Here is a 71,626-nt window from a genome sequence, read left to right as displayed (position 1 = left end):
GAAGTTGCATGTTTACTTTGCCTATTTTTTAGGAAACAACCTGAGAATAAATTCCATCACTTTGAATTCTGAAAAATGCTAGTAACGTGAGATTTTGTTTAGAATTTCTAGTGCGTGGTAATAGTAAGACCAGACTGACCAAAACTGATTTAAGTATTTTTCTGCAGAAAATGTGCCCCCTTATTGTCTGCCCCTGGCCAGGCTGGAGGGAAGGGAGGGGCAGGGCCACTGCCCACCCCTGGATGCCACTGGAAACTGAGAAGGCCCAACAGGACAGAATCAAGGTCAAAAAAGAATACGCGCAGAATGGTAGAGGCCAGAACAAAAGCAGATAAATCCCTGGGGGTGACTAAGTGAGAAGTCACCTTGAAGGTTAAAATACACATTTAAAATGCAAACAGGCTGCTGGGAAATATAAAAGACGCTGGGAACAGAGCACAGGTATTGGGAGGTCAGAAGTCTGGGTCGAGAATATCATGCCTAGTCTGAAGCTTTTCCTCTAAAATAGTCATGAACTTGGAGGTCATACTTGACCACCCAGAGAGCATGAGACTGTGGAAAAAAGATTTTTTTTTTTAATTTCTATTTTTCATCCTGGAAAGGTTTAGGATGACAGGCTGTGTAAATCAGGTCCTCACACACAGACACGTGTCTTATGTATTTTGTGGCAAGTGAAAAAGACAAGGCACTTCGTTTCACCGTGAAGTCAAATCTGGAAGTAGAGGCAATGAACAGTTTTCAGATCGGCTGGTTAAAGCATGAGCACTTTTGGCGCCTTCTACAGGTGAGCAGGCTGGATTGTCCCCTCTACACCTTCTGAGCAACACCAGGGGAAAGTGAAGAGAGAAGGGAGCCCCACAGACCAGGGCTCAGCAGACCGCTGCACCTAGGGCAGGTTGTTTCGCCTCATATCTCCTAAGCTTCCTTGTCTATAAAACAGAGACGAGGTGGCTGTAGGGATTAAAGAAAACAAGCACAGTGCTGAACAAAGGGAGAGCAACCGACAAGTGGTTATCATCTTTATTATCAGGCTCCAGAACTCCAAACCAAAGGACACAAAGAGGTCTTTCCGAAGTTGATGAAAATTCCACCAGATGCTCCCTATGAACGGGCCCTCGGCTGCTCCAGGGGCTGCTTGGATAGCTGGATAAACCTGGTAAGCAGATTCATTTTTCCAACCGCAGAAAGGCATTTACACAGTGGCTCTACCCACGATGACCTATGGCAGCCATGTGCTAATTAAACGAAGTCCCCATCCTGTGCAGTAAGGGTGCTGTGTGTTCTCCCTCTACCAGATCTAGAAGGAAGATTTTTGTTTTTAGTGTTAAAGAGCCAGATCCTCCCCAAAGAGGCACCACAACTCAAGACTCCAGGATAGTCAGTGTATACTTAACCCAAGACATTTCTAGTATGGAGAATCAACTAATAAAATACTGCGTGACTGTCACAATTGAGCAGGGCTCCGAATCCGGATGAAATGAGCAAAAACAGTTCATTACCCTGCCATCACCTTTGGGCAACCAGTCCAAGCGAGGAGGGCCTTTTTGTCACTGGCTTTGAGGAATTCAAAGAGAAACTTTATTTCTTAATGAAAGAGGGTGCCAAACATTTACAAACTGTTTAAAAGTATATATCCCCAAATATGAGAGAAGTACTCATGAAAACCTCTTTTGGTGCTGTTTTTCCTAAAAAGGGGATTCGAGGTCTAATCAAATGCCTCACTCATACTTTTTTTTAACTGTCTTTATGTTCTAACTAAACAACAGAAGGAAAGAAAAACAGTGGTTTTTGAGAGGTTTTTTTCTGGGGGGGTGGTATTTCTGCAACCTCAAGTACAGAACCAAAATTCCTATCAGAACATGGCCACTCATTAGCCTTTTCTTACACAACGGCCCTGAGGCTTTCCTCCCCTCATCTGAACTGGCTCCTCATTTTTCTTCCACATTTTTAAATGCAGAAGTGTTAATTTAACAAGCTGTAGGAGCTGGCATGGCACCAACTGATCACATCCCCCACTTCCCCATGGGTATGTGCAGGAACAGTAAAGTGACACCATGAATAACTTTTCACAAGAGAGCTATCATTTCTTAGGTTTTGGTTTTATATTTATATATCACTTAAACTTTCCAAAGTATTTCCATCTATTGGCAAACTGCATCTGATTGGCAAACCACCCAGTTTTATCTAGAGGGCTGGAATCATCCCCATTTCACAGATGTGGAAACTGGAAATGGGAAACACTCATCTAAAGTTAAACCAGGTTTGCACCCTTATCTCAAGCTTGATTTTAAGACTCTAAGTCAGAACAACTGCATTTTAAGCAAATGTGACCTGTTAATAAATCTTTAACTAGCTCATTTTTGTTAACGTCAATAAAACAGAGGAAAGTGCTGCTTAAACAGAGTACGTGACCATGTCACCTGCACTGGCTGAAATTTTCTTTGGCACCATAAGCACCAAAGCTCTGCCAAACTGATAGTTGAATGGCATTCTGATGCAAGGCTCACAAAATAAACTAAATAAGGCGGTTTAACTTTCTTAGGGTTTTTGTATCATACATGCGACTATTTATATATTACTCAAAGAATCGCAGAAGGTGACAGATGAGGAAACTGAGATCAGGGGCATGAGTATCGCTTATGGGCTTGGGGCTAGGTACCTGCCTGATCCCTGCAACAGAAACACAAAGAATCAAGAAAAGAGAGCTGGGAAGAGGGGCAGGAGACCTGGTTGGGAGTGTCCACCCAGGCCCAGCTCACACACACCCTTGTCACTGTGCATACCATAGTGCTAGTGTCTGGACTTGCCATTTTCAAAAGTGCTGGCTATTTCCTATATGTGCATCTCACCTTAAGCATATTATGGTTTTGACATTCAGCCCCGCTAATAAAATACAATATAAAAATGGATCGTTGACTTTATTGTTGACATTTATGAAAAATAGAGAATGTGAACCATAAACTTATCCTATCAAAGAAAACAAGCAGTTAGTTAATCAGTAGATTTAAGTCACTCACAAAAGTATAAGCAGGCTATGAAAAATGCTGTGGCTGATAACTCACTGAGAAAAACCAACACAATTTACAAAGGTGTTTTTATTATGTAATGAGATATATATAAAATAATAACTAAATGTATATACATGTTTACTAGTCAGGAATATACTGACCCAATGTCCAAAGGCAAACACATGGGTGTTCCCAACAGCTGTACAAGTTACTGAACTAATTAAGAATTCTTCTTTGCACATATTCATGTAATTTCTTAATTTACAGAAAGGAGATTTCTTGTACCTACTTCCAACTGGAAGATGTTATAGGCCAAGAAAGGCTGCCTGATACACTGGCTCCAGAGCCCGGGGCTCAGAGCGCCTCAGGGCTCCACACCGGCCCCTGCCCTAGCAGCCAGCACACAGGCTGCCCTGGGAGGCGGATCTGTGCCCACACCTCAGTCAGGGGCTGCAGCAAACTTATCACATCCTTCAGATTGCCTTGGATAGCACGTTGCTTATAAAAGAGATTAATATTTTATTTTTCTAATTTGGTTTATTTCAAGATAGCTCATTTAAACACTTGTGTTAAATTGTACACATACTAAATAGAAAATGGAAATTCCCCCTAATCTCTCATGGATGACTGAATGAGCAATACTTGGTGCACATCTGCCTCTGAGTGGATCTGTCAGCAGGCACGTCTTAGCACCTACTTGGTAAAATCCTGCATGCTGGAGCCAACAAGATCTGCTCCCGAGACAGAGGCACCCTGGCTGGATGTCATCAGTCTCCAAAATAGCTGCTCCTTCTCTCCGCCCTGTAATAAACCTTGAATTCAATACAAACAAAAGCACACTAGCTACTTTAAAGAAGGAAAAATAAGGAAAAGGAACTGAGAAAGTGTCCCAGGATAGAAATCAACCACATATTTGGAATTCTATGGGGATAAGTTAACAAGAACACAGGCACCTGGCAGGAAAAAATTTTAAGGAAATTATTGAGACGTGATACACATCCTGTCAAAACAACGCATGAAGTGGTGATTCATTCGATCAGCATCTTCTAAATGCTATGTGACTTTAAACGCTCCATAAGTTTATCAATATTTCATTGTGGCACAGAAGGATTTTTTTTTTAATTTAAGTACTAAGCTGTTCAAATGACCCTGTGCCCAAAAATAAATAAATAACAAGCACATACCGTATTCACTACAGTCCTCTGTAAGGTCACTAAGACCAGGCACTCTCATTTGCCTCCGCTAGTCTAGTTTTGGTTAAGGCTGTGGCCATCAACGTCACCCAAGTATGGAGGGCTCAGCCCTGGACTGGAGAGTTGTCCCAACAACAGAAACAGCAGAATCCCTTCACCCTTGACAAGCTGAGCAGAACACCAAGACCTTGATCAAATATCTCCAGAATTCTGTAAGACTGTTCTCACTCTCAAGTGTCTAGAGTTAGAAAAAAAGATACTATATACAAAGCAAGGTTTTTCTATACAAATTTAAGATGTAAAGTCATTACAAGCATACTGCCAAAACAAACTGAAATACAAAAGAATGGTCTTTTCTGTGTGATAATATCCGAGTTTCTCTCCCCCACCAAATAGTTACTGTAAATGTTTAATTTATTGATAAGCCCAAATTTAAAAGGATTTTTTAAATTATGAGCAACAAGTAATTATGTAATTTTGGTAAATAAAAGTTTTAAAGCAAGTGATGGAATTTGACATCTGAAAGATATGAACTATACAGATTTTCATTAAAATGTCTATTTCTTAAATTCACTTTTTATAACATCACTGAAGCAGATACATATTTACAATATAGATTGTATTTAGGACATTAGAACAGAAAAAAATACTGGATAATACTTTGATTCCCATTTACTAGGTATGGCTCCCAGAAGATTACCTTCACTCAGGCTGCTGACTCAGGCTGCCAAGAATGCCCTGCCCCAAACCGCCTCCAAATCAAAATATATTTATTGGCTTTCACGGCTGCTGATTTGGCAGCACTGAGAGCTCCCCAAAAGCTACTCCCAAACCTCTTATCTCTAAGCCTCCAGCACCCAGTATAGGCCTGCCTCATAGTAATTACTAGCCAAACTCAGTGAAGGCTCAAAACTCAGAACTCTCACACTCCCTGGGGTGGAAAGGCTTTGGGAAGAACACCTAGATAAGAGGGTTTAGAGCCCTACACCCAGCAAGGAAAAGCCCAAACAAAATAATGCCCAATGTCCAAATCCCCAATATAATAGGATGTCTTTATCTTGAGGTTCTGTGAGAAATGTAGGGGTGTTAAGCCTTCAAATGTCATCGTTTTTATGAGCACAAGTTCGTTTCTTTTCATATTTCTAGTCAGGAGCTACATGAAATACTAGAGGTTTTAGAAATTTTTTATGCCTTTTGAAAAAAAAAATTGTGAAATCAAACAGAAGAGAACTCACCAAGTTTCTTAAGAGAAAAGAGGGGAGCCCAAGGGGGAGAAAAAAGAGGAGAAGATGCAGGGAGGAGAAAATAGAGAGAACCATTACAAATATTATTTTAGCTAAAAATAGACATTTATCAGAAATGCGATAAATTTCAGGGCACGTTCTCCACCCAGCCTAAACGGAGTTAGGCATATGAAGTTCCATCGGCTAAAATAAAATGAAAACTCATTTTCAGTCATTTCTGAATTCAATTAAAAATAATTACTAGATTATTCCTGGCTGATTCCACCTCGCTGCTCATGAAGTATTCAGACAATAACATGAGCTGCCATCACAGGGAAGCCTCAGGGTCTGAGCAACCACTTCTCCCTGTAAAGATGCAGCAGTCGAGCAGCATCTTCAAACCCAGGTTCCTGAACAATTTAGATGCTGCCAGTCAAGTGTCTGATAGCACTCTGGAAATTGAGAATTATGCTAGTAACCCAAGAAAGGGACAAGACGCCATCCTTTCCTCCACAGAAACACAGGACTTCAGAGATGGGACACACCATGGAGAAAGGCTTGGCCCAACTCCTAGGGTTTCCAATGAGTCAGCAGGGCCTAGAGAGGTGACATGGCTCACCTGATACGTGTGTCAGTCAAAGTGCTAAGATTTCAACCCAAATTCTGTTTCTGGTTCAGCCTTTGCTACACCCAGACTGTCTTTGAAAAACCTTACTGCACACAACCTACTACCATTTTTTAAATAAATATCATAAAACACCAATCACATCCAAATCCCACTAAAAAAAGTTGTTTGTGCCCTGGGCAGGTGGCTCAGTTGGTTGGATTACATGCACCTTCATGTTCACTGTAGCATTATATACAATAGCCAAGACATGGAAACAATCTAAGTAACCATCAACAGATGAATGGGTAAAGAAACTGTGGTATATGAACATGATGGAATATAATTCAGCCATAAAAAAGGAAATCTTTCCCTTTGCAACTACTGGATAAACCTGGAGGGCGTTACACCAAGTGAAATAAGTCAGACATAAAAAGACAAATACTGTCTGCTGTAAAATACAGTATTAGTAATATGTGGAATCTTTTAAAAAGCCAATTTCGTAGAAACAGATAGTTGTCAAGGGCTGGGAGCGTGAGAAAATGGGGAGATGTAGGTCAAAAGGTATTAACTTTCAGTTACAAGTTCTAAGGATCTAACGTACAGCATGGTGACTACAGTTTAAGTGGTATTACATACTTGAAAGGTGCTGAGAGTAGATCTGAAGTGTACTCACCACACACAAAAAAAAAAGAGTTAACTATATGGATGTGTTAATTATCTTGATCTTGATAACTATTGCACAATGTACATGTACATATTTAAAGTATACACGATGATTTGATACACAATAATATTTTTCATTATTCTTCAATAACGTTGGGGAAAAGAACACAGACTGGGCTATCGTTATGGTTATTAGGACCCCACCTCAACATATGCAAGGACAGTATTCAATGGTCACCCACTGGGAGGTATGCTATACAGGGGGATTGTGAATCTGCTAAAAACTAGGGGGAAACTTTTAGGTTTCTTTCAATCAAAGACTGATTCTAATCAAAAATCTCATTCACTTCCCCAAATTGTACAATTTTCTAAGAGAGGCCTGGGGAGTCTCCATTTACATCTGAGAAGGACGTCATATAACTTCCTGAGCAACGTTTATCTTCCCTCCCCTGCATCCCAATATTTTCCAATGCAGTCCACACCTGATACACAGGAGCCCATCACCATCAGCCTTTGCAGAGATGCTGTAAGCCAAAAGGACTTGTCATGACAGTTAGCAAAATAATTAACCAATCAACATACGTGTATTCTACTTCGAGCACCCTACGAAGTAGCCTAAATCAAGGTCCTAGCCATCAATGGGCTGACAGGTTAGAAAGTTGAGACTTACACACGGGGCCATATAATGAACCCAGGAGCAGTGGAAAGTGATAAATGAGAGTTACCAACAACAGGATAATAGGAGTTCAGAAAGGAAAGAGCTCAGTTGCTACTAAGGTGGTCAAAGGTGGTAGGAGCACGCTTTGAGGACTGGGACACAGGCATGCCTCACTTCGTTGTGCTTCACAGATGTGGTTTTTACTAACTGAAGGCAAGACCTTCTACCAGCAAAAAGATTACAGCTCACTTTACTGCAATGGCTGAAACTTAACCCTCACTATCTCCAAGGTACAGCCATACATGTCATCTGGAGAGGAAGAGGTGTCTAGCATGAACAAAGTCAAAGAAGTTAAAAAGTACACAGCATGTTCCACTGGGCAATTACTAGACCTGACTGATGGAAGCAGAGTTCACAAGAGGAGGCGGTGGGGAACAGGTGACATGTCCATAGCATAAAAAAACACCATCAGAAAATACAGTCATTACCCCTTCCTGGATTCTTTCAGATGCAGAACGCCAGAAACACATAAAGGTCGGGCAAGTAGCTTGCAAACCCAGATGTATCACCTTTTTTAAAAACTTTGTCAGGCCAACCTGAGAGATTCTGAACCCTGGTGATTCCAGTGAACAACTAGGCTCAGAATCCTGGGTTAGGGGCTCAAATAACCCATCATCACCCCTACCATTTGCAACTCTAACCACTGGTCATTCAGCAAACCATGAGGCTGGTAGAGCAAGAAAAAGAGGAAGACTACTGACGAAGAACCAGATGGCAATGCACAGACAATAATCAAGGGTCATTAGGGGGAGAAAGAAATTCACCTCAGAAGGTCTTGGCCTGAGCCATCCAGCCCAGTGAAAACCTCTTGCTCTTCACCGATGCTCAGTAGTCTGAGACCTCCTTTGCTTCAAGTCCTGGTTTACAGTATCCCTGCAAAGGCTAATGGTGATGTTTTCCTGTGTATCTGGTGTGGAAATTTTTATCATGAAATTCCGAAACAATCTGCCCACTCATTTTTTATCTTCCCTGATCTACCCCATTCCTCTTCCCCATGGGAGACTCGTCGGAAGAGAGGGAGCAGGGTAATCTATGACCTGCATGCATGGGATCCAGACTTTCATGTCTGAAATCTCTCTGGACTAAGTCCAGAAAGATAACTCAGCCATTTCAACCTGATGACTGTCTGGTGATCAAGGTGAGGTAGGTTAACTGTACTAATATAGTTCATAATCCCTGCAAATGCTTATTGCCTGCCCACTGAGGGCTGACCCTGTGGACAGTGCATCCCTGGCAGTGTTGCCCAAGACAGAAAGGCGGACTTGACCAATGCCCCCCTCACTTTGAAATTCCATGATGTTAAGACTGACAAGTTCTTAGAAACCATCAAGTCTACTCCTTTCCATTTCACCAGATGAGAAAATAGAGACGCAGAGACATCTCATACTCACCCAAGGTGACACAACAGAGAGGTCACAGGCCATCTCTATCCCTGCCTTGAACTTGAAGCCTAGTGTGCTTTCCCCTGAGGTCACACTGACATCTCACTGCCTGCTGAAACCTGGGAAACCTGCTAGAGCTACTTTTTCTTTAATGTCTATTTTCCATTTGTTACAAATACAAACACCAACGTTTTCTGGCACTCACTCTCTGCCAAGCACTGCTAGGAGAGCTCTCTATAAATTTCCTCATTGTGTTCTCACAGCCGCCCAAGCGGACAGGTTACAACGATTACCCCCGTTTCGCAAATGGAAAGCCTGAAGTAGAGCGAGGTCACACAGCCGGACAGAGCCGGGCTGGCTAACGAGACAGTCTGGCTCCAGACTCCCCACTCTTAACCATTCTGTTATGGTTCATGAAAGATAATTTCTTTAAATTACAAAATGATGGAAGAGAAGAACCAAGCTGCAAGCACAAAGGGCATGATCGCTAGTGTCTGACAATGAATTTAAGAGCTAAACCATAAATGCCATTGATATCTGTAACACCTCTCTTGATCGTCTATGTATTACATTAAGGGAAAGCCTGTGTGCAAACCCTAATATGTAAAGCATATTAACATTTTAAGCATGTTTTAAAAAGGTGGCATGATCGTGTGCACACCGGCCAAACAAAGCCTGCCACTCGAATTAGGCAGAACATTATCTGAGCGCTGGTTTTAAAAGGGTCTCTTCTGGACGTGCCTTGGAAAGTGAAGGTGTGGCGACCTCCCCCATGCTGGCCTTCACTCACCGGCGCTCTGCTTTTAAAGGAGCATTGCTTTTACATTAAGTTTCTATTGACTTTCTACAGAAATCCAACCTCAAATTGAGGAAACAAACTAAAATAAGAGAAGACACCTCTGAAGACAAATAAAAATACATCTGAAAAAAGTGCTCAAAGCCAAGATGACTGAGACAAATACCCAATATTCACTTACATTACTTTTTTCACTTGCCTTCATATTAAAAATGATGTCAGCTCTCATTATATTGGTTATCCCGGAGAAGAAGTCCAGGAGCAGTGATGGTAGAAATAAACACATTACAATGGTGCCTAAGATCAAATTTCAGGGGGAAACTTGCAGTCAGTAAAGAAGATGTACTATCCCACCAAAAAGTTACATGACATTTTACCAGCCAAATACCCTAGCGTCAAGTGTGCAAAAGCCCACTGAAAACGAAACCGATCCTAGAAACTCTGAAGCCAGAAAAGTGCAGTATTGCCTTAAACCTGAAACCCACAGTCCAGAGAATTAAAGAGCAGTGTCAGGTGCACAGGGGACCCTCAAATATTTGTTGAATGATTATAAATGAAGAAAATGATCACAGAAAGAGGAGTGTGAAAGAAACTGTGAAAACAACTAAACAGCAGAGTGACACTGCCTTGAGCTTTTGAGAACTTTTTAATACCAAGATAATAACAAAAGGACTGAGGGTTATAGATACCGGACAAAATGACAGAGTACCATCCAATCGGGGCAAAATGCTCGATGGTATAGGACCCGGCCTGCACTTCTTAAGAAAAATATCACCAAGCCTTGACTCAGGCACTACAGGGTGGCCTGATATTTACAGCACAGCTCTAACACGGCAAAGTGCCCTGGATTTGGTGCATTTCAAATACAACACTTTTTTTTAATTTAGAACTCTCAATAGGAGTCGCCCCGCTTGACCCCTCTATTCATAACAAATCTTATTTAAGGGTACAGGGGGGAAAAATCCTCTAGCTTCTCTGCTCCACTGAGGCAACATAAATACAAATGCAATTAGGCAAAAGCTACATAAACCAGGTCTGTCATATCTGATCATAAATTAAACCATAACAGAATTACCGCCAGGCTGGGAGTTCAAGAGTAATTTGGGATCTGTGCAGTACCATCCTAGCCATGCCCCACCCCACCCCCATCATAAAGGATTTTCCAACATTTATGTAATAAATCTTCTCTGGGGAGTCAGCCCTTGGTCATATACACCAGCAGGACTTAAAGTTGACGCTTAAGTACCAGTATAGTGGTTCCTGGTTTTGTACAGAATGTTTAATATAAAAGTAATACTATATTCCGCCATTTACTCTAATACCTATTTAAAACACATTTCCTTTTCTCACATGGCATATACTAAAGGAGGTCATGTATCAGCGCTCACCTGAAATTCCGGCCCAGTTTAAGTCTAGCCACAAAGGTAGTTTTTTCTAAGAGCACAATGAGAAAATATTCCAAACTCTTCTGCCGTATTCACATGATTTTTAAAAAGGTGTGAAACCCAAGCGAGGCCCCCACTGGAATTTCACAGTGTCTTAGTTACCAACTACAGGCATACCTCGCTTTATTACGCTGCACGTTACAGCGTTTCTCAGATGTCGTGTTTTTGACAAATGAAGGCAAGGCCCTCCACCCGCACAAAAGACGGCAACTCGCTTTACTGTGATACCCTCTTTATTGTGGAGGTATGGAATCGAACCCAGACTACGCAGGACTGTTTTCCTCTTTGTTTCTAAACTGCTTAAAGGGCAGGACAGGTGCTTCCAAGGGCAGTCTAATGGCACACCTGCCGCATGGCTCGTTCTTGGTTAGCCAGGTTTTGATAAGGAAGAAAACAGAGCCAGAGGCAGGACGGACGCCCAGTCTCTGTCGCCCACCCTCCCGTTCGCCAGGGCATTCTCCTGAGTCACACACCCAGGAGCTAGCCGTGCCTCAGTTTCCCTAACCACCAAATATGCGGTCTGAGGCTATCCCAATTCCTGTCTGACCAAAGCTGAGGAGCACACGCAGGTGGAAAGTCCACATCAGAACATGACACTGAAATACTATGTTGCATAAATTCCAAAGGCTTTTGCAACATGTGGTTCTTTTCCTCCAACGACTCCAAAGGGCTTAGCGAGGCCATTAATCAAGATCAGGCAAAACACCTTGTGTGCTTTAAGAACGTGTCCACAAAAACGCGGGACAGACAAACGGAACCTTCCCAGGTAAAGTTATCACTCTGCCTGGACAGGCAGGTGCCAAGAGCGACCCACAGAGCGGAACAAGGACGGGCCTTTTCTTTTGCTTTTGCTGTGAAAACAGGGTTCTGCTTCTCCTGGCAGCTTCGGGGACTGGGAACCTTAGATGGCAAAGCTTCAGAAAACCGGAGGACCCCCGAGGGACCCCAGACGGTCGGTGCCTCGGCGCTTCTCCGCGCTTCTTGCCCAGGTGGCGCAGGTGCGCGGTCAACCTCGGCCACTCGGGGTCTGCGGGGAGCGGGGGTCACGCAGCGAGCAGCTGCGCACACTCAGAGGCGGCGGCGGGTCCTCCACCCGCCGGGGCCACCAGCGGGGGGCGCCGCGCGCCCCTGGCCGTCTGGCCGGCGTCTGGGAAACCGGAGCTGGGCTTCCAGGCGGCCGAGCCCGCAGCTTCCACGCAGCCCTGGGCGGGCGAGGGGGCCTCCTCCGCCAAGCGGGGGCCCGTCCTTGCGACGAAGCTCTGAGCATGGGAAGGGCACCGCCACCCAGACCCCGGGGGTTCGCGGGGAAACAAGCCTATGAAATAAGCACAGGGGCATCCAACACAGCTCCCACCTAACCAAGAGAACTGCCGATCCCTTTCAAGACACTGCAGATGTCCCGACACGAAAGAAATGTGGGGGCCTCTGTCCCAGGCTGGGCTGCTCTCTGGGGACCCGGCCCCGCCAAGCACCCTCAACCCGGAGCCGAGGCGCCGATGGGGGAGGACACCCCAGCTTTCGAGGGCCACTGATGCCCCCCGCATCGAAGGACACCGGCCGGGCGCCCCCACCCACCCCGGCCCCGGAGGCGCGGCGGAGAGGGGCCGCGGCCGCCTGCCCCGTGCGCTCCGCCTGCGCCGCCCCAGCCCCTCGCGCCCCGCAGCTGCCCCCGCGCGGGGCCGCGCAGCCCGCGGCACTTGTTGCGGGTCCCCAGGGGCCGGAGGCGGCGGCCATCCCTCGCGCCGCCGCGCCCGCTGGGCGCCCCCTCTCCACCTCCGCCGCCCCTCGCGTCCCCGGGGATCCCGGAGAAAGCAGCTCCACGAGCGTGCGCTCAGGTAGGCGGCCCAGGCTGCAGGGACGCGGGGGTGGAGCCCAGAGGGCACTCACCTGGCGCTGCGGCCCCGCCGGCCGAGCGAAGCGCTGCCCGCGCCTGCCCGCGGGCGCCCGGAGCCGCGAGGCTCTCCCGCCGCTGCCCACGCCCGGCGGCGGCTCGGCGGCCAGCGCGGGGGCGGAGCCGGGGCAGCGCTCCCAGGCCCGGGCGCCCGCGGCCGGTGCCGCCCCCGCCGCCCGCGCGCCCGCCCGCCGGCTGCCGCGGGATCCCGCGCGCCGCCCGCCCGCGTCACACGGCCCGGCCCGCCCGCCGCCGCGCCGACACCCGCTCCTGCGGGAAACCTGAAACCCGGCGGCGCCGCGCCCGCCGCCCCTCCCGCGGGCCGGTGGCCGCGCCCTGGCTCCCGCCCCGGACCCGGGCGCCCGGCGGGCGGAGGCTGGCGCGGCGCGGCCGTGGAGGGCGAGGTGGCGCCCGCGCGCCCCGCCTGGCGCTGCCCGAGGAAGGAGCCGGCCCGCCCGCTCCCAGGGGCTCGCGCCAGGCCCCAGGCGCGCGCAGGCGGCCCGCAGCCCAGGGCCCCGCACCTGCGCCGGGCCAGGGCCGGCGCTCCTTCCAAATCCTGCGGCTCGTGTCCCTCGGGCCAGCGCTTGGCGACCTGCGGCCCTTGGCCACTCGCGCCAGGGGCTCCGCGGCCGTCCCCAGGACCCGAGCCCCCTCGGGACCCGAGCCCGCCTTCGCGAGGCCAGAGGGCTCCCTCCCGTCCCGCCGGCCTCTCCAGCAACAGCCCGCACGGCCCGAGCGGAGGAGCCTCCCCGCAGCAGGCCCTCGGGAAGCAGACTTCAGACGATCAAAGGCAAAAACCCAACTTGACTGTTCGCGTGGCCACCCTGAGCCTCCGCGGTTCCCGCGGAGCCCCGGGCGCAGCGCGGGGAGTGCGCCCCGAGGGCCCCGCACCCCCGGTCGCCGCGCACCTTGCGGGCAGGGCTGGGGGCAGCAGGTCGCCCTGCCGTGCGTCTGAAGCCTTAGCCCCGCGCCCGGCCAGGTGGGGCACGCTCCCTCCACGGGCCCCCAAACTGGCGCCGCGTGCGGGCTCCGAGCTGCGGCCGGCGATGAGCCCAAGGCCTGGCCTCATGGGCAGCCTTTTAGAGGAAAAAGAAGTTCCCGCCCATTGCCAGGACTTCAAGGTACTCAAGATAAAAATAAAAACAATAATACCCTTTTCCAAAATAGTTCCCCCAATAAATCCAATTTAAAAAAAAATTCCACCCTAAAGCTGTCTACTGACGATGAACTGAGTCCACACACCAGGCGAAGCGGGTTCCCAGGCTCCGGCGAGCAAAGACGGGGGTGCTGGCGGCCTTTGTTGTTACTCCCCTCTTCACATCCCTGGTATGGAATCACTGGGGGTGTCTTTACTTCCTCCCCACCCCCACCCCGACCTTTTTTATTATTATTAATTCTATCAGATATATAGATGGGGGAAAGTGGGGGAGTAGGAGCAACTATCCTAACAGGTTGCCCCAAAACTCCTTCCCCACGAAAACAAACAGGCAAGCTAGTCATTGCGAAACCCTGGCCAGCCAAGGGCATAGTCACGCTATCTGCAGTTTTCTTGCCTCTCTGAAGCCCTGCGCTTGATCAATATTTAAATAAGTACTTGGCTTTCAACTTCTCTAGGTTCAAATATTAAGCAAAGTGTACTCCAGCAACCTGAAAAGAAGCGCAGACAGTGTGAGTCACCAAGCTATGGGCTGTGCAAATAACCCTTCGCATCTGATTGATCTTGCTGCATCCACGTCGCTCAGGCCGCTGAGCTAGTGCTGCCCTTGGCTGGGACAGTGTGTGTTTAGAATTCAAAGACTTGATATTCTCTCAGTCCCCGGATAAGGCACGTTGGCCAACGAGAAACCAGGTTGGCAATTCAGTTGGGAAAATTCTAACTTCTTGGTGAGTCTTATGCCAGAGTCCCCGCTGAGCTCTGTCTTTTCCACTCACTCAGTCTCCACTCATCCTTACAGACGCCAGACAGACCCCCTGCATAAGCCCTTTCTTCATGTCCCCGGTCCTGCCAGCCTCTGAACTTTCCAGAAGCTGAATGACCTTATCACGCACCTTAGCACCTGATTATAGTCACTGTCCTATGTTGGACTGTTACAGGTCCCTATCCTCTGTTCAACTTCTCATTTCAAGGACAAAGATGTTTCATAACCCAGTAATCTCTGCAGTCCTAACACAGGGCACCTCTGCAGCATTTAGTATTTGTAGAGAGACCCTAGCTCTGGAGTTTTTAATAATTGTTTTTTAGTGAACTATCACACCAGTTTTGCAGGAAGGAAAATGTATATCACAATTTTCAAACTTTTTTCAATAGATTATAAGCACTCCAAATTCGATTACCTACTTAATTCTTTCCTGCTCTTCGTTCTGTTTCCTTTGCCAATAATTCTCCGTGGTTAAATAATTGTAAATCTCATATGAGCTAGGAAATTACCAGTGTTTCCTCAATAAAAGTATGATATCAGAAGACGACAGATGGGATGAAGGGGACAAGTTTTGGAATTATAAATAAGATGACCTTGGGAAGATTCAACCTTATTAAGCCTCCATTTCCTCATCTGTAAAATGGGCACAATAGTATTTGCTATCATTGTGAAGATTAAATGACTGAAGATGATATGAGACATACAACAAGGATGCAAGAAATGGTTGCAAATCAATATTTCAGAGTATGGATATATTAGGAGAACACTTCAGAACTTTGAGATAATTAGTAGGGCAGGTCAGACTCTGAGGTAAGAAACTAGTTCTGGATTATACACTTGCTTGGTCAGGCTGAGAAGGTTGGGGAACACAGAGAAAAGAGGACAGTGTGATCAAAACCAGGGGACAAATCTTGTTGGGGATATGCACACAGTTCTCAGGGAAGTTTTTAAAAAATCTTGATTCCCATAGTCCCACCCCAGACCAATTATTTCAGAATCTCCTGAGGATGGGGTCGACACACTAATATTTTTTTAAAGCTCCCCTATTTTGGGTGATTCCAATGGTCCTCCAAAGTTGGAATGGCTGGACTAGAGGAACTGAATTTATTGCCACTGGAGAAAGGTGAGGGCCAGCCCTCAATTATACGAGGTTAAGGGAATCAGCTCTTCCATTCCTACCAATGATGGACGATCCTGTTTAAATGACAGGCAGCTTCAATGTAATACACATATCAATCGCCTGGAGATCTTGTTGAAAGGCAAATTCTAACTCAGTACCAAATACAGGCTGATACTTTGCACTCCTGACAACCTCCAGGAGGTGCCAGTGCTGCTTGTCTGTGGACCATACTCCGAGTAGCAAAATAATAGAGCCATCCCAAATGGACATGACATTAGGACAAAACGGAAGGGAATAGTCACGTTGTTTAAGAGAAGTCTTCACATCTCTGAATATTTTTAATCAGTTGATATTTATTGTGCACCAACTATGCACAAAATATATTCTGCCTCCTTTTAAGGAAAGACTAGGCAATTTGTAGCCAGTTTTAAATGTGAGGTCTTCCCTACGGGGACAGTACAGCCTCTCAAACAGGACCCACTGCTCCACGAGGCACAGCAGGCTCAGTGCCCAGGGACAGCAATACTTTTAGGAGCCAATGAAAATGTTTTCATTTCTTTTAAACCTGAAGAAAAAAAAGAAGAACTTTTTGGTCAAAGAAAATGCTTTAACATATAACATTTATATATTTGTATTTATAATGATGAAATAGTAAAATGTAACTATTTTTCTTTTATTTTATTTTCCATATTTTTTTTTTTAATATGTCTTTATTGACTTCAGAGAGAGGAAGGGAGAGGGAGAGAGAGACAGAAATATCAATGATGAGAGAGAGTCATTGATCGGCTGGGGATCGAGCCGCAACCCGGGCATGTGCCCTGACCAGGAATCAAACCGAGATCCCCTGGATCCTAGGTCGATGCTCAACCGCTGAGCCACGCCGGCCAGGCTATTTTTATTTTTCATCAAACTATAATTTATTGCAGAGTGACTAATAGAATTTCCTTTTTTTTCCCCATTTATTTTATGGGATCCATGGAGGCAAAAGCACCTAGGGCCCAAAAAAGACATAATGTGCTGTGTGCACGGAGTCCATTTTAGTCCTGGGTATTTTTAGGAAAGCACTTGAAGTCTATTGTGGCTGATATTTGCATATTGATGTTTCCATAATTAACAGGAAGATATTGGGGAAGATATAAATTACCTCTGGAGCAGAGCTGGCCCTATAAATAGACAAAGTTTGACGCTTCCCACGTGTGGTTAGAGGAACACTGGGTATGTCCCCTTGGCAAAGAGTTGTTCCTCTTCCGCTGATTCCTGAGGCTCTAAAACTCTGCCCTTAGAGATCTATTCCACCCCCAGAGCCAGTGTTTAGAGATTCTCACTATCTGGAGACCCATCTTTTGTAACACTCACCTTCTTTCAGGCCTAATTCTTTTTACCCGCCAGCTTCAGGCCCAAATCTCTGGAACTTCTCAGGGGATTTTCTTCAAAAAGAAAAAAGCTTAATGATGAGATTCACTTTTAAAGGAAACACCCATTCTACCCAGTTCCTAAAAATCAGCATGCAGTCACTCATGGCTGACCAACATCGCTTCCAACATTATTGTTCAGTACAGTAACCTCAACAAAAATTACAGATTGTTTTACAGCCTGCTACGATAGCCATTAGCCACATGTGGCTACTTACATTTAAATTAATTAAAATTAAATAAATTTAAAAATCAGTCCCTCGTTGCCACATTTTGGGTACTCTTGCCACATGTTCCTACTGGACAACACAGATAGAGGACATTTCCATCCCCCCACAAAGTTCTATTAGACGGCGCTGTTTCAAAAGGTTTCGAGTAAAGTAAGGACCACCCTTCCTGGGCCCCCTAAAGTGCAGGCCAGTTTGGGAATTATGTAGACTCTAGCTCAGGTACAACGTTTTTGTGTCCATTTGTCAACTGATCTACAACCAGGCAGATAATCAGTTACTCTGCTCTTCTCTAAACCTCCCAAACCAAACTTTCAAGGAAACATTTTATTGATACTCCCTGCCTTCAAGAAAGCCATACATTTATTTTTATATATATAAAACATCCAATAACTTTCATTGGACCCCTGCCCCCCAGCACTCCTCCCCCGACGCATGCACGCAATGAACCGGACCAGGAGCAGTATCTGTCTCCAAGGTCAGAGAGTCCATTTAGAAGACAACAGCGAAATAGTCTAATATACCAGTTTCTGTAATTTGCATACATTGCACGAGGCCTTTTTGACTTGTGAAGGGCCAGTAAATCCTATTCTTGATCCAACTGCCGAGGTTTTCCCCGAGATCTAGAACAGTCTTCATCTCAGAAAGTGATTGTTTGTTTGCATCACTGGCCTGAGTTTTATCCTTGCCAAAATGGCTCCAGCTGTCCTCAAGTTGTAAGTGATGTCTTAAATTTATTTTTTTTACATTTGTCCCTTCTCTCATGGTGTTTACTTTTTTTTTAAATATGTTTTTTATTGATTTCAGAGAGAGGAAGGGAGAGGGAGAGAGACAGAAACATCAATGATGAGAGAGAGTCATTGATGGGCTGCCTCCCTCATCAGGGATGGAGCCCCCAACCCGGGCATGTGCCCTGACCAGGAATCAAACCATGACCTCCTGGTTCATAGGTTGATGCTCAACCACTGAGCCATGCCGGCCAGTGCAATGTCTTAAATTTTAAACAAACTCAAAGGTCCCTTTTGCTATCCAGGGCATAACTGTACCAGGCAGGCCAGCTGGATAATGCCCCAGATGCATGTGTCTATGAATCTCCCATCAGTCAGCAGTTTTGTTTACAAGAGCACCACTGGAACGCACAGGTCTGGGGTGTGGAGCAGAACGACTCAATACCCAGCATTGCTCCAATCCCCTAACACCTGCTGAACACTCACATGAACATATTAAATCCCAGCCTGGAGCAAGTTTTTAGTTATATAATAAAAACCCTTAAAAAAACAGAGTTGATAATAGAGATACTAACACCATTTTAATTAGGGAGACGCAACTCCTAGTCACTGATAATACAGGTGGGAAATAGTGTGTGTGCAGCCGTCACATGGGCTGTAATTATGTTTAAGTCTTCTGGTGACACGCAGATGGTGAGAATGAAGCTGCAGCGCTCTGCGCGTGACATCACTTGGAAGCCTCAAAATGCACGTGTAGCTTTGGGCAGCTATTACTCATTCAAGAAGACCGAGATCCTGTTTTTCTATTTACAAAGCCCGGGCAGAGGAAAGGAAAAGACAGGAAAATCTCTAAATAGAATCGGTGTGAATCCCACCACACCCCCCCCCCAAAAAAACAAAACAAAACCTACATTAAAATATTTTAAGTCAGCCTTTTAAAATGCATTCAGACCCATTGATTTCTCATAACATATGACTCAAGAACTAAGTTTGGAATCTTGCCACTAGAGGATCCAAGAATTTTTTAATTGCCTAAGTTAAGTATCCTGCAATTTCTAAATTCAAATCATAAGACCCAGGTGGTCAAAGCCAACTTCAAGGCATGGGAACTGTTCTGTTGTTTTGTTGTTCATTTCAATTCTGAAAGACTCCACGTCCCCCTCAGCCCTGAAGTTGGATGTCTTGGCGAAGCTTTATCTTCCTTGGCACTCTGAGGAGGCGAGGAGGGCAGGGAAGCTTACAGGGGCCTTAACACTCCAGCTCACACGAGGAGACTTAAGAATCATCCATAAAATACAGAGGAAAATTGAAAGACCTGAAAAAAATGGAGAATCTAAAAGTAATGTCTATAAATTGTTGGGGGGGGTTTCATTGTCCCACCCACGGCCCTCCCATAAAAGGCAGTTCTCTCCTCTACCAAAGAAAATGTGTTTAAATTATCGCTCTCTGATATTACTTCATAGTACAAATAATTAGTTGTTTTTTATTTTGAACAATCATTTCAGCCAGATGAGATAGATGAGCATGGGAGCAGCCGGGACAGAAGTGGCAGACAAGCTCAGCGGGCCTGCAAAACAGCCCCTGCCTTCTCCCTCTAGACCAGGGCCAGAGAGTAACTTTTTGGCCCTTTACACCCACTCAACTATGCCATTGTAGTACAAAAGCAGTGATTGACAATATGTAAACAAATGAGCTTGTCTATGTTCCAAAATAACTTATTTACAAAAATAAGCAGTGGACTGGATTTGACCAACAGGCTATAGTCCACTGGAATAACATTCAGAGCTTTAACCACCAAATATGCCTGGGTGCTACCTTAAATATGGACAGCTGGTCATGTGGAAAGCCACAACATGATTAAAAAAAAAAAAAAAGTCCAAAATTAAGCTATAGAATTAAACTATAGAAGTTAAGATTTAAGCTATAGGGAAAAAATAAAACAGAGATAGTGCAGGAAAGAAAAGAGCATTTTCCATAAATTCTCATTAATATACTCTAGAGGAATAAAAGAAAATAATATATCTATGAAACAAGAACAAGATGCTATGAAAAGGGAACAATCAAAGGACAAGAAGGTAGATTTACAAATTAAAAATATAAGATAGTGCCCTGGCCAGTGTGGCTCAGGTGGTTGGAGCGCCGTCCCATACACTGAAAGGTGGCAGGTTTGATTCTTGGTCAGGATACGTACCCAGGTTGCGGGTCCAATCCCCAGTCCCCCGACCATACAGGAGGCAACTGATCAATGTTTCTCTCTCACATCGATGTCCCCAACCCCCTCTGTCTGTCTGTCTCTCTCTCTCTCATAGGATTAATCTCACATACACAACATCCCACTAAAAAGAGTTCCAGGCAAAGAAAGAAGAAAAAAGTAATTACCTAAGATACAATTTCTTAAAAGTCTACTTCTAAGAATTTATGTTAAAGCTATACACAGGGATGAAAATATACATACACAACTATATTCAGTGCAACGTTTGTGTAATAGCAAAAATTGGAAACAACTTAATTGTTCATGTTGTTATTTGGTTAGAGAAACTATGGAACACATATACCATGTGATTGATTAAAAAATAACAACATGGCTCTGAATGTACTAACATGGAAAGAGGTCCAGGATACACTGAGAAAAGCAAGTTGCAGAACAGTATGTTACCAGGAGCCCACCTTTATTTAAAAATATAACTAAAATGTTTATAGATCAGTATATGTTTACAAATACATTATAGCAGGTCTAGAAAGCTACTGAAGAAGCTGCTAACAGCGGCTACCTCTTGAAAGAGAATTGGGATTAGGGGTTAGTGAACAGCCCTTTGACTTCACATTTTTCTTTTTTTTACAATAGACATGGCTTTCTTCTGTAATTTTTAATAACCATTTCAGCACTGTTCAAATGTGCCACTAAAATGACTTTGATGACAAATACAAAATAAAGGTCTTCAAATGTTTCTCATTTTAAGTACTGCTTTTTTTTTTCACATACTATAAGCTCTATGAAAAAGCTGGGTAAGTGTTTGGAAGAATGGAAGTGGCATTTCATAACACCTTGAACATGCCGCAGTGTGACTTTCACCTCTGATACTGGCTGCAGGACAAACTGTATAAACCATAATAAGCAAACATCACACCCCAAGATTAAAGCCCCAAGTGCGAAAGTATCATTAATCATGCCCAGCACATATTTGCTTTTCCGTTGGCATCAAAACCTGTTTCTCTGTAATTTAAAGTTGTTTCTCATGGTACAGTGCTGAGCCACATCCGCGTGCTTGGCAACGTAAAGGGGAAGCTTATCTTCCACCCACCGCACGGGCGTGTTACTCTCCAACCAAAACGACCAACTGGGATTCAAGTTTATTCTGTTCTCCACTATGAGTGTTGCCAACCCCAGCGCTTAAGGTGTGCCCGAGTGAAAAAGAGTGATCTATGGTTGTCCACTAGGTTGATTAAAAGCTAAAGGCTTTGGGGGGCAGGGGTGTGGTCTCAAACACGTTTGAGAATCTGAAAAAAGCTCAGATATTCACCCCAATGTAATACACATTTACTTGTATTCACCAAATTGTGAATTTGCTTCTCAGGGGGTTCTTAGGCACCCCAAAGCCCACTCATGGTCCACAGGGTAAGAACTTACACATTCGAACAGAAAGCTTCCTAGGGTCCAGGAACAAAATCCATTGCATTTCTTGGTAGCAATAAGCCGAGCAGCCACTGAATTCTCGTTATTAATGAAATAATTTATCTTCTTTGTTAAATTAGCTTCATATTACCTAAGATTCAAAATAATATTTTGAAGTAGGAGTTAATGATCAATTAGTTTTTAGAAAGCTTTGCAGATCCTTTCCCTATTAGTCCCTCACAAATGGCTTGTCCATAAATATTTGCAAACCAGCTATCTGATAGGGGGGTGGTTTAAAATAGGAACTCATACCACTCAACAGCAAAATAAAGAAAATAATGCAATTTAAAAATGTGCAGACTTCCACCGGGCGAGGATGTATCATGCTAACAGTGGGAGCAGCACCTCGCGTCCCCGGCCTGGAGGATTGTAAGCTGTCCCAGAGGAGGAACAGCAGATACTCTGAACAATAGCACAACCCAACAAAAAGGGGTGTGTCGGGCCGATAGTTATATTAGGCTGGCTTCAGAAAGTAATGTTGAAAACTTTCTTCTCTCTCTAAGTCCTAGATCAGTTTAAATACATTAGAATTTTCCACTCCTTGAAAGTTTGAAAGCATTCACTGATAAAACATTTGAGTCCAGGGCTTCTTGGGCTACCTTCTCAATTTCTTCCCTGGTCAGGGTTCTGCTTCAAGTTTCTGCCTCTTTGGGACTGATTTTGTTCATTTATATTTTCAAGAAAAGCATCCCTGTAACTCAGCTGGTTAAATACGTCTGTACAAGTTTTGTCAAATACTCTTGGTTATTTTTTAAGTGGCTCATTCTTTTTGTCCAGCTTTATTGAGGTATAATTGAGAAGTAAAAAATTATATATACTTAAAGTGTACAAGATGATTTGATGTATGTATCCAATGAAATAGATGACTACAACCAAGCTCATTCATGCATCCACCACTTGAGTTACCGCCTTCTTTCTAATTAATTTGTATTAACTTTACATAGTATAGATATATTTGCAAAAAAGTGATTTTGATGGCGATAGTAACAGTGCCTACCCAAGTTGTGGTAAAGAGTAAATAAGTTCATACGTGTACGCTGGTGAGAATAGTGCCTTGGTAAGCATATTATTCGGTTTGGCCATCACTGCATCATTGTCCATAATTTTCCAGCTTTGGTTGCTTAGTTATTGTTAGGCAGATTTCTACGTAACCCTCTTTACAAGTTCACCATAGTTTCCTTTCATTAATAATGTACTGACTTACGCCACCTTAAATACCTTGTAATATACTCACAAGGTAAGGAAATAAAGCTGCCAGGTCATGTTGAAGCTTATGGGTTGCAGGCCGCCTCCAGCCCTTCCTCTAGGCCTCTGTCCCTCAGGGCCAGCCCTACAAGTCCCTTAACCGCCGCTGTGTCCCTGCCTGGCCACGGTCCTGCAGCGGGGCCCTGTGCGGCAGCTCAGCGTGTTCTTGGAAATTCCAGATCAAGGACCTGGGCACGCTACTGTCGATAAACTTCGCCGCGATTGTCTCCTTTCTTCTTTCTCGATTCTTTGTTATTATCCAGACCTTTTCCCACCGGAAGAGGCAGGTGAGCCTCAAAATCTTTTATCCTAAAGTGAGTAAGAATGAAAGAAAAAACCTGGCCGCTGCTTTTTACTTGTTTCTCTGAGGAAACCGCTTCTGATGCCGGGATCGTTTCTTCTTTTCAGTGGGGGCACTGTAGCAATACACCGTTGTCTGCCAATGACGTCTCGATTTTTTTAAATCCTTGAAAAAAATACTTCTTATGAGTCCAGTGGTTTATAGTAATGTTTATAGAGAACTGGCAGCCCTCATTAAATTAACACAGTTTATATTTTTAACCTTTTGGTCAATAAAGTAAGTCATCACACAGTCTGAGCTAATATAGTTAACTTGAATGAAGAAAAGTCTGCAATAATAAATATGCTTAAAGACAAACAATTCTATTTGTAATTTCTACTACAACCCTAGTGGTTTTATGGGAATTAGCATCTTACTTTCATGAATAAGTGATTGTCTTATTTGTACATATTGCAAATCATGCCATTTACTTTCAAAGTGCTTCTAAGCAGTCTGTCTCAAGTCAGTTACACCCCTCATTTTATGATTTACTTACAAAACTTCCTCTATATAAAAGACAACTTCAACTCAACACTTATCTCAATGAGCCAAATGATGTTAATAATCAGAGAAACTAAGAAAAAGCTACCAACCGGTGTTGGGCAAGTCAACTTTCCATAATCACAGACACGTGAAAAACACAGTAAGGCGGGTAAGACACTTTTTATACATCATTGCGTTTACTCTCACAACAGTCCTGCAAGGGAGGTGATATTAGCCCATTTGACAGATATGGAAGCTGAGGCCCACAGCAGCTGGGACTTGCCTGGATCATAAAGCTCATGTTCTTTCCATTATTCTACATTGTCAAAAAATTTAATCTTTAATACAAAGAGGGCCCTGGCGAGATTTATTTCCATATTACCGGTTAGCATCTAATAATTATAGATGGGTTTTGAACCCACTTTATCAACATAGCAGTAACCAAATATTTTGGTGGTTTTCTGAGAGAACTCGCTTCTTAGGAAGACCAACTTGATTCAGAGAAAGGGCTGTGGAAAAGCAGGTCTATCATGATTTTCCAAATAATACTGCCACCTCGTGGACAAATGGTGAGCTAAGGTAAGTTGCCCTAATGCACGGCTTCAGTTTCTTTTTTTTTAGATATTTATGATTATATTTTTGAAAAATTATGCACAAAAAATTAGCAGAGCTAGGCACTGACCTCAATTCAAAGATAACTTGCGCTAAGCTCACTTAAAAATGACTTAATTTACATACTATTTCCCAAACATTTATTAACTTTCATCTGACATCCCTATTTATTGTCACTGTCTTCTAGTATTAGGCATCGGAGTTTGTTTTTATTTCATTGTTTATAACACTTTATTAAATTTATTGGGGTGACAGTGGTTAATATGGACATAGAGGTTTCAGGTGTGGGTTTCTATGTTACAAGATCCGTATATTATCTGTGTGCCCACCACCCAAAGTCATATCTTCTCCCATCACCATATACTAAGACCCCCTTCACCCCTCCACCCCCCCACCCGCTTCCCTCTGGCAGCCACCACACTGCTGTTTGTGTCCACGAGTTTCAGTTTTATATCCCACATATGAGTGAAATGATATGGTTCTTAGCTTTTTCTGACTTATTTCACTTAGCATAATATTCTCTAGGTCCACCCATGTTACAAGTGGCAGTACTCCATCCTTTCTTATGGCCTAGTATCCATCGTGGACGTGTGTCCCAGCTTCTGTATCCAGTCCTCTATCGCAGGACACTTTGGTGTTTCCATGTCTTGGCACCGTGCATAATGCTGCAGTGAGCATAGGGGTGCATGTATCTTTGCAAATACATGTTTTCGAGTTTCTCGGGTACATACCCAGGAGAGGGATTGCTGGGTCGTATGTAGCTCTGTTCTTAATTTTTTGAGGAACCGCCAGACTGCCTTCCACAGTGGCTGCAGCAGTCTGCACTGCCACCAGCAGTGAGGGCTCCCCTTTCCCCACCGTTCTCCAGCACTTGTCACTGCTTGTCTTGTTGGTAACAGCCGCTCTAACAGGTGTGAGGTGGCATCTCACTGTAGCTTGATTTGCTTTTCTCTAATAGCCAGTGAAGCTGAACATCTCTTCATATATCTATTGGCTATTCGTGTCTTCTCGGGAGAGGTGTCTGTTCAGGTCCTCTGCCCACTTTTTGACTGGGTTGTTTGGTGTTGAGTTTTATGAGTTCTTTAGATATTTTGGAAACTAAACCTTTCACTTGATTAAAATTCTCAGTGGGTGTTAAGGAACGCTTCCAGAAACACTGAGTTGTAGCTCTCAGAAAAATGATAATTTCAGCTCGCACACAGTAACCAAACTGCTGTTTTCATGTGAACTGCCAAGCTGGATCCAATAGCCATTTGTTCATTTTATTTGTTCGCTCAGCATGTATTCACTAAGCACCAACTTGGCATTGTGAAGTCAAGATACCACGGAGGGTAGAACATGTTCCACGTTTCTGGAATACGAGATGCTGTTCCTGCGACGGGGAGAATGTGGACTCTCAGGCTGCCTGAGTGCAAGTCCCAGCTCTGTCGCTAACCTGCTGCCTGACTTTGGACAACTCACCTAGAGTCTGTCACTTCAGGGTCACCATGCACAGAGTGGGAATACTAGTAGCCCCTGCCCATAATTACTAAGTGTCCTGTGGAATACAAGGCACCCTGTCTGAGGTCTCCAGGGAATACATCTTGGAAGTGCTGCTGGTGAGTGGGGTCTTGAGTGAGAAGGCGGGTGGCATTTCCTTAGATGGGGATGAGCAGCGGGGATGAGACATTCCCAATAAAGGCTGCGGTGGGGAACAAAGACTTGCTCTCTAGGTCAGAATTCATCCTCATTTACCCCAGCAAGCACTCCTCAGAATGCACAAGTTTATGTAAAAGCTTGCTCAGTGAGGCATTGCTTGTGACTGTAAAACAGAAACTAATTGCCTGCTGATAGGAAACTGGCTAACTTGATACATAGGACGCCAGCATAAAAGAGTGAGGCTGAGCTGCATGTGCCACTAGGGAGCAATCTCTAACAAACAGGAAGTGGGAAACTGAAATGCCAACAGCATCCAACTGCAGCCCTCAGTGAAGTTCCGGAGGAGGGAATGAGGCTCCCAGCCCAGCAGGCAGGCCCGCTCAGTGCGGGGACAGGGACTCGAGCTGGGGGACTCGGGCGTGAACTGACTGTTGCAGTGAATTCAGTGTTGAAGGGGAGGACCAAGCCTGGGCGGTTGTAATGACAATCAAGTAACGTGTGGGACAATCAAGTAACTTGTCACAGGTTATACACTTGAGGGCAACTAGTTCTAGATAGAATTTCAACTTCTAATTTTTAATAGTATACATACTTATAAAGTTCAATGTTTTAAAAAGCTTTTAAATACAAATTTATTTATATAAATGAACCCTTCTCAACATGAACAGTTTCTGACCTTGACTAATGTCATGATTACTCAGGGAAGCAAACTCCTGGTTTCTTTACAAGCCATTGTGCTGTATGATTGCTTAAATCAATTCAGGAAAGGGAAACTAGACCCCTAAAGGGAAATGACCCCCTTTTTGAGCATATGCCTTTACCGGAACACAGAAATACTTTTCTGCTTTAAAAAAAAAATCTGAATTTCAAGAGGAGATTCCCATTACAAAACCTCCCTTTAATTAAAGGTTCATCCAGCCCAAGGCATGCTTGCTTAGATATTTAACTACTTGAGCTGGGACAGGAACTGGGGGAAGGTGAGAGAGGTAGCAAGTGTGAGAGCAGCCAGTGACTGTCCATCAGCAATTGATACATCTCAGAAGGCCAACAAAAAGTAAGAATCTCTTTATTTAAAAATGTGATTTATACTGAACTGTAAAAAAATACAGCAATTTTCCAAAGCAAGCTCCTCTGGCTTGGGTTCTGAAACACAAGATAACTGTGTAAAGAAAAAAATTTAAATGTAGATCAGAGAAAACAATTTCCGGAGAGATAGGTAGCTGCACTCTAAGTTCCAAACATATATGTAAAAGGCTGAAAGGTTAGTTATTACAAGAGAAATGGCAAATTTTATCATTCCCCTGACCTGAAGCAAGTTGAAAACTTGGTAGAAAGGTTGCCTATTAAAGAGAATAAAAGCATGGTCCTAATAAGGTCTCTCTGTAGATCTTGCTCCAATAGGGTAGTCAAGATTAAAGAAATAAAAAAAAGAACAGGGGTAGAGCACAATTTTTAGGTATCAAATCTGCCTCATCACTCTCTGAATACATGTCTAACTAGTGTCATTATTCAGAGCTGGCCACTGATTTGCCACTTGGAACAGCTCCAGCCTCATTACCCACTGCAGCAGAACCTGTGACCTAAGACAAGTGATGATGTCGAGGAGGGGTGGCAAGCTCAGCTGAGCCCAGAAATCCCAAGGGCACTGATTAAAGAAATAATTTATTTGTTGTTGACATCTGTTTTTGTTTTTGGTTTTTCCAGGATAGGATTAAAAAATAAAGCCCCATTCCTTTGGCAGGATTCCAGTTGAAACTCTCTCCAGTTCTGAATGTCTGTCATATGCTGATAACAGGACTTGGCTGCATTAAAACTATCAACTTGTCCAAGGTGGACATGCACTGTGATCAAGACAACCGAGATCCTCCAGCCAAAGATGCCACGAAATAATTCAAACTATTACAAGGAAAACCATGTCACAAAACAGATACTCATTTTCCAATCATGGTTATTCCAGTCTCTTCCATAAAACTGCTTCTGTAAATAGTTTCCTTTACTGTGTCCTATTCTCTTTCCAGCAGTGAGCAGAGCAAACGCGCCCCGTCAGCAGCTCTGTGCGCCGTCAGGCCGGCACGAGGACTCTATCCTGGTCTTCCCCACACGCCCATCAGGAGCAAGAGCGCTCTCTTTCCTTGTCATGGTGGCAAAAAGCATGTCCATCATCCCCAGCGTTTCTAGCAGTTCTTTTTGGTAATCAATCTCTTTTTCTACAAGTCCTTGAAGTAACAAAAACTTTTTATCAACTACAGGTGACTGGCCAATCACAGGCAGATATATATCTAGAAACAGAGAGAGAAAACACATTAACTAGAAATATCTTTCTAAACAATAAATGAACAATATTTAGAAAATGTATTAAAATATTATGTGTAAAAACACTGAAAGGTGTGCTTATTTTATAATTTATAATTTACGGAAAGTAAACGATTCATCTGAATAAATGTATTTCAGCCCTGGCGGTGTGGCTCGGTTGGCTGGGCCTAGTCCCGTGCACCAAAAGGTTGCTGGTTCAATCCCGGGTTGCGGGCTCAACGCGCAGTGCAGGGATGCAGAAGGTAGCAGATCGATGTTTCTCTCTCTCCCTTTCCCCTCCTCTCTCTCTAAAAATCAATTTTTAAAAATGTATTACAAAAAAGAAATAGTTACAAAAAGCAACAGATCGATGTTTCTCTCTCTCCCTTTCCCCTCCTCTCTCTCTAAAAATCAATTTTTAAAAATGTATTACAAAAAAGAAATAGTTACAAAAAGTAGAGCATGGAAGTTCTGACTTATTTTCTTTTTCCCATTAAAAAATAGTCATAGTCACTATAGATGTTTAAGAAAAATTTCTTTAATTATCTTAACCCTGTTCCCAGAATTCCAACCACTGTAGACATTTTACTCATTTGTTTTCTCCATAAAAATCTTCACTGAAGAATTGATAAAAACAAGATATTTTTGAGTTCCAAATTTGATTTCATATTTTGACATCTCACGTTTGCAAGCATGCTAGGATTTTTCAAGTTTTAACAATTACTTACCAATAATTATTTCAGCAGCATTGATCAAAACAGAAGCAAATCTCGGCTGAGACAGATTCCTACAAAGCAAAAACTGTTTACTGAAACTTGCCAACTTTTTTTTTTAATTTTAAAATAGATTTACCGAGTTGTTTTTATCAGTTCTCTACAAAGATCAAACTAAAGTAAATGTCTCTCATTTGGGGATAGAGGATTTTACATGTAAAATACATGTGCTTCATACACATGAAACATACCTTATCAAAAAATTAAGAACACGACTGATTTCCTTTTCATCCCGACCTGCAAGGGCATTTGCAAGAACTCCTCTTCGATTTAGCTCCTTTATGATGGAAACTGTAATCTCAGGTGTCTTTATTGTACAACTAGGCTAGAAATATTTTCAGAGTCAACATGAGCAGACAAGACAACACAAGAAAAATTATAGTCTTGGAACTTACTAACGATTGCCAAACTTAAGTAAGTTTTTACCTTCACAGTTTTGAGTCATGGTAATGCACAAGACAAGTAATAAAATGATTCTTTTAAAAATATACTCCCTATAGGTTCATCAATTGTAATAAATGTGCACTTTGGGAGGGAATGTTGTTAAGGGGAAGCTGTGTACATATGGGGGCAGGGGGTATACAGAAAATCTCTGTACCTTCCCCTCAATTTCGCTGTGAACCTAAAACTGCTCTAAAAAAATTAAGTCTTAATAGAAAACTGTATTTTACACACACACACACACACACACACACACTCCTCACTCACCTCAAGGACTCTATCAAGTGCTTTGGAGATCCGGAAATTTTTCAGATCCCTGTCATACAATTCTAGGTGTTTTTTTGACGGCCTGTTGATCAAAATGTCATCCTGCATTAAAAGTAAATTTATAGAGAAAAATCAACACCTGTAAAGAATTTCATTCAAAGTAAACTTTTTCATAGTAATATTTTTTATACCAGAGCAGTCCTGAACTATTCATAAATAATGTTCATTTGCCCATAACACAGATAAAACGAAAATGGAATAATGTGTCACATCAATGCGATCTTACTCTCCTGTGATTTTAACTTATAATGCATACACAATACCTCAATTCTGGGAAAACATTACTGATTTCAACTCTCTTTAACATGTCAGGCAGTCTGACTCAGTAGAAAGAAAATGAGATGCAGAGATACTACGACCCAGTCAATAATTCTGGTTATCAGTAATGACATTCTGGGTCAGTCACAACTTGCCTATGTCTCCATCCTCTCGGATGCAACAGGGACATTATGACTCTACCACTTTTCAGGGCTATTTAGACGATAAAATCAGATAGCACATGAAAGACATGGCTTTGAATATGGGAAAGTACTATAACATTGTTATGACTCAGGGTATTAAATAAAGTAGTTCTTATTCCCCATTATTTAAAAGGTCCCCAATCTAGCAATCTAGAGATAAATCTGATATAGAAAAAAGCAAAATAAAGTTAAAGGCCATGTAAACTATACTTTCCAGTAATGTGCAGAGCAAGAGTTGGCTACTCTAACAAATGTCACCTTAAAAAAAGAAACACATAAATACCCGTTGCTTCATGTAATTCTTCCCTTTAATAAAAGTTCGATATGCAGGCCTCCTTCTTCTGGGAAGAGAATCCTTCTTCGCTTCAGACTTGCGATGTTTAACACTCAGTATTCCATTGGTCATTCCTACAACAACCGTCTCATCTTCATGCTAAGAGCAATTAGAAAAATAGGTCAGTCCACTCCTAACTCATAGCTGCTCCTACCTTTTCTTCAAAATGCCGTTTATAACGTGTCTGCTGCTTATCCACACTTTCACCAAGGTTCCACTCAGACACAGATACTCTGCCTAACAATGATCAGTGCAAAAACTTAAGCAAATCATTTTCTCCTCTAGGACACTACTACATTGACACAACTTCTGTTATAAATTATCACTGGAAGTTTCTATAATACTATACAGTTAATGACATCTTGGAAAACTCTTAAGTGGTTTTTCTTTGCATCCTCTTAAGAGAAAAAAAGGATTATGTAGTGACATGATTCTCTGCACTCTTGCCGAGAAAGTATTTGATTTCCTCTCCCAATTTAGATTTCTACATAATATATTCAAATGCCCTCCTCCGAAATGGCTCACGGAACTTGACCACGGACGTTCCAAAAAGAGCAGTCAACAAAGAAGAGGGCGTATTTCCTTTCGTTGTCCCCTCTCCTCCCCTCCCTCCCAAGCCAATTTGACTTTCTGAGTACTTAACCCTTGAGTTAAATGTTTTGAAGAGATTTATCAACTTCCCAGGTCCTGCCCTTAGTGTTAACAATGCCTACAGCACCGCACTTGGTTTGAAGCTGTGCAGTGAATGGGACCTAAATCTGAACTCAGGCTGAGTCACTGGGACAGGTCATATATTCTAGTAATTGTCTTACTTCAATTCTCTAATGTGGTAGGAAGAAAATAAGACCTATTCAAATACAAAGATAAACCCTAACATTCCATTTTAGTTTCATTTAACAGGCAAGGTTAGTGAAAGCTTTAATTTAAAATGAATTAAAAGTACTTACTGCAAGTGCAAGACTCAAAATTGAAGCTGCATAATCAAAACTGTGGACTACTTTGTAGGAAGTTGTGCTATATACCTTCACCTTCCTAGTAAAAAAGAAAGCTTTGTCAGAAACCATCTTGGAAATGCATATAAAATGCAAACTTTCTATTTTGGAAAATTCAGTATATGAGTATTAAAATTTACACATGAAGATAAACAATGATCAGTAATATTAATTACACGTTAATTCGCCACTAAATCTCTTTCAAAAAGAACTATTTATTAGAACTAGCCATGTCTGCATAGACTTTGACCAGCCACCCTTCAAGAAGGAAGACCGTGAACCACTGTTCCTGAGGACAACACTTGAGAGTGAAGACCAAATATTAACACAAGTCCGTCCAGTCCCGCCCTCCCCCCAGTTGAAAGAGCAGGCTTCCCCAACTGCGGCACAGCGGGGCCAGTCAGTCTTTGTTGTGGCGGCTGCTCTGTGCACTGCAGGGTGTTCAGCAGCATCCTTGGCCTCTACTCACTCTATGCAGCAGCACTCTGCCCAATTTGTGACAACCACCAAAATGTCCCCAGATACTGCCAAATATCCCCTGGGGGATAAAAATCACTCTGGGCTGAGAACTACTGCAGGCAGAGTGAACTCATTTAGCTTTTTGAGGGACACATCTAAAAATCAAGTCCCACCCGGCCGGGCGTGGCTCAGTGGTTAAGCGTCGACCTAGGATCCAGGCCATCAGGGTTCGATTCCCGGTCAGGGCACATGCCCAGGTTGTGGGCTGCAGCCGATCAATGACTCTCTAATCACTGATGTTTCTCTCTCTCTCTCCCTCTCCTTTCCTCTCTCTGAAATCAATAAAGATGTATTAAAAAAAATCAAGTCCCAAATTGCCTAGTAACACCATTAGAGAGAATTTGCTATATATATTTACATAATAAATTCCTTTGTTCTAGAAATATTTTCTAGCTTTAAAATATGTATGCTTTTTAATAAACAGGCTGAAAAAACAAGGCTTTACGTAGTAAGGAAAAAAATAATGGAACTAAAATGACCAACAACAGATGAATATAAGTGCATTCTAGAACTGCAGTAGTGCTAGCCACCTGTCGCTACTGAGCACTTGAAATGTGCTAGAGAAAATGAAGAACTAAATTTTTTTTTTATTTTACTTAACTTAAATCTAAATTTTAAAGCTGCGGCAGTATAGAAATATTTTTTCTGTTAAACACCAGTATATTTCACTTTAATCACTATAAAATATTATTGTCATCATAGGCATGTATTACATGCTCAAATTGTTTCTAGTCTCTCATTAACTTTTACACTGACTACACACTGAAATATTTTAGACACAGTAGATTAAGTCAATTTTACCTAGTTCTTTTTACCTTTTTAATGCGGCCACTAAAACATCTGAAATGACATATATAGCTCACATTGCATTTCCACTGGAAAGCACTATTCTAGAACGTTAACTAATGGAATACCAATACCTATTTAAAATAGTAATATTGGACTACATTAATACATAGAAATTTTTACGTGATGTTCTAAATTTTAAAGAATATAAGCTAGAATATATACATATACTCATTACAACTTTTTAAAAATATACAAATATATACAATGATGATTTTTAAAAAAACTATAGAATATAGATTGTTTTAAAAGATCAATGTTTGGCCCGGCCGGGCGTGGCTCAGCGGTTGAGCATCAACCTAGGATCCAGGAGATCGGGGTTTGATTCCTGGTCACGGCACATGCATGGGTTGCGAGCTAGGCAGCCAATCAGTGACTCTCTCATCATTGATGTTTCTATCTCTCTCTCTCCCCCTCCTTTCCTCTCTCTGAAATCAATAAAGATATGTTTAAAAAAAGAAAAAAAGATCAATGTTTGAATGGTTGAATAAAATTCCTTAAGTGTGCCCTGGCTCGTGTGGCTCAGTTGGTAGGAGCATCATTCCATGCATCCAAGGGTCACAGGTTCGATTCCAGGTCAGGACACATACTCAGGTTTCAGGCGCGATCCCTGGTTGGGGCACATAGAGGAGGCAACTGATAGATGTTTCTCTCTCTCTCTTCCTTCCTCTCTAAAATCAATTAAAAAAAAAGTATCCTTGGGTGAAGATTAAAATTCCTTAAGTATATAAGTTAAAGCAATAAATTACATCAAAGGAGAAAGAAGTGTGCTATATGTAAATAAAAGATCAAAACTATTTTCAACCCAACAGAATTTTTTCATGGAAATCATTTGGCAAAATATTTATTTTATCACAAATACTGCACAAATAACTCATTTCCTCAAGCAGTAAACACCTGTGTACTAATAATGATGAAAAAAGAAATTTAAAATGCTAACCTATCCAGTGAACCAGAGAGTAATCTCTGTCCAGAGGTGCTCAGGCATAAACACGTCACAGTTTTATGGTGATTTTTCAAAGACACTAGCAACTGTCCTCCTTTTAGCATGTCCCAGACTTTAACATAACGACCTCCTATAAAAAGAAATAATCATTAGTTTGATATTCCACCTATAGATAAAAAATTTTAAAGACTTGAAAAGCATTCTTCACTGGACACTCTACATCACAGAGGCTAAGTGAGAGATTTGAGAGTCGGGCTGCCTGGTTTCAAAGCTGACTATCATTTACTGGGTATGTAACTGATAACAACAACAGCTCCTACCTCACAGAGCGGTTATGACAATTAAATAATTTCATATTTGTAAAGTACACAGAAAACGACCTGGTAAAATAAAAAGTAAAACCAAAATATTTTATTTTAAGAAAATTATAATAAAATCATGCTTTAAAAGAAATGTTATAAAACCATGGAAATAATGTAGATTTTATTTCCCCAAAATTTTGTGAACCCCAATAAAACTGAAAAACTTCCCTATAACTTTCTTTTACTCTAAGAGTTGGAAGGATCCTAAAAGGGAATTTAATCCAATGGTTTAAAAAGAATTTTTTTAATACAGGACCTTTTCTTTCAATGAGATATTAAGCAAAAGTCTAACAGGTGGAACAGGAAAAGGGGGAGATATCTTACCTATCCTGCGTGGGCCAGAGGGCCTGGAACCCAACTCACAGTCCCTGTCTCCTCACATGTGGCAGCTCATGAGAGATTACAGTTTGAAACCACTGACCTACCCAGCCTCTCATTTTCAAGACCTACAGACGTTAGGGACTGCTCGAGGTCACATAACCAGTGACACAGTGGAGGTCGGCACACAGGTGGGTACCTATTGTCCCATTCATCTTGAACTTTTTGCTTTTCAAAGCAGCAGCGAGACAGGTAGATCCGTCTGACAATGTTATCAACTTATTTTGAAATCAAATAGGTACTGAGGAATCAGACTTTAAAAAAAAAAAGGCCACACACAGCCATGTATACACTCTAAAGTACACATACTACCTGTGCATTCTTCTAAAGTCAACACATTAACTTTGACTTGATAAATGAAAACAGGCAATTCACTTCTTCCATCATAATTCTGAAAATGCACTATATCAACATAAAAACACCTCAGCTCCACTAGACGAAAAGCGTATCAAGGCCTCTTTGGCCGCCTCCGGCACTAGCGGCTACTTGCTGGGTAAGGCCATTGCAAGAGTCACGTGAGAAGAGACAAGCCTGATTCTAGAGCTAAAGAAATTGATTTCAAAAGCTACTGCAGATTTCTTAGATAATAACAACAACAGGCGTACAACCTGGATTTCTGGGTTAAGGACATAAGCAGGCTCTCAAGTTCTGGGACTTCAGATCTACTTACCACTTTGCCTTGGACAAATTATTTAAAACTTTTATCAATTTCCTTAGTTGCAAAACCGGGAGAAAACTACCTACCTTGTAGGCTCATTTAGGGCATCAGAGATAATACACGTGTGTGATAACACAGTGTCTGGTTCACGTTAGGTACTCAAGAAATGATAGCAGCTTGCCTGACCTGCTTATCAATTGTTTGAGCAAACACCTAGATAGGCAATTCAAGTGCACACTGATAAATTATAAAAAGTACCTGATAAAGAAATTATCTGATTCAAGACCAACAATTATGGTGAAAGCAATTTTTGAAAGAAATACCTGCTGATACCAGAAGACCTCCAGAGGGAAAAAGCAGGACACTCTCCACTGGCTGCCCGTGCTCAACAGAGATAACACTCTTGTTTGTTCGCGTATCAAACATCTTCACAGTATGATCATATGACCCTAAAATGTCAATTTTTATATTATGTGAGTTTCACTACTCAAAACAACAAAAACTATATATCTGTGTATGTGCTTGTATGTGTATTCTAACATAAATTTTAAAAGGAGAAAAGCTTAGATGACAGTTTTAAAAGACACATATGTAAATTCATAAAGATACAGTACCTCCAAACTCTTTGGTACCACTGACTATTTGTGAGGAAGCACAATATTATATTACACAGAATCTTAAGCTAGTCCTGTCTTCATCTCTGTCACTACTGAGTCATCTGGGAATCTCTGCAAGGCACCCACAAACACTGACTGCAGTGTGTTTGTTTCTTGACTGCTGGAGGCTCTTAAATCAGAGTGCTAAACCCAAGGCCGCCTGATGTTTACAAATACATTTGGAGGACAGTAAGAACAATGCCAAAAGAAAAAGAAAATAAAACAACTGGATAAACAAAAACATATTTCTTTATAAAAAATTTTTAAACTCATCTATCCCAAAAGAGTTCCAAAGCATATTAAAGTCTAGCACAATAAAGTTATCAACTTCAGGAGGAAAAAAAAAAAACTTTACCAACCTGTTACAAAGAGATCTGGGTTCAGCTTGCTAGCACATCCACACCTCACATAATCAGAATGTTCTTTGAACGTTAGAATTTCTTTGGAGTTTGGAATATCCCATAATTTAACTGTATAATCATCAGCTCCAGAAACCACATGATATTTGTCAGCTGTAAAATCTACTGTATGAACTGCTCTGAAAGACCAAGGATCAGTGTATTAGAAAGTAAGAAAAAATTGTATTTCTGGCACCTTCTAACATAAAACACTCTTCTCCAAAATCAGTTCAGTTTCAGGGAGTAATTGCAGGGTGAAATCATGAGAGAAAAAGAAAATCTTTAAAACCAGGTTTTGTCTTCAAGCTAATTTAAAATTTTAAATACCCAAGCATTATAAAGTTAATAAGAACATTAAATAATAGCCTTAAAATTATATTTTCTAATATGTTAACAATTCATATTAGCTGCTCAATGAAAGTAAATATTCTAAATTTTGGTTGAAAGTTACTTTAATTTAAAAAACTTCAAAATGGGTAGTTCTTTAAAAAATTCTAAGATTTGCCACTAAGTAGGATAATGTTAAGTGAGTTTGTTTTATTTTACATGTTCCACTGATGAAGTAAGACCATCCTGATAATACAATATAAAAAAAAACACTCTTGCCCTCGCCATTTTTGCTCAGTAGTTAGAGCGTCGGCCTGCAGACTGAAGGGTCCCAGGTTCGATTCCAGCCAAGGTCACAAACCTCAGTTGCAGGCATGATCCCCCACCCATGTCAGGGCTTACACAAGAGGCAACCAATCGATCTGTCTCTCTCACATCAATGTTTCTCTCTGTCTCTCTCCCTCTCTGAAAAGCAATAGAAAAAATATCCTCAGGTGAGAATTTAAAAATTTTTTTAAATTAAAAATTAAAAAAAAACAACTCTTGAGAATTTAAATCAATAGCATATTACAGCAAAACATTGGTAACCCTGAAATAAAGTTATAATATAAAATTGCCCTGACAGTTCAATTTATCAAGGGCAAAATACTAAATCCAAGAAAAAAGAAAATCTACCTTCCAACTTCACTTCAAAATGAGAACTTCTAATACAGTCCAGGCTTATAAAGTCATTAACAGTTGTAAGGCTACCTTTAGATCAGTGGTTTATAATCTCAATTGAGTCACAGAGCTCACTGAGGTGTCTCCCTAGATAAACATCCATTTCCTAAAATGTCACATACAATTCTAGGGAATTCATGAGCTCCATCAAACTGGACCTTAGGACTGAACCAGGATACATATTCTGAATTAGAACCACCAGGAAGTAAAGTACATAACGGTACATAATCTATGTTTTATTCAAAGCCCAGAAAACAAATAGAGGCTTTTTAAAATGGTCTCTTACTTAGTATGTCCTTCAAACTGCCTGAGGGGAGCCCTCCCAGTTATATCAAAAAGCTGAACTCCACCATCTTCACTGCCAGCCACAAGCAATCTACCATCCTGTCGAAAAGTAGCACAATACGCTGTGTCTTTAAATCGGGAAAAGGTTTTTATAGGTTCTTGGGAGTATCGGCCATAAATGTGAATCTACAAGGTAAAAAACATAGTTATTTCACCAGATGGCTCAACATCAGCAGTAAATATAAGTTATATAAAACAAAAATAAATTTAATATCATATTTACCCTTGAAGAAGCTGTGACAGCATAATTATATGGAGGTTGTGGAGAAAAGTCTACTTTTGACACGGCACCAAACTCCTTGATCTGAACAGGGGTCTTGATGAAAAATAATACAGAATATTAACAACTGCAGTATTAACAGTGTTACAAGTGGTAATACCTATTTAAGCATTATATAATACCTTATTGACCTTTTTTTTTGTTCTTAGTAACATTTACAAAGCAAAAGGTCCAAATCCCATCACCCTATCCTATCCCTGTTGCCATTCAAGTAAATAAGTATATGGTTGGAAAGTCGTACCCCACTCATTCTCTTCAGCTGTGGAATTTTCTGTGGTTATTACTGGGGGGGGGGGAGTTATGCCTATACCAGCATCCACTGAACTGCATATTTAAAAGATCATACCATGCAGGCTGCTCTGCACCTTGCTTTTTTTCATTTAATACCACATCTTAGCTAATTTTTAATATGAGATTTATCATCCATTATAGGATACATCGTAATTTACCAGTCCACTATTAATGGACACAGGCTTTTCCAAGATTTTTAATATTACAAATAATACTTCAATGAGCATCTTATACACATATCTTAGCAAATTTGGGGGAGCATATTCACTGAGCAAGTTTCAAGCTGTGGAATTTACAAGTCTGAAAAGTATTTTTATCAGGTTAGATAATGCAAAGTTGTCCTCCAGAAAGTTTGCATCAATCTTTCCCTCAGGTAGTAATGATCAAAATTTTTCACTTGTGCCAATATAATAAAAAGCAGCACCCAAATTATTGTTTTAATTTGCATTTCTTTAATTATGAGTAAAGCTGAAGCTCTTTCAATATCTTTATATTTATTGGCTATTTAAATTTCTTTTTCCTATGCTCTTTGGCAGCACATACACTAAACTTCTATTTGCATTAACCTCCCACTCCCAATCTTTCCCCATTTAGTTGTTCATCTTTTTTAAAAAATCACCTACAAGTCTTTATAGTCTAAAAGAATTTTGTATCACTCCTTAGATTAAGGGGAAAAAAACAAATAAAACCTTCTTGCATATGAGATTCAAATTCTAAAATTTAATTCATCATTGATTAATCATCTGTTCTGTGCTAGGCACTTGTATGATTAAACTGATTAAGAAGCATGGCCTTTTATATAAAATTCCAAGAAAATATATGATATCAAATTTTCTGCCCAAATTATAAGTTGCTGATAGATAGATTATTTTTAGTCATTAGTTCTCTACTAGAGTATCCAAAGTATAACACATGCTGGAGAAATTGATAAAAATACTTACCTTATAGTTGTTCCAGTACAGTGTATCTTGGGTGATTTTTTCACCAAGTATAGGATATGCCTGAACAGCTACAGGCTTATAACCAGCCATAATTTCATATAATTGGACTGTTATCCAAAAGTAAAAGGTCTGAAACTGATGTTAGAAATAATTATAGTGACACTGCCTTTCGTCTGAAAAAGAAAACATTTTTTATACATGTTATTCATAAACCTATATATACAGTTATGATTTTCACTCTGCAGAATGAAGGAAAGGATGCATTGTGTTGGGTTCTATTGGAAAACACAAAATTAAAATCACAAGTGGTGTCTATAAGATAAACACTGCTATAGAACAGGAGTCGACTTTTCTGCAAACTTTTTCTGCAAAGAGCCAGATGATAAATAGTTTAGGCTTTGCAGGCCAACAGGCAAAATAGAGGATATTATGTAGTTAGTTATATAGTAAGAAAGAAAATTTCCAATTTTTTACTAATGAAACCCCCAAAATAGTTATGAGTAAAATTTTTTATTTATGAAAATAGGATTCTCTGGAGGAAGAGGAGAATACTTCACCTACTTCAGGTTCCAAGTTAGTGTTTCCTGTCATCAAATAAACTGCAAATGTTTATCTCTAAAAATCATTCTTGGCTCACTGGCTATCCAAAAACAAGCACCAGGCCAGATCTAGCCTGCAAGACTTTGTCCCATACTATAGTACAGGTAAAGGAGCACCTGTGTCCTGGGAGAAATAGTTTAAAACTTCAGAAGTTAGAACCGAGGAGCAGTAGCAGTGGTTTGCTAGATTAAAGTGAAAAGCAGCACTGGTGGAGGCGGGAGCACAACACAGTGCAAAGGCATGGAGGCAAGAAGTGATGAGAAAATGAAAAGTAAAAGCATGACCAGGGAGAGGTCAGAGCCTGAGAAATTGGGACTAAATGAATAACAGGTACTAAACTATAATGCAAAATATCAAATATAGTCTATAAGTAACGTATAAAGTACTGAGAGTTCAGAAGAGATTTTTAATTCCAGCTGGGCGGCTCCCAGGAAGATTCAAAGCGTGCATTTCAGCTGGGCTTTGAAGTATAATACTGAAACAGACTGACCACTTAAGACGCGCGCAAAGGCGGGGGCGGAGGAGGGAGCCTTCGAAAAGGTGGGAACCTCGGAAGCATCGACAGAGATGGAAACCTGCCCGCTGCCTCTCAAGGCGCGGATTGCTCCGGGGACGAGTAACGATAGTCAGTGTGAAAGGATGTGATCGTAAAGGAGGAAGACCGGGTCGAAGAGAATTGAGGGGATCCCCGTGGGCAGGTTACGGAGCTTAGCCACTCGGCGGAGACTGGGAGCCCAGAGAAGCATGCCAGCTACCAAGGCAGGCCCGCCGCGAGCCTGGGCCGCCCCCAAGGGGAGCCGCCTTCACCTACCTCCGCGGGGCCCCGAGGGTCCGCCGAGACACCCGGGCTACAAGAGAATTCCTTGGACTCCGCCAGGCCCCTCGCTGGGCTGCTCGGATCACTCCAAGCAGATCACATGGATCCCCCGGAGTCGCCAGGACGCGCGGCGCGGAGAGCAGCCAGGCCGTCGCCTGGTGATGACGTCACGCACAGGCTCGCGGGACTCCTGCTTACGTCCGTCGCGGGGCCCGTCAGGTGGGCGGGGCGATGGGGAGGAGGAGGCGGGGCCCGAGGGCCAGACCCGGGCCTGGCAGAGCCCAGCCGCGGCCGAGTCGTCTCCTGAAGCGACCGGGTCTCCGCCGCCTCTGCGCGGCGCAGCGCCGCGGCGGGAAAGGACCTGGAAAGCCTCTCGGCTGCTGGGAGGCGGCCCGTTTTGGGTCCAGAAACCGAAAGAAGAAAGCGGAAGTGACGTCGTGGTCAAAACAAGCCGGGCTCGAGGGCCTGTAGTCAATCTGTGGCCGCAGATGGAAAGGCCCATCTCGCTGCTGGCTGTCGGCGCTGGTCGCGAGGCCCTGCGCTCCCACCCGGTGGGCCTCGGGCCCCCTTCCCCGGGACCCGCCCGCCGCGGGTGAGCCGGGGTGCCCGCCGCCGTGCCCGAGCCGCGCGGGGCTTTCCGGCCGCGCTGGCGACGCAGCGAGCTGCCCTCCGCGCGGGGCTCCCCTCCGGCGGGCTCCTGTCCTGGGACGGCGGGACACCTGTCGCCTGTGAGGCACCGTTCATTTTCGTAGCACTTTCCTTTCCTTGTAGGGCAGTTCCAGGATTAGGAAGAGCCGGGCGCGCCTGTTGGTGGCGTCCATTGGGGACTAGCACAGGTGCCCGCTCTGTCCCGTTAGGCTGTCCCCCTGTCCCTGGGCTCTGAGATCTCACCGCCTCCTCTTCCCGATCATCTGTTTCCCCTCCTGTAATTCAGGTTTTTGGCTTAACCAGTCAACTCGGCTTCTCCTCTCGAATGTAGTGCCAAGAGGAGCGTCTGTTTCCGCGCCTTCCTCCCCCGCAGTACGTTTGCACTCCTCCCTTCGCAGGCCGGTCGTTCCGTCTGTAATCCCTGGTTTAGTACATGGAAGATGTTTAGGGCTGGAAAGACTGCTAGAGATGTGTGTTTCAACCGTCTTTATTTTATAGGCGAATAAAGTGAGCCCCAAGACTCCACGTGACTTGCCTGCCCAGGGTTGCACAGCTCGTTAGTAGTCATGTTGGGAATGGGACGCCAGATGTAATCAGCAGATGCTTTTTGATCATGCAGGGTCATTGCAGGAGAGAAAAATAGGACACCTGTTAAAGTTTAGGTCAGGAAACATTTTCGGAGCACCTGATAGGACGGAGCACTGTTTTGCGTGCAAAGATTAGTAAGCGTATTCCCCATCCTAGAGGACTTTTCCGTTTGGGGGGAGTTGAAATGGACATTTTCAAGAGAAGATAAATGCTAAAATAAAGATATATGCGGGGTGCTGAGAGAGCTCAGGGTAGGAGTCTGTAGGGTTGGCTCTTCCCTGAAGAAATACCATTCATACCTTATTTTCTGCTCTGGTTTCTTTATGTCCTGCTAAAGCGTATTGATTTTGTTATCTGTTACTTTCTTTTTTTAATTATGATTACAATTGGTTATTTCTTCAACTCTTTCTCCCTTGGAAGTTTTGGATTAGTTCAGTGCTGCTGCTTATTTTGGTGGACAGGGTGATGGAGTCGGGAGAGCTGGAAAGGTCCCTCATAATTCATGAGCTCCCATTTTCTCTTCCTTATGGTGGACATAACGATTACCTGCCCTGACTACTCAACAGATTGTTACAAGGATCAGTCTTGGAGAATGTTTATCAGTAAATGTGTGGGGGTTGCCAACCTCTGCTTCACTGTGATCTTAAAGCATTCTTCAATTTGAAACACCCTGCACCCTCTCAAAATTTCTAAGAGGCAGTAAACTCTAACATGAAATAAATCACTGGATGTTATTGTCTTCATGTACCATTGATTATAATCTGGGACAATTCTGTATCTTGGGGTTCTTTTTTTTTTCCCCAGAGCCAATTTTGGGGACAATAGAGAAATTTCTCTTAAAATTATTTTAAGGCCCATAGGGAAGTTTCAGTGATTACTGAAAACTAATTTTAAGATAGTGAATGATTCACTAACAGGTGTGCTTATAATCTATGCTCTGAGAATTAGCATTTTTTGAATTCATGTCTTGACGACCTATATTTGAAAAAATAATAATTCTTAATACTTTTTACAAAGATTGAGATCCAGAAATTCTACTTTGATCCTAATGTCTTAGAAATGCTAAAGCAAAGGAAGCCAATCTGTAATCTTCACACTTTATTTTCATAAAAACCGGTATTAAATTGGTAACACGTGATCTGAACAAAAACTGATAAAGAAATATATCTTCAGTTCATCATAGCCAAAGCTTTGTAAAGTGTTTCACTATCCAGGAATCACAGGTGTTCTGGATGTCAATAGACTTGGGTACAACATGATTTCTGTCTTAAATTCAAACTGAGAGCCACTTATAAACATAACATGCTAAAAAATGAACCTAAGGTGAGAGATTAAAGCTTTCACATGAAAGTTTATTTTTTATTGTTAGCCTGATCTTATATCCATTTGGGAATATTTAGGAATAGGAAAGGGGAGAAAAGAGTAAACTAAAATTTGTTGGAACCTAGTGATGGAAGTGAAAATGTTACAGTACTTCATTTGGTCTACCAGGATCCTGTGAGGTTAATAGTGGTATTCCCATTTTACAAGTGAGGCTGAGGCTTAGAGAAGTTGAGTAACTTGTGCAGGTTCACACAGCTAATAAACTGCGAAGCCTTCATTTATATCCAGGGTTCTCTACCTATAAACATTGTATACTTTTATTAATAAGGTGCTTATAAAAGCACTATTTGCATACTTGATTGAAAATGATTGTTTTGTGTACTTTTACCTAAGTTGATATAATACTTTTAATTTTTTTCTTTCAGATTTTTTTAATATCCAAATTTCAAGAATACACTGGATACCACTCTTAAAAAACCAAGAGGAAATTATGAAGAAATGTTTTAATTATTGAAACTACAGTTGAAATTATGAAGAAATGTTTTAATTATTGAAACTACAGTTGAAATTATGAAGAAATGTTTTAATTATTGAAACTACAGTTGAAATTATGGCTACATCAGCAAATCTGGATCTTGGAGCCCAGCTGATAGTGGAGGAGTGTCCCAGCAGTTATAGTCTAGCTGGCATGCCAGACATTAAAATAGAACATCAGCTGGACTCAAATGCAGAAGAAGGATCAGCTCAGGGTGTTGCCATGGGAATGAAATTCATATTGCCTAATCGATTTGATATGAACGTCTGTTCTCGATTTGTGAAGTCCTTAAATGAAGAGGATAGTAAAAATATTCAAGATCAGGTTAACTCGGACCTGGAGGTGGCATCTGTCCTATTTAAAGGTTGAAAGTTATGGTATAAATATCAGCATTTGTTTTGTTTTTGTTTATTTGGTGTGTGTTTTTGTCCTTTCTAATCGTGAGATTTTGAGTTTGGAAGAAATTTTGGAAGTCATTTTTTAATACAATTTTCTAGAATCTCAGAAACCAAAATTAAATGACTTCGTGTTATATAATGTCCATAAGTGCATGTTGATTCTTTTTAAATTTCTTGCTTAACATCTTTATTTAGAAATTCTCTAATAAAGTTCCTTATTGTTCCTTTTTAAGTCATAGGAGAAAAATATTATTGGTGCCTTTTACAAATGAATTAGCTTAATATTTCCTATTCCATGAATATTTGATTAGCATTAGCTTCCTATGCTTTAATTCAGTGAAATCCATCATCATATTGTAGATTTACTTTTATAACAATCTATTGAATAAAAACACTAATTCCAGAATAAAGTTGCTCAACATTAATACAGATTTTTTCTGGAACATTCACTATAGTAGTACAGACTTTTTATGGCAAAAAATAATTTAATATCATTTGATAAACAGTTGAAGATATACCTCATGTATTTCTTTTTTAATGTAAACATTGACAATAACTTTGAAATGCTTTGTCATTAAAATATTGTTTTTATGTGTTTAAATTTATTTTACTTAGCTGAATGCAATATCCATACATCTCCTTCTCCGGGAATCCAAGTAAGACACGTCTATACTCCCTCTACAACAAAGCACTTCTCACCCATAAAACAGTCAACTACCTTAACCAACAAGCACAGAGGAAATGAGGTCTCAACCACACCTCTGTTAGCAAATTGTAAGTATTTCCCACTGATATGTTAAACTATTCTTGTTACTAATATAATGGTTTCAAGAATTTGGCTTTGAAACATTATTTTCCTTAAATGCATATTCCATTGTGGAAAGCTGAAGTGATGTGCTCACAGTTTTAGTAATTTAAAACGTTTTTATATATTACTGCATATTCAAATAGTTCATATTTTGTTTCTCCATTTAAAACAAATACAGATTTAAATACTCTTAAAACCTTTATAGTTTACTATAAAAACAATGAGTTATTCTGAACCTTGTGCAAAAGTAAGACATTATGAGTGTTTTTGTGTCTTGGAGTTCAAGGCTTCACATTTTACTTATAAACTAAATCACTGAGATCATTGGTCCACTGCAGTCAAGGATTGAGTGATACTCATTTTTAATATTAACTCTCCTAGAAGGATATCTATTTGGCTTTGTTTGAAATAAAGAGATTGTCTTAAAGTATTCCAACCATAGAATTTTTGAGCTCAAAACACCTAGAGATGATGTGGTTCACATACCTCAGGTTACAGACAAAACTGTTTAATCAGTTATCTAAGAACACATACCAGATTAACCACAACTAGGTCTGCACTCAAGAATTTACTCTCAGGGTCAGTTGTCCATTTACTACCTCACTCCTAAAGTCAAGAAAACCCGTGGAATCTTGATATAGTATTTGGCACTTCAGTGGCTTTAATCAGTGAAAAGACAAAAGATGTGTCTTTGTTTGTTAGACCCAACTTCCTTACAAGTTTGCAAAAGAGATGGCATTTTAAAAATTAAGTACCAAAACCTTTCTTTGATTGATAAGATTAGTAACAATTTGCACTGTTAATAATTGATCATAACAATTTGCATATTCATTGATAAATACACTTTGCAGATGTCAGAATAACCTTGAACGTATAAGAGTTAATTCTCAGATACAGAAAGACTATGTGCAATGTTAGGGTATATTTTAGTTAGATTTTTTTTAAACAATAAAGTGAGTTTGTTTTTTGGAAAAGACAATTTTGCTGCACACACAAGAACAAAGAGATGATGACAGTGTGCCCTACATATATATATATATGAAGCTTTTTATGATATTGTTTCAGCTTTATCTGTTCACCAGTTAGCTGCTCAGGGAGAGATGCTCTACCTGGCTACTCGTATTGAACAAGGTAATAGCTTATTTTTTTAAATGTACTTAAAACAAATTTAGTAGGATTTGTTTGATTTGTTATTTTTTCTTATACAGGAAAGTATAAAGACAGAAGAAAGATGGTATATAATCTCACCTGGCAGATAATAGTTTTCCTTTGAAAGTACTCTAAAGTATAAAGTTAGCGCTTCCCTTACCAGCCTAGCCTTTTCTCCAAAAGCAAATGTAATTTTCTTATATTTTCAGAAAACCCTTCTAAAAAACACTTCTGTTTATATTTGCAGTTGAATGTGAGAATATGTATGTGCTTTTTCTTATTTACACTAGAGGAAAAATACTGCACTTTACCTTTTTTTCACTTAATATTTTGGAAATCTTTCCATGTAAACACATAAGGATCCACTTTATTCTTTTTAATAGGTCCAAGGTTTTGCTTTGTATTGAATATACATATACTTTGTTTTTTATTTTTTAACTAGTCCCCCTGGTAATGGTTGATTCTGTTTGTTCCTATTACATAACAATATTGTTGGCATTCTTTTTAAGTATATGCACGGGGTAAATTTCTTCAAGAATATTTGCTGGGTTAAAAAGTATATGAATTTTTACTTTTGGATTTATTGCCAGATGTTTGTCCTGTCTTCACATTAGAGTTAGAGTTTCTATTTCCCTGTACCCTCACTGACACAGGATATTATCAGACTAATCTAAAAATAGTTTCTCATATGGTTTTGTTTACATTTTTAAATTATGATATATTTGAATCCTTTTGTGTTTATTTCTATGAACCCTTATCAAATTTAAAGAAATTTGCTTTTTATTGTTTATGTTTCATATTTTTTTCTAGTTTTTCATTTTTCCTTTGACTTTATGCTGTTTTTCAAACAAATGCTTAATATTTTTAAGCAGTAAATTTACTTTTTTTTCATGTGACTTCTGAGTTTTATGTCCTGCTTAGAAAGGATTTTGTACTCTAATATTATAAATAAATTCATTCATGCCTTATTCTAGAACTTCTGTGGTTTCCTTTTTACATTTCAGTCTTTGACAGATATGAAATATGTTTTGGTGTGATAAGATAAAGATCCATTATTTTCCTTTTTCAAAAAGTTAGTTGTCCCAATTTTATTGATTGAATATAGTGTGCATGATAAAATGTTTATTTTTTCAATCATTCTTTTATAAGAAAGACTTACTTCATCATTATATTTCTGTTTGTTTATCAATGTTTGAAGGTTTCATTCTCAAGCTACTAAGTAAATTTAGGGGGAAAACTGTTGGCTTTATAACTAGTAGACTGAATCTGGGGAACAAAATGGGGTTCAAGGCAGAATTCTTTCAAAATATTCAGTCTTCACTCACATTATATTAGCAAACCAGCAATACTCCTCTGATGTGGGCTACAGCACACGGACTAATAGCTGTGGTAGAGTTTCTACTTCAGAATGTAAGGAGAATGCCTCAGAAAATGTATATGTACAGCTGCTTCAATTCAAGAATAAATGAAATTCAAAGGCAGCAATATTAGTTATAGACTAGAACATAGCTTTAATAAGATTTTGCAGTTTTTATAATAGTATATATTTATGTAATGCTAGGGGCTTTATATAAGCTCATTTTTATTGTGGTCTTCCCAACTACACATCAGGATAAGCAAGGTATTATTCTGTGTATTGGAGAAATCAAGTGACATGCCGAGAATCACACTTTTAGAAAGTGATGAGGCAGGATTCAAACTCTGGTCTCCTGATTCCGAGTCCAGTGTTCTGTGGATTACCTTGTACCTAGCTAGCATTATATTGTTTCTGGTAGTTTATACTTTAAATAACATGCTATTTGAACTCAGTTGTATACATTGAGGCACATTTTAATATAGCCAGACTGCAAATTGCAACAACACGTAACAGGACTTCAGTGAGCAAAAGTCAGCACAAAGTGATCCTCATTGAGTAATATTATCAACTTTTTAGAATGCCAGTATTTTCATAGTGATGTTAATATGTGGTTGTTAAATTAGATCACAAAAATTGCTTTTCTTTTAAATAGAAAATGTTATCAATCACACGGATGAAGAAGGATTTACTCCTCTGATGTGGGCTGCAGCACACGGGCAAATAGCTGTGGTAGAGTTTCTACTTCAGAATGTAAGGAGAATGCCTCAGAAAATGTATACGTACAGCTGCTTCAATTCAGTTAAGTCTTTAGTAAAGTTCTGGTGTCTCCAGCCACCTAGGTGTAACGGTAGAGGATCCAAAAATTTTAAATGCTTATCACATCCTTGGAACTTGGATCTAGTTGGACAGACAAGACTAGTCATACACGAAACAGTGAGAAACCATTTAAAGCCCAGCCCCCTCTAAGTGCAATGGGAACAAAGTACCGTCAGCCTTGTAGGAGAAGCTTCAGAGCAGAGATGTAATGGACTCCAGAGTGAAGAGATAGTTAGGACTGAGACAGAGGCATCCAGACAGCCTTGGTGACAAGAGCATCCATGAAGAGAAGTTTGCATTATTTCTTTATTAACCCCAGAACACCTGGCCTAAGTGTTGAACTGTAATTATTATTGACGGAAATAACAATATTGTTATTTAAATGAATTGAAAAGTCTTGTATCTCCACTTCCCACCCCAGGGTGCCGATCCCCAGCTTTTAGGAAAAGGTCGGGAAAGTGCACTGTCTCTGGCCTGCAGTAAAGGCTACACAGATATTGTCAAAATGCTGCTTGATTGTGGAGTTGATATAAATGAGTATGATTGGGTAAGTCTATGACACTGATCTTTAAATTACTGTTACAAATTCTAGGATTTATTTGGTTTAGAGAGACATAATAAAGTTTATTAAACACTTGGAAGAATAATTAATTAACTTAGTTAAACACCTGGAAGAAAAGTTAATGACATAAACTCAGTTGCTAATTCTGATTTAAGTATTCTGCACGAAATATTAAAGTTACCTTAAACTACTTTTACATGCCCAATTCTTAGTAAAACTTCTCACAGTAGCATTAAATTCTTCAAATCTTGCTCTCCTTGAGAAACTGAATCACCTTTTCCTTTTCTAGAATGGTGGCACACCTTTGCTTTATGCTGTACATGGAAATCATGTGAAATGTGTAAAAATGCTCTTAGGTAAGCAGGTACAAATGAAAATATTGAGAAATGCCATGAGGACTTTATTTTACTTTTTTTTATTGATTTTTAGAGAGAGAGAGGAAAGGGGTGGGGGGAGAAACATTGATTTGTTGTTCCACTTACTGATACATTCATTGGTTGCTTCCTGTATGTGCCCTGACCCAAGATGGAACCCACAACCTTGGCAGGGCTGACTTTATTTTACAAGCTGGCCTCCCCTGGTATTATTCAGCAGAATCATTTATTGTTAAAGGCGTTAGTCCTGCTGCCGTAGCGTGGCCCATGTGAAAAGAGGCTCCATCACACAGCATGCCTGCGATTGGAGCGTTTGTCCTTGTGGCTTTCCTTTTGGAGATCACGTGTGAACCCGTGGTTGTTTTCTCTGCCCACAGAATCTTTATGCATAAGCTTTGTCGCTAGTTGTTTGTGAGTTTCAGCTGCTGTAGAGGATGTTCATTTGTTTGAAGTGTCTTCCCTTTGACCCATCAAAGTGAATTCTGTGAACTCCGTGTATTCTGTACTTTGTCAGACCATCCTGAAGATACTCTTCAGATTTGCTGAAAATCTGTCTTGCTGTTTGCACATGAGTCAGTAAAAGACAAACATATCCACATTTTCACTTATTCATGTCGATTTTCTATTTTGGTGTAGAAAATGGAGCTGACCCAACAATTGAAACCGACTCTGGATATAATTCCATGGATTTGGCTGTAGCCCTGGGCTATAGAAGTGGTAAGTATTTCAGAATGCTCAGGTTTCATTTTAGTAAAGCTCTGTAAGTAGTATAAAGCAGTGATCCAAACCATTTTCATCGCTGCAGTGGTAGAACATTGCATGTTATCTAACTCCTGACATACACTTTTAACTGTGGATAAAATCAACAAATTCCTACAAAGTCTGGAAATGAGTTTGTTGCTATCACTTTTTACCAACCCAAATAATTAGTTGCTGGAAGATAAGTACACACTTATTTACAAGATGTGTTTAACATTTTCATAGCAAATTATAATATGCTCTTATAGTTGCTCTTTTCTGTTCCTTAGAATAACCTTATACTCTGGACTCTCCTTCAGTTTCAAAATTTAGAAACCAAGAACGGAAAATTCGGTAACTTGGGCAATTACTAAGTCAGAGGCTAAATTTTCAGTGTATTTAAGCATCTTATTTCCCACAGAATATGAGTATGTCCTACTTAGAAACAGCTTTATTTTAGGAAAAAGTTGGGCATGTTAAGTTGAATTTGATAATTCTTTTAAATAACCATGCTATGGCCTTGATCACCTGTCTGTTCTAGTTCAGCAGGTTATTGAGTCACATCTACTGAAGCTGCTTCAGAATGTCAAGGAGTAGACAGTCGCCGAACATGTCTGCCCTTCCTTTCCTGCTTGGCCCTTATAAATGATAGTTTCGTTTACTTATAAGTTTTTACCTCAGTTGCACTATTTACTGATTTTTACTAAGTTTTAATAAATATTCCTCTGAGTAATTCACTGGTTTATAATAAAATTAATGTTGATGCTTTTTTAAAAATGTGTTTTATGACATATTTAAAATTATAAATTAATGTTTAGTGGCATGTAAATTTTTATGGTACAGATAGTTATCTGTCTTTGTATCGAGTGCTGTAATTTAACATTTTCAGAAATTATTCTACCCTGTTCATCTTTACTCTTGTATTAACTCATTGACTTTATATAGGGTTTGCTATAAATCCATAGAAAAAAATTGTTATTATTGAATTAAAAGTGCACAGTGTGATTGTTTACAAAATGTTATAAATAAAGTACATTTTCTGTTAGTTTGCATGCTAGTGGTTTTTTAATTATATAAGGTTATTAAGGGATTCCTTTAGGTTTTTAGTTTAACCCTTCTGTCCAGCCAGGGTACTCCATTAGGTCAAACAATACAGTTAAAAGAAACTGAATCAAAGCAAAGATTTATTGATTGTCATTTCTAGAAGGATATTTAGAATATTTTTCTCTTGATCACAAAAAGGCTGATCTTGTCAGGTTCGCCCTGATTATTTACACACATGCAGCAATTTAATCACATAGGCCTCAAATTTTCTCTATAAAACTAGAGCCTTAGCTTACTGAGCAACTAGTTAGGCCAAAAAACTTACCTCCTTTTCAGAGACTTTCATAAGGAACCTGAGACTTTTAACAGCCTCGATTACTTGCCCCCCTATTCTAAGGCTGGGGTACTAAGCCCAAGAAAGTCTTTCCACCAGATCTTACCTACAATGTCAATATATAAAATATCAAATATAATACCAGAGTATTCCACACAAATAACCACAATTAAAATTTCCCTCATCAGCTCCTATAGTCCTATGTAATTATTATTTCCCAGGATCTTGGGTCAAGCAATGGGCTTTCATGAAGTATGTCTGGATTGAGAAGAAGCTTTGGAATCTTAGAATCCAGAAATTCTGACTCAGTCTACTTGCATATCCTGAAAGGTGTTAAAATGCTGCCAGCTATGAAGTGTGTACTCAAGAGTCTACGCTTGATGGTATCAGTAGTTAAGAGTACCGAGTACTCTTGGTACCTTCCTACGAGGCTTTCTGTGAGGCTCTGACATTTAGAGGGAGGTTAGAGCAGAACCTTCAGAAAAGCATCCAATAGAAACAAATGATTGTGAGACTGATTAGCTTCTTATACCAACAATATCAAAATAAAGAGGAAAATTCTCATGGTATTCTACATAATTATTTCATTTAAAAGTTGTTCAATATTTTCCTTGAGGATACGGACATACTACAAATAGTAAGGGCATTAACAAATCTCCAGGGCCTTTCCACAAAATGTACAGTATCTGAAATATTTATATTAATATTTTACCCATACAAACTTAACCTAGGGAAGGCTGAACATCATTTCTGACTTGACAATTCTTTCCATGCTGTTCTTCCACGAGCATTCACTGAGCACCGAAGAAAGACAAGTGAGAGGGCTCAGCTCAGCCCTCCCTCCGAAAAATCTCACCACTCCAGCATGTCCTGTGTCTCAAAATAAATCCCTGTGCATCAGTGTAGGTGATAGAAGTCTCTTCTCTTTCCGGTGGGAAGAAAATGCCTTCAGATCTGGATCATAAAAAAGGTGACATTTCTACTTTTTTTTAAAAAATTAAAATGAAAAATGTTTTAAATAGAAAGGATCTGCTAAATAGGAATCATGTCCCAGGAGCCACCCAATAATACCTTCCCTGTGTGTCAGCTGGTGGCTTCAAGGCACCTGAAGTACCAATAGGGTTTCCCAGACTCTGGCTCCTGGGAAGCTTTAGCTGGAGGGCAGACGCAGGTAAGTTCCAAGGGACTGAGCTGGCGAGGGTAAACTGCATATGTCATCCTTAGACCTTCAGAGTTTCCAGGGACCAAAGATTGTGCACAAGAATTGCTCAGTTACATTCACTGACAATCATTTTCCATAATCAACTTTCCATAAATGTCAATACACTCACATTGATATATACATGTAACATATATACATACGTGTATATATAATGGTTTCATTATAAAAACATTTTAATAAAATTGATATACACAAACATAGTCTCCAGTTAAAATAAATATATAGTTGAACTGTTTAAAAATCTTGCCCAATACGTTGTAAATAGGCTAAACAGTTCACCCCAGCAGTAATAAATGCCAGCAGTAATCTTCAGTCCTGCTGAAGATGACTTCCCATGATGGTGACCTGAAGAGATTTTCCACAACCCACAGGACCTCAAGGGTCAGATTGTCTGCATCTCCAGGTGCCAGGGTCACACACACTTACAACCCCTGCCAGAGATTATTCCACATCATTTCCATTGAGAGGAAAAGGAGAGGGGTTCCCAGGTGACAGACCCATAGAGGAGTTCAAGAAAGCCTCTGCCTCCACCGGCTTTGGGTGGACCAGGTCCACCCACGCCCCACAGAGTCCCCAAGGCACAGGCTCCCCCTCAGCCTCAAGAGGGCTCATTTTGGAGGCAATCAGGGTTCTAAGGGTTTGGCTGCCTAAAGTTCTGAGAGGGGTTCATGCTCCAGCTCAGAAAGTCCCCACCCACCTGCCAGGTAAACGTGCACCTGGGAGAGAGTTGAGGCTGCTATTGGGGTTGACTTCCCAGCAACCTGTGCACCAAACTCATGTCCACTCACTGAGCGGGACTTTAACATCATCACCAGAGGCTTACTGGCAGTCCCATAGGATAACAATTTGTCATCATTTTAAAACCCTAAACATAGGCTAAATTCTTTGCACTACACAGGCTTAGATCCAATCCTCTGATTTGGTTCCAAATTATTTTAAAAGTCAAAAAATAAACTGAAAATATTTGCTTCTACTGCAGCACTTGCCAAAACACTCTCCAAGTATTTTTATCATACTTTGTTATAAAGCTTTAATAGTTACCAAAATAGTTACCCCGTTTGGTTCACCCAGGAGTCCCTTGGAGTTGGAAGGACTGGGGAACATATCCATTTGGCAACCGAGGAAACCAGTACCCAAGGAGGCATAGACTGCTCAGCCAGTGAACAGGGCGTCAGCCCTCCCCTCCCGCTTGTGCTCCAAACATGCTTAAAACAGGACCAAACAGAGGACTAGGGCTGGGCCTTCTCCAGGCTGAAAGGGGGAGGAACAAAACCACTGATCCTATTGTATGGGGTCTGCTATTAATTTTTTTATTCGAACGAGAAGATGCCAACTGTAAATAATTTTCTGTTATCTACATTTTGCAACAGGAAAGAGAAAGAGAAAAAGAGACTAAGAGGGCTAAATTACGTCCTGACACAGGAGCGGTTTCCCAGGGGCGAAGGCCACCACCCCCCCCCCCCACCCTCCCCCCCCCCCCCCCCCCCCCCCCGTAGCAGTCATGTGCCATCGGCGTGGCGGGTCAGCTAGGACGCAGCAGACCAAGTTATATTTTAAAGAACCAGAGTCACTAAGGGCCTACTATGGGAAATTTATGCCAAATGAAGGATTACTCCCTAATTTTTCTTTTATGCAATTATACCCTGTTCCAGCAGTTCTGAAGCATGCTCTTTACTTTCCCATTTTAATTTCTCTAAAATCAGCATGCGTCTCTGGAAGCAGGCTGCAGCTGATAGGCCATGCAACGGCTGGCCGCCAGGGGACAGTCCTGATGAAGTGATGGGAAATCTCTCAGGGACACCTAGTTAGGATCAAAACACCCTCAACCCAACCTCAGGAGCACCTGAGATTTGATGAAATACGTAATGGCTTGCTTGAAGCAAGATACAAGTAGAGTGGATTTTAAATGGGGGATCAGATAATACTACTAGAACCTAGGTTATATTTTAGTCTGAGCTTTCAAATTCACCAGTAGTGAGCCCATGAAACCCTAGGCATCCCAATCTCAACCTCAATAAAGGTAGAACCTTAGGTCCCCAGAGACTTCCAGCTACGAGTCCCCCCCCCCCCCGTTTTCTCTCCTTATGACCTCAATTTGTGGCCCCAGGTGTGCCATGTACCCTCTAGGACTTATTTGTGGGTAACAAACCTCATTTTTTCAAAGTTCCCTGGTGGTGGTTGCTGAGGCACATTTTGCAATCATAGTAAGAACCGCAAGAGTAGGTTCAGCTGCACATTAGTTGGGGAAATGCCTGAGGGGCCCCCACAAGTACTAGCACCCTACTCAGATGCTCCCAAGCATTCCTACCTGAGAGCATTACTATTGCTAGGCTGAGGCCAGACACAAAACAACTGTGTTATCTTAAATAGCTCACGTCATTTTTTTGTGACCTTTTATAGCTTGTGGCATACATGGAAAATTCCAAGTACACGCCTTGCACTAGGCAGATAATTATTCCCTTCTTCGCCGCTCCAGCCTTCTGTCCATCTGTCCTCACTGCATATTTTATAAGCACACAAGTCAGTATGATCAAAATGTCCCTAGAAAGGCAACCAATCTTCAAAGAGGCTGATAATACGTGACCTATTTCATGAAAATAAAGAGGAAGGTTGTTCAAAAACAACTAAAATGTCAACCTGGTTTGAAAGAAACCAGTTAGCAATACAGATATAAAGATGCCACGCTCGTGATAAACTTGGTTAACAAAACAACGCAGCCTATTAGAAAAATGTTACTAAAACATTCTGATGTTGAAAGCTTATTTTTGATGAGCTGGAAAAGCAGAGAAAAATAATCCTGAGCCATTTTCCAGTTTAGAAAGATTTTGTTTACCCTTCTTTGCTAGAATTGGAGCCAACAATTCTGATGGTTTGGATTAGCTTTTAATATTTCCAGCCATTTGAGCGTTCGAATCAATGGTGCATTTCTGGGAAAAGGCCCCGGACGTCAACACAGCAAGGCCACACTCTAGGCCCCAGCTTCTCCATGTGAAAATAAGGCTGTGGGACTAGAATAACACCCCAGGAGGGTCCCCTGCTGGGCACGGGAGCTCAGTGTGCAAGTGGGGCTCATATTGCTGAAAGGAAAGAGGGGGAAAGGAACGCAGAAGCAGCTCTCAGAGGCGAGCTGTCCTGGGCGGAAAGCGGATGCCCTGAGAATGCCCGGAGGAGGGAGGGCAGCTGCCTCTGGGGCAGGTTCCTCAAACCCAAACACTTCATGAACCCTTCACATTCTCCGAAAATGACTACAGGCCTCTCTCCATGTTACTGTCATTTTAACTTTTGTTATAATGTTCTTTCAATATGTATGACCATAAAACAATGTATAAACTATATGTTTATAGATTACTATATAATTGCAGAACAAAATTACAACCAAATACCATAGAGGCAATAAAGTTCGAATCTGCGATATTAGTCTAATGTAATGGATAAGTGGATGGTATTGTCTTTCAGAAACTAAATTGCCAATTTGAGATTAATGGTAGAAAAATGTTAGCTCAGGTCTGGTCATATATTTAGTCTGTGTCTATTCTGTACGTTTGAAATTAGATCTCCTGAGAGCATCTGTTTGCATATGAAACAGGAGTGTCGGTACATCCAGCCTTGGTTTGTAGCTCAGGAGAAGCAAACTTTTCATTTAAACAACACCCTGTAAGTGAGCAAAGCAGATGTCACTTGATAACTCTGCCCATTTCTCTCTTGTATTTGCCGATACTAGTCTGCATTCAGTGGGCTAACCTAGTTATTGTTGCGCTCCAGGACAGAACCATCCTTCAAGGCACACTTACTACTAAAACTATTGTGAATGGAATGGTTGAAAGTTGATATTTTCAAGAACTGAGACCGTAGTGCACATGTACTGGAAATGTGTATGTGGTTACGGGGCAAGTTCCTTTTTAGCCTGACATGCCTGTATTTCGTGTGTCCAGAGATGACTCAGTTCTCCCACCACATTTCCAAGTTCAGCCTGCTGCAAAACCGCTCAGCGACAGAGTACACCACGGAGTCACCTGGATCTCACTTGGCGTGAACACCAAGATAAACACAGGTGGAAGGAAAAGCACAAGGATTCTGTGATACATCCACCACGGATCAATCAATCATCAGGCGTCCAGACGATTCAGGGTGTGCTGAGAATAACTGTTGCAGGTTCTCATCACAATGAAAACCGAATTTAGATTCTCATGGAGACGTTGCAGATCCTTGAGAAATTGTCCAAGAACTCTGAGAAAGGCTCGTTTAGCTAGGAAATATAAACTCCATTTGCTTTCAGGAGTTGGCTAAGGAAGGCTCGGCAAGTGTTCACATGTTCGGGCACCTGTTTCCTCATCTATAAAACAGTCCTACGCATCCATTTACGTCACATCCTCGCTCTGAAAGTGAATGAGACGGTGGATTTGAAGGAGCTGGAACAGCCCTCCTACTGCTTACAAACGGAAACACAATCACAATGGCAGGGACACGTGGCTGCGTCACCTCCCAGCGCTTTAAAATGTCCTGGCCAGTCATCCCTAAATAGCACGGGACAGACGTGAGTCTGCCCTGGCCTTCCAGTCCCCCCCGCCCATGCCCATGCCGCTCCTGGGCCAGCGAGTGGCCTGAGAGGACCCTAAGGGGGACTCGGGGCCCATCTGCCGCCCTCTGCCGCCCTCTTCAGTACGGAAACTGGCACAAGTGAGGCCTCAGCAGGGGGCGAGGGAACGGTGCTGCGCAGGCCGAGGCCTCTGGGCACCTCAGGGCAACGGTCCAGCCCCAGGCCCCTCAGAACCCCACCGCCCCGAGGGAGCCACTGCAGACCCGCAGGCCTCCGGGCCTGGGTGAGCCCCCTGTTTATCTGCACTCTTCCCCCTCCCTCCCTCTCGGTTGCATGGCTTAGTTAAGATGGGTTTTAGGGCCCAGAGAGCCCATAAAGTTTCCTCATGTCTGTTGACCTGCAGTGGAATGGTTTCCAATTGCACATTAATCACCGAGGTAATAGGGACATGTTTTGTCCTAATTCCATTGTAACGTCACAGGTCTATTTTAATGTCCAATTCTACTTCAACCATTAGTGTTTGCGTTAGCCCTTTGAACACCTTTTAGGCTGTCATATTAAATGAGCAGTAACTTCCTAAAATAGCTTCTTTTCTTGTTTTCCAGCCACAGCCTCATTACCCTTTCGACTAGAGGAGGAATGTTCAAATGAGCCACACAGGGCGATCCAGTGGGATCAGCGAAGAAATAATAAGAATTTTTATACAGTATATTTAATTTCAATCTTCTTAAATTTCAATTTTGGACAATGTTTTACAATATACATAATATATTTATTAGTGGACTAGTACAGGCATAGATTTATAAATAAATATTCATATATTTAGGGGAATGCTAATTTTATTTATTTATTTTGTTACTGAAGGGATATACAATCATAAAGTCTCAAGACCTCTCTTCTAGAAGAGTATCTATCATCCTAGCTGTGTTTCAGAATCACTAAGGGAGGCTTTAAAAAAATTATTATGCCCCAGCCCCATCCCAGACTTAGTGAGCCAGTCTTCAAGAGTGAAGCATGGAGTGGATTTTTAGAAAGCTCCCCTGGTGATTCTGGTGCAACCCCACCTGCCAGAAAATCACATTGCTCTCCAGACTAAGTTCACCCAGGGCAGACCACGTCCACTCTCTTGGTCACCATTGTATCTACAGAGCCTAGTACACCGCCTGACACAAGTTCCACAAATACTTGCTGAAGAAATGAATGAACACATGACCCACAATCCAGAGACGTCCGCTGCTAGCTCCCCCAGCCTTTGTTTTCATGCTTCATGTTTTTATATAATTGTTTCATATGTTCAAGAACCCACCATATATAAAAATGAGTGCATTTTTTGATCACTTTTAATAAACAGGTGTTTAGTATTTCAAGTGACTGACCTGTTTTAGCACTGTTTAGCATTTAGCATTTCCTTTTATAAACTGCACAATATAAAAGCCTTCTGCATAAAGCTTTCTTCTATACAACCAATTATATGCATAGGAGAGAGTTCCAGATGTGGTATTTCTAAATCAAAGATTATGAGCATTTTACAGGCTGTAGCTTACTATGGGAAGGACAAATTAACACTGACCCAGGAGCAGGAGCCTCTGGTTTAAGGAGCGACGGCTCACAAGGGATTTGTGATCCTGCAGAGTGAGATTCTTCAGGGGAGATTTGGGTGCGGCAGAAAGGCTTGGGGCATCTAATTGAGTTCCAATCTCTGTTTTCCCACTTACTGGCTGTGACACACTTTTAAGCCAAAGTTTCTTCACCAATAATATTTACAATTAAATGACACACCTGCTGACTCTGAAGCTCTATTAGATGTTAGAGGTGAAAGAATTCATTTTCACACTTAATATAGTTCCAAAGGCCTAAAAGCCTTAGAGTCTAGGAGTGGTTCCTGTGAAAAGAGGTCATCCCGTTTCTCTTCTTTTAAAATGTATGCTTCCCCACAAGTGGGTTTGAATGCTAATTCCGCCGGTGGGGGCGCAGGAAATCCCGCAACTGCAGACTTCAGCTCTTGAAGGAGGTTCATAGATATTTCTGAACTCCTGTCACTGGGCCGCCTCAGAAATATCAAGGGTGTGAGTCTCACTGTTTGCAAAAGGTCACACTAACAAAATGATCGGAAGCAGACTGAACATTCTCTTTCCTCTTCGTGGTGCACCAGTAAAACCAGTCAGGCAAGTCCCGCGGTGCCAGCTCGCCTGCCCTTCAGGGGCTGCTGGCTCCAGGAACCACCGAGCAAGGCCCTTTGGAAAGTTTGGCTGGAACCTCGATCAAGGGCTCTCTCGTCATTGATGTTTCTCTCTCTCTCCCTCTGCTTCCTCTCTCTGAAATCAATAAAGACATATTAAAAAATTTTTTATGCTACTTAAACATTTTTTAAAACATCATCACACGATTTTGGCAAACCCCCACTCATTTTTCAGTGCACAGGTTCATTGCAGTGAAACAGTGATCTCAGCTGAACTCACAGTGTCCCCTCGAGGCTGGTGTTCCAAGTTACCTTTGATCCTACTTCTAGCTAAGAAAATAACGGAGGGGGCTCCCTGGAACCAGCCCACAGCAAAGCTCACGCCTGAGCCGGGCCTGTGGGCTCCCCCTCCCCGGCACCTTCAGTTCCCTCTCAGGCAGGAGGGAGCCCACACTGGTTTGCCCGAATGCCAGTGGTATGGCAAGAAATACAAGCTAAGCGGGCCTCGAGAGTTGTGGAGAATGGGGAGAAAAAGAAAGAAAAGAAGAAATAGGAGGAAAAGGAACAATGGAAGGAAGCAGGGGGGGAGGAGGAAGCAGGTTGTGTTACTATATTATGAAAGCTTGGCGTTCAGGGTCTCAGAGGCAGGCGCCAGCATCCAGCGCTGGCCTCATACATATTCTAGACGGGCCACTGCGACCGTGTGGCCCAGCTCCGCAGCACCGTGGCTTCCTGTGTGAGGACCCGAGGCTTGCCGCCCCTCCCTGCCCGGGGAGGCCAGCTGGACGGCAGCGATGGCCACGGCGAAGGATCCGCTGCTGCGGTGGCAAGGCGGACAAGTAACCGAAATGAAAGGACAGGCCCCGGCAACTAATAACTACACTTCAGTTGTGATTAAAACATTACCATGCACAAATGACTTCTATTAGAAATAATGCCTTTGTGTAACATAGGCCAGATGCCCAGCCGTCTCCCACAGAACTTGATATTCAAGTGTCCCAACTAGAAGACCTGGACATATGTGGACAAGGTGCGTGACACAGGAAACGACTGTGGCGATTGTTTGGATGAACCAGGTGAAAATAAAAATATGTGACTGATATTTTAATCGGTTCAATTGCATAAGTTAACCCATACTTAGAAAACTTCCTAAGGATATTTACATTCACAATTAAGCAATTCCATCGTTTCCAGTAGCCTACATATTTAAAGTAGGTGAGTTCTGTAGCTAAAAAGCAAATAAAGCCTAATTTGCAAAGATTAACAGAGGAAATACTAATCTTGATGGACAACTCTTGTCTGCTATTAAATTCCTTTTGGATTTCTTTGGACATATTGGTAACAAAGAAAAGTCTGTTGAATGCTTTGGCTCTCAAAGATTTTGTTTATTTAATGTTTGGGTTTCCTTGCTCTTCCCCCACCCTCCTGCCTGCCTCCCAGGGTTCTCTATGGTAGTTTTGCACCTTCCAGCCCCCTTGATCGCCTTGCAGTCTGGCAAGGCTGGGCTATTAAAACCACGGCCGCAGATACAGTTCCAGTGCCTCATGACCTTAATCAGGATATAAAAACTTTATCAGAAATATAGTGCGCTTGCAGAGATCATTTCTTGCCCTTTGCCTGGTCATCACGAAAGGAAGGAAAAGGAACGCTGCCTAGGAGTTGCATGTTATCTAACAATGTGTTGGCCACAAAAGGCTAAAAGTATAAACAGATCATTTTCTCCTTGCTAGCTGCCAGTTAGCAAACACTGATTTTCTTCTCTGCTTACTGAACATACAAACCAGACGGACCCTTCCTTGTTTATGTAGCATGTCATTGTGTTTATCCGCAGGCCGATGGCTTTCAAAGTACAAATTCTTTCATCCAAATGTGTAGAATCTTTAATAAATATCTGCAGTTTCCCCTTTGGACAGCTTTCACTAATATTTTTAAGATCCAAAGGGTCATTTCATTTCCAATAGCATCTTTTTCAGTCCACCTTGATATTTTAAGTTATGCTTTTTAAAAATAAATAAAATTGTCTAGTTTTACGGTGCCCAAAGTGTTCAGGCTGGAGATGTGATACTGTTTTCTTTGCTGACTGTGCCTGCATTCCCAGAACTGCTGCAAAAATGGCATTCAAGACTGTGCTGATTGGAGTGATGAAAATTTATGGGAATGGAAAACTTCTAATTATTATATTGGAAAAGCTAAAAACTGCTATTAGTTCCCTTAAGACACTCCCCTCCCCCCCCAAACTGACATATTTATTTTTTTGGCGAGGGAGGGGGTAATCTACTGAAGAACCCAGTGTTATGTAATGGAGAAAAATGATGATTAGTAGAAATCAGATCCAAACTTCAGTGACCTTCAGCCCATTTCTAAACTCGTTTCCAAAATTTAGAATGTAGCTTTCTGCCCTGTGCACACATGGTTATTATGGGGATGTCACAAGTGTACTCTAGTTCAATTATTTAAAAAAATAAAGGGTATTAATCCTGAGTTCTCAGATCAAAATCAATGTCTATCTCTATTAGTGTAGTCCTGGTTCAGATCCAGCTGAAAGCTAGTTTGGCCCAGGGTTAAGTCTTAATAGTGGACAATAGCCAGCAAGTAGTGACGACAGCCAAAAGTTCAACCAGATCAGAACCATCTGTCTCTCTAGCCTGCCAGGGCCTGAAGTTCTTTCCAGTAGGTCCTGAGGTAAAGAGTAGGCCTGGGTTTGAATTGCATCCTACCACTTAAGGGGCTGTGTGACCTCACAGGCGCAATTTCACCTCTTGAAGATGGTTTCCTTGTCGGTACAAGGTGGCTGTTTTCAGGGGATTGTTATGCTAAGCAATGAGATATAACACAAGTGATACAGTGTTTAACATATAACAGTCATAGCAATTGTGGGCAATTAAAGAAAAATTGTTAAGAATATGGCAGATTGGCCCTGGCTGGTTAGAGTGTCATCCCCACACAGCAAGGTTGCAGGTTTGATCCCCTGCCAAGGCACATACAAGAATCAACCAAGGAATGCATAAATAAGTGGAACAATAAATTGATGTTTCCCTCTCTCTCTCAAATCAATTTTTTTAAAAAAGAATACAATAGATTGTGTTGTTAAAAAACAACTGCTGCCCAAGCTGGTTTGCTCAGTGGTTAGAGCATCGGCCTGCAGACTGAAGGGTCCCTGGTTCAATCCCAGCCAAGGGCATATACCTCAGTTGCAGGCTTGATCCCCGGCCATAGTTGGGGCCCATGTGGGAGGCAACCAATGGATGTGTCTCTCTCATATCAATGTTTCTCTCTCTCTGAAAATCAAAAAAAAAAAAAAAGGAAACAAAAAACTGCTATCCTGCTCTGGGGAGGGGTTTTACTTCCCCAATCTATTTTTTTGGCCATCAGACTTGACTTTGTCTGTGACATGCTCTGGCTGATGAAATGTGGTTATTAATGACATGCATCACTTCCCAACCTAAGTTTGAAGAGCCAGCTGGTTGTTTGCTGTTTCTTTTCCCTGTCCTGAGATAGCCAAAGTTCAGATCAGAGGCTGCTCCTGGGGAAAAGTGGAGTCTAGCCAGACAAACCACTAGCATCAAGTGTGACAAACCTTTGTAGCAACTACAATTTTTAGTCATTTGTAACTGTTGCATAACCCTGCCTATCTCACTATTGAAGATAGTACAAGAAAATCCTTTATTAACCCATAGCCACTGACACATATCAGATTAAATAGGCCAAATAAATAACATCTTTAGAGGTTGTTGGAACAAAGTCTGAATACAGGCAAAACAGGATTCACCTAAGCCAGGATCTGCTACAAGAGCAAGTTGCCCTGCGATAGGCCTAGCCTGGAAACCCATTGCACTTTTCCAGCTAGTCCCTTACCGATACAGATCCAGGTAAACAACTGGATGTTAGATAGTGGCCTTCTTCACATGCTCATCAGCCTGTCAGTCACCCCAAGCTCTTGGGACGAGTTAAGAAAACCTCCAATTCTGCTACTCAAAGCATGGCCAGTGGACCTGCATCAGCATCATCTGAAAGCTTATCAGAAATGCGTATCTCCAGGCCCCACTCCAGACCATCCCAAGCCTCTGCCCTCCATTCCACACGCTCTGGTCCATTACGTACAAGTGACATTTCTAACAGCTTTAAGAACCAGCAAACCACCTACCATCTTCTGTCTGCCAGGAAGCTGTGTGCCCCAGAGGTTCCCCATTAGTCTGGGACCTGCAGTGAACATATAGCAGAGCCCAACCTAACCCACAAGTCTGGAAACATGTAATTGTTTTATAATTTTGTAAATCATTGAAGCTTTGGAGTCCTTGTTACTGTAGCAGTGTACTTTAACTGATAGCATTCTTTAAAGTAAATAATACAGCCCAGCCAGCATGGCTCAGTGGTTGAGCATCGACCTATGATCCAGGCAATTGTGTTCAATTCCTGATTAGGGCACAGGCCTGGATTGTTGGCTTGATCCCCAGCAGGGGGTTTGCAGGAGGCAGCCAGTCAGTGGCTCATCATTGATGTTTCTATCTCCCTCTTCCTCTCCCTGAATTCGAGACAAAAAAGCCATCTCATATAAAAAAAAAGTTAAGATATGCAAATACTGTTTACACATTTCCTTTTTAGTAGTTAATACTTTTTAAAAAAAAGTTTTTGAGAGAGGGAAACATTCAGAGAAACATCAACATTGATTGGCTGTCTCCTACATGCCTCCACTGGGGATCGCCTCCACTGGGGATGGAGCCTGCAACCTGGGAATGTACCTTTACCCATAATAGAACCAGCGACCTCCTGCTGTGTGGGTCGATGCTCAACCACTGAGCCACACTGGCCAGGCAATACCGACTTTTAGATATAGCTATACAGTACCTTCAAAAGGTACTTGCAAGTTGGTATGAAGATTTTAAACGAATTCTTATTGTTGAAGTAGAAACTAAGACAATTTTCAGTTGGCCTTAATGCAGATTACACAATTGTTTTAATTACCACTTGTAAAATTATTAAAGTTGCTTCAATATTATAATTGCTAATACACATTTTTAAAAGTTCTATTATCGAGGACCTTTCTGGGGTGATGAAACTGTTCAGTACTCCGGTTATGGTGGCAATTACACATTATGTGTTAAAATTCTTACAACTGAATACACATCAATTTTATTGTATGTTAAAGAAAAAAAAAAAGTAGCCCTATTCATTTACTGTTATCACTTAAGGAAAAAAACAGAGACATTCCTAGTTTTTTTCCCAGGTGTCTTATACAATAACATACATAAAAGGGATTAACTACTTTCACTTTTTTGAAGTAACTTCTAGTTACATCTACAAAATGGAGCAACTAGTTCCTACTTCATAGTATGAGGATTAAATGAGAGGAAATTAAGTGTGAAAGTACATGTAAGGCACTAGGTATATGCTTAAGATATAGACGACGTTAAGAGAAAAAAAACCTTGCCCTCCCACAAAGGGATATTCTAGCCCCATCTTATAATTATACCCACCACATACACCATGGAAGCCCCAAGGGCTTCTGGAGAACTCTTCCAACATGAGAACTTTATACCACCTTTGTTACATGATACTATCATGTTAAATCTTTAATTTAATATCACGTTAAATTCCATAAAAGATTATGTCATGATTAGCTTTCTACAAACAACTCTGACTTTCGTGTACAAACCGGTGTCAATGAAATAAAAAATAAAACCGTACTAGGCAAAGAACTTTATTAACCTGTTTCAAACTTTATTCCCAGGCTTCTTCAGCTAAATTAGCTGCAAAGAATGATTTATGTATAAGCAAAAACTGAAAAGAGCTGCAATGTCCAGGGGGGTTGCGCTAAAAAATATTAGAGATCTAGATTTTATCAGATCCATAAACAGAATGTGAAAAAGCAGTCGTAATATAAAACAGCAGCTCCCAGTAACTCCTTCAAGTTCATCTTCTTCAGACGCCGACTCAGTTCAGTTTGCTTCATTCTTGGAAGCCTCATCAAAATTCTCCACAAGATCTAGGAAAAGATAAAAAAGGCAGAAATTCAGGAAAAAAGCCAAATCTACAAATTTAGACGTATGTTTTTATTAATTTCAGAAAGAGGAAGGGAGAGAAAGAGAGAGAGAAACATCATGAGTCACTGGTCGGCTCCCTCCTGCACGCCCCCTACTGGGAGATCGAGCCTGAAACCTGGGCATGTGCCCTGACCAGGAATCAAACTGTGACCTCATGGTTCATGGGCCAATGCTCAACCACTGAGCCACGTCAGCTGGGCCAAATATAGATCATAAGAGGAAATAAGGAAATGCTCTCAAAATATATCCTAAAGTTAAATAAGGATATAAATTTAAACAGTTTTTATTTCGAATGAGACCACTACCCATTTGGCACATTTTGAAGTATATGTTTTCGCATATAATTAAAACAAGGGAAAGAGTGAAAGTCATTAATTTGCCCATGGCATAAATACTGTGCTTAAAGAATATGCCTATACCCTCCCCATTCCCACTGCAGTCCAAGGACCAAACTTAAGCAATGTAACACATTAGTCAATGTGGGGGCAGAGCTAAAGAGTACCGTTAACACATAATTCTGAGGTTTTCCTGGATTCCTAAGGACACCTGTCCATGCAAAGTGAAACCTCCCTCAAGGTAGTCTTTCCTACAGAATAGATTCTTTATTCTCTCCTGCTAAGATTCTCCAGTTTAACCACAAGTGGAGGTTCCTACCTGGGACTTCATCATCATCATCCTCTCCAGTAGCCAGTGGTGCTTTTCCATCCACAGCTGTGAAAGGGAAATGTAAACGTTACTCACACATTTGTGTCTTCAATAAATATTAACCATAAAAAAGAACAGATGAAAGGTGTATATTCATGTGACATTTGGGATTTCATTTATAGTATTAGAAATAACATGATATTCTACAAATGAGCTAGAACACTAGCCACAGCCAACAAACCATATTCTAAACCCATCCTTTCAATCCTCTGACCCACCACAGACACTGAGGTAGTATGAAAACAGGGAGCCCCCAGGGTACAGATAAACCCACATACCAAATTATGGTAAGCTTTATTTTGGGAGGCAAATTAAGAGGCTGTTTTCTCAAATACTCTGTTGTGCCATGCATGGCATAAGGGAGATGCTCAACAAACTTTTACTGAAATGAAAATAAAATGATCAAAATATTAAGTGTCTTAGAGTGGTAAGCATCCAGTTTCCTTTTATTACACTAGAAAGTGAACCACACTTAAGAGTGGGGAACTCCCAGTACTGGCCCTACATGATTTTCAGTAGGCTGCTTCAAATGCCTATCTGAGCTCTGAAAGCCTAAGACTTTCTAGAAACTTATGCCTCTCAACGTGACAAAACAATATATAAACTGAAGCAGAATACCTAGAAAAACATGGATCACTAACAGACCATATCATAAGCCTGCCTTGCTTCTACATTCCCATCCTTCAAAATTTTAATCAGAGGGCTTCAGCATAAAGTAATCATACCCTTGAGGTACACTTATTCAACTACATGATTTTCTGCCCTGAACAAAATCCTTACATGCTATAATTAAAAACACCAGAATAGTGGCAGGCCAATTCTTACAGATAATTGGTAATATCACTTTATAGATACAACTGAAGAAATCTGATCATTTATAATATATATTTAATTAATTTTAAACTGCCAGCTATCAAAAAAGCCCAGAATTAACATTTTCATCATTTCCAGCAAGTAAAGGGTAACATTTTAAAGTCTCTCATCCCAAGCAAGAAAGCTAGTAGGAAATAAACAAGTATAATAATCACAGCATACTAAATTATTGCATACACTAAGAATATCTGCTTAAAATCAGTGTAAAAATTGATATTTTTAGACAAAAGGTTCCATTTCCAAATCTGAAGATATTCACATCCACTTTGCACCCTGACATTTTAGAAATCTACTGGATAAATCAGTAACCCTTGCAAAACTCACATTGTTTGGGCAGAGCTTCAGCCAGTCTCCTTAAACTAGTCAGACTGTCTGCACCAAGCTGGTTTAAGATGCTGGGTAGCATTTCTGTCAGCTGCTTTGTCTCAGCGTGGCCTGTAATGGTGAAAGTGTTCGCTGCCAGAGATGCCTGAACTTTGGGGTTGTTAAAGTGGATCACTGTTCCTTGGTTTGTGAACATATTTACCTATAAAGAAAAAAATGTTTTAAAATTAGCAATGTCCACCAAAATCCCTTTAAAACCAAACATTTTATTAAGCAAAAACTGAAGTCTGGCTAACTAATGTAGCAGTTCACTGTGAAGCACAGGTGGAATGGAAAGCCCAATCTAATGACTTTCAGATGTAGCAATCTCCCTGGTACTCATGAACAGCATAGGAACATTTTAGAGAAATATGTATTTTATTGAAAGTACTGTATGTAGAGTAAAAAAAAAGAAAAATCATTTAATGTATGAACATTAAAGCTTTTTTCAGACAAATCTTGATTTTCTAAAGAAATAACATTTGATCCTTACCTCTTCAATACCAGAGATATTGTTTACCCCTAACTTCTTTAAAGAGAACTGAAGTTTCTTATCGTCAGCTGTAGCTGTTCTGTGAACCACCTTCTTCTTTCTACGAGCAGTTCCCTAAAGTAGGGAGAAAGGAAAGGACACAGCACACACTTAAACATAACAATAGACATTTTCAAACGGAAACAGTTTCAAATTCCTTTCTGACCTTTGGATCTGTATAAGAAAATTACCATGACCACAAACTTTTATGCAGTACATAGGCAGGTTATATCAATGATGGAAGTTAAAATAAGGAAAGGAATTGTCTTACAAATCCATAACAATTTCTAAAATTCTAGTTTTGTCAGATATAAATGAATGATCTTTTCAAAGTCCTACTTTTTACATTAACTGCTCTAAAGTTATCAAAGAGGTGGCATGTGTCAACCTAAATTAAGCCTTATTGAGAAGCTCAGTATCCAGAACTACTAACCTTTTCTGTTTATACATTAAAGAAAAATCAACATCCATGAACAGTCATAGGCAAGACAGTGCATGACACATATGTCTGTACAGACTTCTATAGCACCCAGGAGTAAAATGTGAAATTCTCATCTTACCCTTGATCTGTCCTGCCCCTACTGTGCCACTCTTGATCAGAGACATAAACTCATCTTCAGCCAAATAAACCTCCTGCTACTAAAACAGGCCAAACAGGAGCGTTTGGACATACTGTTCTTCTTCCCTCGCATCTGCATGGCTCCTTCCCTCACCACACATCACCATACAGAGTGGCCTTTTCCAACGATCCAATATCAAACAGCAATTCCCACACTCACTATTTCCCGTCTATCTAGGTTTCTCTCTCTTTATAGCACATACTACTGATAGAGGTATTATTTTATTGTTTGTCTCCCTCACTAGAATGTAAACTTCTTGAAGGCTTCTATTCTATTTACTGCTATAAAACTCAGGATCTAGAATGCTATCTGGCTCCTTGAAGGTACTCAATAACTTGATGAGTGAATGAAAATGGGAGGTCTCTTGTACATATATGCCAAGTCTCCAATCTCCCCTTTCTGTAAAGTATCCTATAAACTTCTGAAACCAGGCAAATGTGACCACCCACATTCTGCTTAAAACTCTCTAACAACACTCATAGACTCTCTCTATAGGCTAAGCCATTTACATTGCACACAAGGCTCTTATGGAAAGACTGCCACTCACCTACCTCACTGTCTCCAACTTCCATACCAATTCTGATCACCCTTTAAAACCCGGTTCAAGCTATTACCTCTTCTGTTTTCCCTAAACTCTACAATACCTCTACCCAGCCAAATCACTCCCACCTCTGCATCTTGAGACTGCTTCTCTTGCACTATGTATATTACACTGTGAAAAATTTAAAAAAAATAAAAATGTCTGTCTCCCCTACTATCCTTAAAGCCCCCCTAGATACTTTAAAACTACCTAAAATTTGTATTCTCAGGATCCAGCACAGTAAAGGCTTAAATAAACCATAGTTTAACTGAAGAAAATATCAAGTTACATAGAATATTGGTGACCACCCCTGAAAAAAACCTTTAAAAATAACAATTACCTTAAAGTGGTCATGTAAATACCTGGTTTCCAGAGAATCTCCTCTAAAAGACATTCTAAGAAACTGCTATAAGATTCTAAAAGCAAAACCAGCACAGCTAGCTTATAACACTGCTAAGAAGCAGCAGCAGGTGCGGACCTTGACTACTAGCCTCGGGAAAGGACAAGGGCGCCGCTGGCAAAGGCCAGTCATGAACAGATGCACTTCCTTCCACGCAAGTCTAGGTGCCACTTCTGGCTACTTCACAGTAGACTCTACTTGAAGGCAAATGCATAAAGTTGGAAAGAAACTAGCCAATAATAAACTTGTAGTACATAAGCTTTTACCATACAACTAAATACCTTACAAGTTTTACCAAGTGAAGACATGCTCTGTTCCAACAGGCTATGCCACACCTTGTTAAATATACTAGGAATGTGCTAACAATGCAAAATATAACCAGGCAGACCTCTGTCTAGAGTGGACTTATGATTTATGTAAATTACTTAGAGAACAGTCGAAAAACTTACTAAGTTCAAAAAAGAATCCCCTTGAAGGGGCTCAGGATCTACCAAAAAAACCAATCAACTAAAAACTGATCATTTAAAAGCCCACCACTCAAACACTCTCATTTCCTCAGTTCTAGCGAAATTGCAAAGTCAAAATGGAAGGACATTCACTTAGGTAGTATTTTCAAATCCAGTCACTGCTCTTAAATTCCAAAATGTACCTATAAGAAAGATCTTGAAACACACTGGACTGCATTAGCTAAGGAAGCATTACAAAAAGGTCTTCATTTACAAAACACAACAACTTCTCACTATTAAGTTGACTGTATACAACTGAGGCCAAAACAAGTCAGTGGTATGATGGCCACAGTGATATGTAACTGCAATGACACACTTTCTTACTAATTACATTAGGAAACACTTTTGTTCTACTTAAAACACTGGAACACTGGAAAGTATATTTACATAAAAACAATGTCTGCAGTGTAAATACTCTTTCATCTCGACTCAACTTGTTTTCCTTTGCGTGTATTCCACCTGCATGATTCTCCGATACATTATATGGTCTAATTTAATCCGCCGCCCCTCCCCCCAATCTGCCAGGTCTGTGAAGTGCCCTCCAGAGACAAAGTGACACGCCCTCGGCATTAGAAATGCAAAAGAAAAAAACCTGAACCTTAACACTTAAAAAAACAACACACACCACACTATTAAAACTTACTTTCCCACCAATGCGCACTTGTGCCTGCAGTTTGGCGAGTTTCTCTTGGTTCATGATAGTTTCTTTCATCTAGAAAAACAGGAAACCCTCAGCGAGGAAAGGTCTAGTTCACTCTAGCATTCCACGCTCGTTATTTCCCAGCAGAACAAACGTCCCACGCGGGCCGAGGCCCGGATCCCAAATCCACCCCGCAAAGCTCCCAATTTCAGTGTCGAGAGGGCCCAAGGAGCACCCACCTTCCTACCCGCCCCCCACAACTCCCCCCTGTTTACGGACCCGGGAAACGGGGTCTACACCACGCCCGGTCAGCACCCCCCACCCCGGCCCCGGCCCGGCCTTTCCTCGGCCTAGCCAGGGCCTGCCCGAACCGGCCACTCTCCGAAAGCCTCGCGGTACCTGAGGCTCCTGTCCTCTGGTTCCGCCGCGAGGTGGAGGAAGAGACGGCGTCGCCTCGCCCCCAGGGCAGCCGCCCCTGGCTCGCCCTCGACCCCGAGAGTCAGCCTGAGTGGGTGCGCCTGTCCGTCGCATCGCCTTCCTCTCCTCAGCCCTGTCCCTCCCTGTCTCGCTCCTTCCGGGCACTTCCCGCCCCCGTTCCCGTCCTCCTCCCACGCCGGCGTCCACAGCCTTTTTGTACCTTGTTGGAGAGGAAACGGGGCCGCGCGGGGGACTAGGGCTGGCGCTCAGGGGGTCTTGGACAGACCAGCTGAGAATAAGCGCACACACG

At 41.4% G+C, this 71,626-nt stretch overlaps 3 protein-coding genes across 7 annotated transcripts in view; 1 reads left to right on the top strand and 2 right to left on the bottom strand.

The window, feature by feature from the left end:
- Nucleotides 1-27,372: 27,372 nt before the first annotated feature.
- Nucleotides 27,373-41,112, bottom strand: UTP15 (UTP15 small subunit processome component). Of its 3 annotated transcripts, XM_016214435.2 has the most exons (13): nt 41,022-41,112; nt 39,611-39,783; nt 38,322-38,414; nt 38,040-38,224; nt 36,668-36,846; nt 35,976-36,101; nt 34,249-34,384; nt 31,899-31,983; nt 30,901-31,050; nt 30,097-30,198; nt 29,580-29,713; nt 29,344-29,402; nt 27,373-28,602 (listed from the first exon to the last, which is right to left on the bottom strand). In XM_016214435.2, exons 2-13 carry the CDS (start codon nt 39,698-39,700, stop codon nt 28,367-28,369), a joined length of 1,575 nt encoding a protein of 524 aa, XP_016069921.2. In that variant the 5' UTR covers nt 39,701-39,783; nt 41,022-41,112; the 3' UTR covers nt 27,373-28,366. The 3 variants fall into 3 exon arrangements, with proteins under 3 accessions (XP_016069921.2, XP_087671536.1, XP_016069923.2); XM_087815410.1 differs by lacking the exon at nt 41,022-41,112 and having other exon boundaries at nt 39,611-40,883; XM_016214437.2 differs by lacking the exon at nt 29,344-29,402 and having other exon boundaries at nt 28,468-28,602.
- Nucleotides 41,113-41,661: 549 nt separating this feature from the next.
- Nucleotides 41,662-51,394, top strand: ANKRA2 (ankyrin repeat family A member 2). 2 transcript variants are annotated; one of them, XM_016214439.2, is made up of 9 exons: nt 41,662-41,755; nt 44,012-44,485; nt 45,135-45,293; nt 46,393-46,458; nt 48,486-48,583; nt 49,071-49,196; nt 49,501-49,567; nt 50,222-50,302; nt 50,870-51,394. In XM_016214439.2, the coding sequence occupies exons 2-9, from the start codon at nt 44,197-44,199 to the stop codon at nt 50,878-50,880; spliced, it is 897 nt and encodes a 298-aa protein (XP_016069925.1). In that variant the 5' UTR covers nt 41,662-41,755; nt 44,012-44,196; the 3' UTR covers nt 50,881-51,394. The 2 variants fall into 2 exon arrangements, with proteins under 2 accessions (XP_016069925.1, XP_016069924.1); XM_016214438.2 differs by having other exon boundaries at nt 41,663-41,755; nt 50,865-51,393.
- A 13,927-nt stretch (nt 51,395-65,321) lies between these two features.
- BTF3 (basic transcription factor 3) overlaps nt 65,322-71,626 on the bottom strand; it is a 6,314-nt gene continuing 9 nt past the window's right edge. Inside the window, exons 1-6 of one of the 2 annotated variants that reach the window (XM_016214441.2) lie at nt 71,537-71,626; nt 70,903-70,971; nt 68,115-68,228; nt 67,583-67,784; nt 66,335-66,391; nt 65,322-65,622 (exon numbers count right to left, since the gene is read on the bottom strand). The exon at nt 71,537-71,626 is cut by the window's right edge and continues 9 nt beyond it. In XM_016214441.2, coding sequence (XP_016069927.1) covers nt 65,576-65,622; nt 66,335-66,391; nt 67,583-67,784; nt 68,115-68,228; nt 70,903-70,971 — 489 coding nt within the window. In that variant the 5' untranslated portion in view covers nt 71,537-71,626 and the 3' untranslated portion in view covers nt 65,322-65,575. Of the gene's footprint in view, nt 65,623-66,334; nt 66,392-67,582; nt 67,785-68,114; nt 68,229-70,902; nt 70,972-71,298; nt 71,446-71,536 lie in introns of those variants that run through there. The other variant, XM_016214440.2, reaches the window with a different exon arrangement.

Source organism: Miniopterus natalensis, chromosome 3 (genome assembly GCF_054644295.1).
Source record: "Miniopterus natalensis isolate mMinNat1 chromosome 3, mMinNat1.hap1, whole genome shotgun sequence".
Classification (NCBI taxonomy): Eukaryota; Metazoa; Chordata; class Mammalia; order Chiroptera; family Miniopteridae; genus Miniopterus; species Miniopterus natalensis.
The sequence above is the reverse complement of the archived record's forward strand: the minus strand, read 5'-3'. Positions and strand labels throughout refer to the sequence as shown.

Excerpts from the sequence above, each read along its gene's own strand:
- UTP15 (XM_016214435.2), bottom strand. The coding sequence starts at position 39,700 with ATGGCTGGTTATAAGCCTGTAGCTGTTCAGGCATATCCTATACTTGGT. Across the intron at positions 34,385-35,975 it reads AGGTCTTCTGGTATCAGCAG|GAGGTCGTTATGTTAAAGTC; the intron begins GTATTTCTTTCA and ends TTCTTTTTATAG. Across the intron at positions 29,714-30,096 it reads CACTTGATAGAGTCCTTGAG|CCTAGTTGTACAATAAAGAC; the intron begins GTGAGTGAGGAG and ends AAATATTTCTAG.
- ANKRA2 (XM_016214438.2), top strand. The coding sequence starts at position 44,197 with ATGGCTACATCAGCAAATCTGGATCTTGGAGCCCAGCTGATAGTGGAG. Across the intron at positions 44,486-45,134 it reads GGCATCTGTCCTATTTAAAG|CTGAATGCAATATCCATACA; the intron begins GTTGAAAGTTAT and ends TATTTTACTTAG. Across the intron at positions 48,584-49,070 it reads TAGAGTTTCTACTTCAGAAT|GGTGCCGATCCCCAGCTTTT; the intron begins GTAAGGAGAATG and ends TTCCCACCCCAG.